Here is a 61,384-nt window from a genome sequence, read left to right on the forward strand (position 1 = left end):
AGCCAATGCAATTTTGAACAAGAAGGACAAAATTGACCATAGAGTAGATTGCAAAGCTACAATAATTAAAACAGTACAAAAACAGACAAGTGGAACAGTGGAACAGAATACAGACCCTACAATTGAACATAAGCACCTGAAGCGAACTGATCTTTTCACAAAGGTGCTAAAAATATACTTTGGCAAAATAACAGTCTTTTCAATAAATAATGTTGGGAAATCGGATATCCAGATACAGATAATGTCAGACCCTATTCCTCACGATGGAAAACATTAGCATAAAATGGATCAAAGATATACATGTAACACCTGACACTTGGAGCTACATGGAAACAACAGAGGAAATTTTACAGGACATTGGAATGGGCAAGGATTTGTTAGATCAGACCCTGGAAGAATGGGAAAAAAGGCAATAGTATTTCATCAAACTAAAGAGCTTTATGGGGCCAGCGCTGTGGCGTAGTGGGTAAAGCCACCACCTGCAGTGCTGGCATTCCATATGGCCACCAGTTCAAGTCCTGGATGCTCCACTTCCAATCCAGCTCTCTGCTGTGGCCTGGGAAAGCAGAAGAAGATGGCCCAAGTCCTTGGGTCCCTGCACCCATGTGGGAGACCCGGAAGAAGCCTCTGGCTTTGGATGGGTGCAGCTCCGGCCATTGCAGCCAACTGGGGAGTGAACCAGCAGATGGAAGACCTCTCCCTCTCCCTCTCTACCTCTCTTTCCCTCTGTGTGTTAACTCTGCCTTTCGAATAAATAGATAAATCTTTAAAAAATGGGAGAAGATATTTTTAAAGCATTCACATGACAAAGGATTAATAACCATAATCTCTAATGCCCGATGGCAAAACAGCCAAATAATCCAATTTTAAAATGGGCAGTAGCTATAAAGAGGCCTTGTTCAAAGGAAGGTATGTGAATTGCCAGGTTAACAGAATTTCTTAACATCACTAATCAACAGGGAAATGGAAATAAAAACCATCACAGATAACACCTAACTCCTGTTACACTGGCTGCTATCAACAACACAAAGATTACAAGTGCTGGCAAGAATGTGGGGAGAAGAGAACCATTGTATACTGATGAGACTGTTCAGCCACTATGGGAAATAGTATGAACTTGCCTCAGAAAACTAAAAATGGAACTGCCAGATGACCCAACAACTCCACCTCCAGGCACATATCCAAGGAAAAGGGAACCACTGTCGAAGAAACACCAACATGCCCCCGTTTATTACAGCCATCTTCATAGCAGCCAGGATATGGAAACTGACGTATGGATAAGGAAAACGTCCTTGTACACACTGTAGTGCTATTCAGTCAAACAAAGCTCAAAGTTTATCAATGGCAACAAGCGGATGGGACTAGAGACCACTCTGTTAAATAAAATAAGCCAAGCACAAGAAGATAATTTCCATACCACTTCACCTGTATCTGGAATTGAAAAACAGCTTAGCTCCTAACAGCTGAAGTATAATGTGGCGACAAGAGGCTAGGGAGAACAGAGGTGAGGGGACAGGCTGCAGAATAGGTGCTAACTACAGTTAGATAGGAATGAGCACTGTGCTGTTCTATTCTCAGAGGGTTTCTACAAGAGAATTTCAAACAATTTTCACCACGAAGAATTGATCAGAGGTTTCTACATCTCCTTCAGTCTGACAAAGAGTTTAATTTTAAACTAAGAACTTGAACATCACAGCATATACCACTAATGACACATGGAAACCAGGTGCGGCATGTGAGTGGATCCAGGGACAAAGTTGCCCCTCACATTCCAGGGCGAGGTCCCTCAGCCCCTGGGAACTCATGGAGGACACCAGGCGTCTCAGCCTGAGGCAGGGTCACTGCACAGTGTGGAGTGGGTTGGGACTCTGGTGCTCTCAGGATCAAGATCAGAGAACTAGATGTTGTTTACCCAGCCAGAACCCTTCTGCCCCTCACACAGGTGTCAGGGAACTCAGAGAAAAGTTTTGAGCTCAGCTCTCCCCAGACTGCCATTATCCAGGAGAGAGTAAGGGCAAATGCAGAGACAGGTGACCTGTTCCACAGGGAACCGCGTGTCCCATGTCCCCTGCGGCATCTTGTCAGGTTTGTGCAGACACTACAATGAGATCCTGCAGAGAGATGAGCTCAGGAAGCCTTCCCTTAAAACCCTGCAGGTTCCTCTCAGGTGCATGGACTCCCTCAGCTGTCATCCTGGGTAAGTGGCTCTTTACTCCACAGATGGGCCATCAGGGCGGGTGGGTTCCTAGGCAGGGTGTGATGGGGGACAGATTGTGACTACAGTGAGGTTTGTGGCAGCCTCAGAAGAGACTGGGCTCCAACAGTCCTCCACAGCTCAGGGGTGTTCTCTGTGTAGTACAGTTGGGAAATCTTTTAGGATATTTTGGTCTTTTGACAAGTCATAAAATAGTACATTTTTCATATAAAACTCAACTAGTTAATTTTAGTTTCCTATTCATTTCTTTGGATGAAGCGACTTTCATTGGTTTGATAGATCAACCCCATGTGGGTGCAGGGGCTCAAGGACTTGGGCCACCCTCCTCTGCTTTTCCAGGCTATTAAGAGGCAGCTTGATAGGAAATTCAACAGTCCAAACTCAAACCAGCACCCATACAGGATGCTGGCATTGCAGGCAGCAGCTTAACCTATTATGTGACAATACCAGCCCCTTATAAAATAATTTAAACTCAATGAAGTAAACAACGCTGCTGCTATAAACACCACCATGTACAGTTAACCCTCCCCTTCCTACACAATGTCTCCCAGTATTTTCCTACAAAAATCTTTCTAGTCTGGGCTTCAACATCACACATTTCCAATTGCGTGAGTCAGCTCCTAAGCCATGAGCAAATTCCCAACTCCAGGATGCAGTAATGATGCTGAACTTACATGAAAATTAAAGAAATGGTGGTAGGGATCTCTCTCCCTCTCTCCAAATGATGGAAGAACATAATCTCAGAAATATGTCTCCAAATGTCTGTCTTTACCCATTAAAAAAAATCTCTCCTTCTGTGGCTAACAAATATTCAAGAAACCTTACATTAGGAGGAGATTCTAGAATAAGATGAATTTCATATGCCTTGATCCCTATGGTTGAGTTTTACACTTTTTTATGCCAAACTCCATGTATTGATGATGCAAGATATACCATGCCTGTACACATGTCATGCACTTAATAGAAGAGATCAATATGAAATAATCTCCTGTTACTCAGATGCAAAGACTGCACTGTGATGACAGCTGCCAGCGGCATCCGTTTAGGCAGGAAGTCCAGCCACTCTCACGTCTTTGTTCAATGGACCAGGGAAGCTGGTCTGATAGGATTTTCTTGTTAGTATCTGTGACTTATCGTCCTTGTTTGTTATGATGCAGCCCCTCTGGACTTTCCTGGACTTGGCTTTGGAATGGTAACTACTCACTCTTGAGTGTTCTCAGACTACATGTAAAATTATTAGTTCTACAAATACCCAAGTGTAGGGAGGCACCATGAGCTGTACTGTACAATCATTCCACCTTGTGACACCAGTATATAATTCCCATCCAGACTGCTTGAGGAACAGCTGAGGCCCACTTACCTAAACACTCCTCAAGTTTTTTCTTCATTCTCCCAGAATTCATGTATCTCATTGCATCTCTGCACATGGCACTAACATCCACCTGCCTGTGCTGACTCTGCCAGCTCTTTTTCCATAGTTCCCTTCATTGTGTTCCAGCCAGGGTTATGCCAAAAGATTGAACGTGTGGCTCAAAATAGTTATAGATCTTAATATACATCCCTTGGGTATGGTCAGTTTCACCTCTTGGATCACATTTTTATCAACCGTGATGGGGAAACTGACCTACATGGAAATGACCAACCAAAGAATGCACTTTCATGTATCTAAGCACATCACAACATGCTGGGCAGAAACCCCAGTACTCACACATCATGTCAGCCCTAAGAGATGACACAAAATGCTCACGCTACAGAACACATGACAGAGCCGGTATGTCCTCTCTTCCTCCCTTCACCTGGTGTCTGTCTACCCACAAGGTCATAAGCACCCAAGGCTGTAATGGGTTCTGCTGAAGGTGTTCCTCCCTACACTTCCCTCCTGACTGATGGTGGTGCACTGATCGTGGTGTTTTCCACTGTCTCTGGCCCTCTTGATGGTGCCATGTAGCATAGGACTGGCTGTGACTTGGGTCCGTGCAGCACACAGCTGTCTGAAGTGAGTGCTGTCTTGATCAGGTGTAGGAGGAGTCTTCATGGTGTCCATTTGCTCCTGGCTGAACTCAGCCTGCAGCATCAGATCTAAGAGCTCCTGGAGGTCAGTGCTCAAGCAGATGCTGATTTCTCTCAGACACTTCTTAGTCCTGTTCTCTCATTCTCCTAACCTTCCCACTCAGCCCTTCCTTCCTCTCCTGTGATACCAACAGTCCTCATGAGACCTCTTTAAGATCCTCAAATTGTAAGCGCTGTGATCTTTTGACATGTGTTAGCATCTCCAGTCTCTCTGAGGGCCGTCTGCTTTCTCCAGTGTGGAGAAGGTGACTTGGGGGCTTGGTCCATCAGCAGAGTCAGGTGCCACCTCGCACTGTCACTCCTCGGAGCTGTATCTGAGAGGGTCTCCTGGCTCCTCCTGCTGTCTTATGATCTCCTAGTCTGTGCTGTGCTTGTCAGCAGTGTGTGTGAAGAGCATGGCTGGGGAGGACATGCTAAGAGAAGAGCACTGCTTCTAACTTTTCAGAATGCTTTATAGTAAAATATCAGCAAAGAAATAGCTAACCTCTTAATTTCTATTTCTTTATTTCTAACATGCACACATATAAATATAAAACGTACAGAAATGGTGTCTGCATTCCACTGGTGGCATGGCGTGTGCTCAGCAAGTGGAGCTAGCGGGGTGAGTGGACTCGACTTTGGGCATCTCTCCTGATCCTCACAGCAGCCACTCTCAACGGGTGCCCTTCAGTGTGCCACCTGTGTGGTTTTCCTTGATCACCATCCTGAGAAAAAGGGAAAGTTTTCCAGCTCCTTCTTGGGCATTTCCCCTTCAGTGCTTCTGAAGAAGGTTCCACCAAACATGAGGCTTCCTGATCTGACCCCGAGTTCAAGGCATCGCACTTCCCGCCTTTCCTGACAACCCTCTGAGAAACACTGCACATACGTGGTCCCACCCATAACTTATCAACGGTAAGACATGGTACTTCATCAGTTTATACTGTTATGTATTTGTGCTTAGGAGATTCCATTTTATTTTAAAATCTCAATTAAAGCAAAGCCTGCACATGAGAACTTCAAAAAATTCATGGAAAATGTAATTAAAAGCTAAGTTTATATTGGCACAAAACATTTTTGAAATATATGCATAGTGTTTTCATAATATGCATTTAAATGAAAAATTCAGACTCTCCATATACACAAACTTCAAATCTTTTCACAAAATGATTCTATTTTTTGACTTGATGTTCCCATATACTTCATTAACAGGCAAGAAATCACATGTATTTCAAACAATCTTAAAAATAGAAATTTACAATTCTAATTTTTATTTCAATCTCTTGAAGTGTTGTCTATACTCTTGAACAATGGTTTTCCTACTTGATGAATTATTTGGTTGAAATTAGAAGTATGTCATTTTAAAAATTAAAAGAAAAATAAGAGGAGGAGGGAGGGCAGGAATGGGGAGGAATTTGGGAAGTAGCATTATGCTCATAAAACTATATATCAAATGGATGAAATGTGTTCCTTTCCTATAAAGTTTGATATTATATATATGCATATATATACATATTTATGTTCAATGTTCTGTTGTTAAAGCACTATCAGTCCTATCTCCTAGCTTAGGTGAAACAGATGCACAGTAGAGGGCTGAGTGTCGCTGTAAGTACAGGAAATACAGAGCCAGCTGCTCAGTGCTGCTTGATTAATGGTCACAGGACACGTAACATGCAGAGATGGATGGACCACAAGACAAACACTTCTGTTCTGTCTCGAGCACATCACATGATCAAACCTTATCTTCCTAAGCGTATGAACAGAGTTGTCATTTATTTGATCAATATTTTGAGAAAAGGTCAACATTTAAAAACACTACTATGGCATTTCTCTTGAGGAAAATTGGCAATTTTCCAAGACTATCCCAGATAATTTTTTTTTAAATATTTGTTTATTTGAAAGTCGGAGTTAGGACAGAAAGACAGAGGTCTTCCATTAAGTGGTCATCCCAAGTGGGTGCAGTGGCCGGGGCTGAGCCATGCCAGAGTCAGGAGCTTCATCTGGGTTTCCCGCATGGATGACGGGGGCCCAAGCACCTGGGCAATGCCTGTCACTTTTCTCAGGCCATTAGCTGGGAGCAGGATTGGAAATGGAGCAGTGAGGATACAAACCAGCATCCACATGTGATGCTGGAGACACAGGCAATGACAAAACCTGCTACACCACAGCACCAACCCTGTCTGTATTCTTAAATGCTAAAGGCAATGGGGCTGAAACAGTTCAGCTTCTCCTTAGCAAGTCATAGAATCACAACACTCTGATTTGCTGTGGATGAAATTCAGTCTGACACTCCTGATTATCTGATGATTAATATGTGGAAATGTATTACTGGATTATTTGTTTCTGAGTTATATGCTGCATATTTATAAGTAGATAGCTACATTTATTGTGGAAATAGCCCACACGTAGGTCATAACTGAGTTCTCCAGCGTAAATTAAACACTTAAGTCGCATACACCTCTTGACAGGGGAAGACAGGAAGGCTCAGGCCTCATGGAGAACACATTCCTGGTGGAGGAGGAGGATCTGTCTAATCATTTCTGTAGAAAGGAATCAGCCATCTACATTACTATGAACATATCCACTGCAGTTTCCACAAGCCAGGAATGCAGAGGGAAGGAACCATGGAACAGAGGGTGTTCAGCGCCTGCTACTCTGGTGCTCACGTCCTCCTGCCCCTCTAGGCATGGACAGGGTTGGCAAATTAGGAGAAGACGGCGCTCTGTCAAGGGAGCTCATGAGGAAAAACTCACAGGGACAGCCGTGGCTGCAGTTCCTGCAGAGACCACTGTCCCCCAGCTAGTACACCTGCTCATACATTTGCACACACAGCATCTCTAGTAAGTGACATGCCTACCTATGGTTACAAATGAGCTAACTGGGGCTCATGTGTTAATTGACAGCTGATGGTCACACATTTAGTAAACGTCAGATCATAGATTTAAATTCAGAGTTTATATCAACAAACATTAGGTCTCTTACATATTAAGAGAATTTCTCGGGGCCAGCACCGTGGTGTAGCGGGTACAGCTGCTGCCTGTGGCACCAGCATCCCATATGGGTTTCAGTTCGAGTCCCAGCTGCTCCACTTCTGATTCAGCTCACTGCTATGGCCTGAAAAAGCAGCACAAGACAGCCCAAGAGCTTGGGCCCTGCACCCACGGGGAAGACCAGGAGGAAGCTCCTGGCTCCTGGTTTAGGATCAGTTGAACTCCAGCCTTTGTGGCCATCTGGGGATTCAACTAGCAGATGGAAGACCCCTGTGTGTGTGTGTGTGTGTGTGTGTGTGTGTCTCCTTCTCTGTAACACTTTCAAAATAGTTTTAAGAGAAAGAAAATTTCTCTGGATATAAACCAAAATAAACATAGCAGTGACATAAGAGAATACTACATGGATATATACTTGACACTTAATACATATGGGGTCTAATAACTGCGTTCCTAAAATTCTCATTAGAATTCACCAGAAATTACAGCACTCTTACTACGTAGCCAGAATTTTTATCAGATTTTGCATATTCAAAGGGAAAAATTCATCATCCCTGACTTTGAAAAAGTAAAATAAGGTAAAGCTCAGGAAACAATTTTCACATACTGATCATTTTACTGTCCAGGTCCTGTGGGAGCCCAGCAGTGGGATGCAGTACCCAACCAAGACTGGCAGGTGTGCAGCTGGGAACAGAGTGGCTTCCAGGAGAGGGTGGGGGGGTGCAGTATTCCCAGGTTAAGAGGGTGCACTGGGATTCAGCCACACAACTTCATGAAGGAGTGGCTGTGGCTTAGACTGATAAATGAGGTAAAATGTGTGATAAATTATATTTCTTACTTTGTCCTCAGACATTAACTGTATGAATTTCTCACCAAAAAGATGAGTCAAAACATTGTACTTTCCAGTATCGCTGCTGCACGAAATGCTGTTTTCTCGGAAGTCAGCATTGGGATCACAGACAACGCCTTCCTTCTTCTCTTCCACATCCTCTGGTTCTTTCTCAAGCACAGGCCCAGGCCCACTGACCTGGCCATTGGGCACCTGGCCCTCATCCACCTGGGGATGCTGATCACTGTGGGGGTCATAGCCACAGACATTTTTGAGTCTCAGGAGTTATGGGATGACATCTACTTGCACCAGGTGACACGGGGCCTCTCCTTGGGTACCACCTGCCTGCTGAGTGTCCTCCAGGCCATCACCCTCAGCCCCAGGAGCTCCTGGTTGGCAAATTTCAAGCACACAGCATCACACCACATCATTTGTGGATTTCTCTTCCTATGGGTCTTCAATTTGTCCATCAGTGCTCGTCTCCTAATCTCCACTGTTGCCACCAAAAATCGTACATCCCACAGTCTTATGTCTGTCACTAAATCCTGCTCTCTCTTGTCCCTGAGTCACGTGTTCAGACACACATTCTCTATGTTGGGGATCTTCAGGGATGTCTCCCTTGTAGGGCTCATGGCCGTCTCAAGTGGGTACATGGTGACTCTCCTGTGCAGGCACAAGAGGCGGTCCCAGCATCTTCACAGCACCAGCCTCTCTCCAAGAGCCTCCCCAGAGCACAGGGCCACCCAGACCATCCTGCTGCTCCTGGGTTTCTTTGTGCTCGTCTACTTGATGGACTGCATGGTGTCTTTCTTCTCAGGGATATGGTTGAACAGTGACCCAGTTCTCCTGTGCATCCATTTGTTGGTGGGCAATGGTTATGCCACCCTTGGTCCCTTGGTGTTAATCAGCAGTGAGAAACGAATGATCACCATTTTCAAATGTGTATCTCAGATACTCAGCAGACTCATAGAATGGCGGATGTCCTAAATCGCACTCTGGCCTCAGAATCAGCCCTAAAGGCACTCGGATCTGGCTGAAAAGCCCATGAGAGTATTTCAGGCATGGAAAGCCAAGGCACTCTGGCAAAAAGATCTCTGTGAGTGAGATCCCAGTGGAAAGAACAGGTCTTCAAAGAGGGAGGTGCCTTTCTCTGAAGGGAGGAGAGAACCTCCACTTTGACTATGACCTTGTCTAAACAAGATAAGAGTCGGAGAACTCAAGGGGCTTCCATAGCCTTGGAAACTCATGACTGGTGCATAGGGAGATTATTGATGCCATAAACAGGAGTGTCAATTTGTAAAGTCAAAAACAGGAGTCACTGTGCACTTACTCCTCATGTAGGATCTCTGTCCTTAATGTGCTGTACACTGAGGCTTAATGCTATAACGAGTACTCAAACAGTATATTTCACTTTGTGTTTCTATGGGGGTGCAAACGATTGAAATCTTTACTTAATGTACACTAAACTGATCTTCTGTAAAATCTACAAAAATCAGCCAAGCGAGAAGCTGGTTTTTTGAAAAAATAAACAAAATTGACACCCCATTGGCCCAACTAACTAAAAAAAGAAGAGAAAAGATCCAAATCAATAAAATCAGAGATGAAAAAGAAAACGTAACAACAGACACCACAGAAATAAAATGAATCATCAGAAATTACTACAATGACCTGTATGCCAGCAAACAGGAAAACCTATCAGAAATGGATAGATTCCTGGACACATGTAATCTACCAAAATTGAACCATGAAGACATCGAAAACCTAAATAGACCCATAACTGAAACAGAAATTGAAACAGTAATAAAGGCCCTCCCAACAAAGAAAAGCCCAGGACCAGATGGATTCACTGCTGAATTCTACCAGACATTTAAAGAAGAACTAATCCCATTTCTTCTCAAACTATTCAGAACAATCGAAAAAGAGGGAATCCTCCCAAATTCTTTCTATGAAGCCAGCATCACCTTAATCCCTAAGCCAGAGAAAGATGCAGCACTGAAAGAAAATTACAGACCAATATCCCTGATGAACATAGACGCAAAAATCCTCAATAAAATTCTGGCCAATAGAATACAACAACACATCAGGAAAATCATCCACCCAGACCAAGTGGGATTCATCCCTGGTATGCAGGGATGGTTCAACATTCGCAAATCAATCAATGTGATTCACCACATTAACAGACTGCAGAAGAAAAACCATATGATTATCTCAATTGATGCAGAGAAAGCATTTGATAAAATTCAACACCCTTTCATGATGAAAACTCTAAGAAAATTGGGTATAGAAGGAACATTCCTCAATATAATCAAAGCAATTTATAAAAAACCCACAGCCAGCATCCTATTGAATGGGGAAAAGTTGGAAGCATTTCCACTGAAATCTGGCACCAGGCAGGGATGCCCACTCTCACCACTGCTATTTAACATAGTTCTGGAAGTTTTAGCCAGAGCCATCAGACAAGAAAAAGAAATCAAAGGAATACAAATCAAGAAGGAAGAAGTCAAACTATCCCTCTTTGCAGACGATATGATTCTGTACTTAGAGGATCCAAAGAACTCTACTAAGAGACTATTGGAACTCATAGAGGAGTTTGGCAAAGTGGCAGGATATAAAATCAATGCACAAAAATCAACAGCCTTTGTATACACAAGCAATGCCATGACTGAGAAAGAACTGCTAAGATCAATCCCATTCACAATAGCTACAAAAACAATCAAATACCTTGGAATAAACTTAACCAAGGACGTTAAAGATCTCTACGATGAAAATTACAAAACCTTAAAGAAAGAAATAGAAGAGGATACCAAAAAATGGAAAAATCTTCCATGCTCATGGATTGGAAGAATCAACATCATCAAAATGTCCATTCTCCCAAAAGCAATTTATAGATTCAATGCAATCCCAATCAAGATACCAAAGACATTCTTCGCAGATCTAGAAAAAATGATGCTGAAATTCATATGGAGGCACAAGAGACCTCGAATAGCTAAAGCAATCTTGTACAACAAAAACAAAGCCGGAGGCATCACAATACCAGACTTCAGGACATACTACAGGGCAGTTGTAATCAAAACAGCATGGTACTGGTACAGAAACAGATGGATAGACCAATGGAACAGAATTGAAACACCAGAAATCAATCCAAACATCTACAGCCAACTTATATTTGATCAAGGATCTAAAACTAATTCCTGGAGCAAGGACAGTCTATTCAATAAATGGTGCTGGGAAAACTGGATTTCCACGTGCAGAAGCATGAAGCAAGACCCCGACCTTACACCTTACACAAAAATCGACTCAACGTGGATTAAAGACCTAAATCTACGTCCTGACACCATTAAGTTATTAGAGAACATTGGAGAAACCCTTCAAGATATTGGCACAGGCAAAGAATTTCTGGAAAAGACCCGGGAGGCACAGACAGTCAAAGCCAAAATCAACTATTGGGATTGCATCAAATTGAGAAGTTTCTGTACTGCAAAAGAAACAGTCAGGAGAGTGAAGAGACAACCGACAGAATGGGAAAAAATATTTGCAAACTATGCAACAGATAAAGGGTTAATAACCAGAATCTACAAAGAGATCAAGAAACTCCACAAAAACAAAACCAACAACCCACTTAAGAGATGGGCCAAGGACTTCAATAGACATTTTTCAAAAGAGGAAATCCAAATGGCCAACAGGCACATGAAAAAATGTTCAAGGTCACTAGCAATCAGGGAAATGCAAATCAAAAGCACAATGAGGTTTCACCTCACCCCGGTTAGAATGGCTCACATACAGAAATCTACCAACAACAGATGCTGGCGAGGATGTGGGGAAAAAGGGACACTAACCCACTGTTGGTGGGAATGCAAACTGGTCAAGCCACTATGGAAATCAGTCTGGAGATTCCTCAGAAACCTGAATATAACCCTACCGTTCGACCCAGCCATCCCACTCCTTGGAATTTACCCAAAGGAGTTTAAATTGATGAACAAAAAAGCGGTCTGCACCCTAATGTTTATTGCAGCACAATTCACAATAGCCAAGACCTGGAACCAACCTAAATGCCCATCAACGGTAGACTGGATAAAGAAATTATGGGATATGTATTCTTTAGAGTACTATACCGCAGTAAGAAACAACGAAATCCAGTCATTTGCAACAAAATGGAGGAATCTGGAACACATCATGCTGAGTGAAGTAAGCCAGTCCCAAAGGGACAAATACCATATGTTCTCCCTGATCGGTGACAACTGACTGAACACCAAAGGGGAAACCTCCTGAAGTGAAGTGGACACTATGAGAAATGGTGACTTGATCAGCATAGCCCTCACTGCTGATGGACAACTTAATACATTATCCCTCATAGTATTTTTTTTTTGTCTGTTCTACTTGATATGACTGGTTTAATTCTGTAATTATCACACAGTTATTCTTGAGTGTTGAAAATTAACTGAAATGTGATCCCTGTTGAACGTAAGAGTGGGAATAAGAGAGGGAAGAGATGTGTAATTTGGGGCATGCTCGGGCTGACTTGCCCCAATTGGTAGAGTTGGAAACATACCAGGGGATTCCAATTCAATCCCATCAAGGTGGCATGTGCCAATGCCATCTCGCTATTCCAGGTGATCAATTTCAGTTCACAATTGATCATAATGAAAGGACTGAGAGTCAAGGGGAGCACATGGGCAAGTCTAGTATCTGCTGACACCAACCGATAGAATGGATAAAGGGGAGGGTGGTCCAGCATGGGAAGTGAGATGCTCAGCAGACTCATAGAATGGCGGATGTCCTAAATAGCACTCTGGCCTCAGAATCAGCCCTGAAGGCACTCGGATCTGGCTGAAAAGCCCATGAGAGTATTTCAGGTATGGAAAGCCAAGACACTCTGGCAAAAGATCTCTGTGAGTGAGATCCCAGTGGAAAGAACAGGTCTTCAAAGAGGGAGGTGCCTTTCTCTGAAGGGAGGAGAGAACCTCCACTTTGACTATGACCGTGTCCAAACAAGATAAGAGTCGGAGAACTCAGGGGGCTTCCATAGCCTTGGAAACTCATAACTGGTGCATAGGGAGATTACTGACGCCATAAACAGGAGTGTCAATTTGTGAAGTCAACGGCAGGAGTCACTGTGCACTTACTCCTCATGTAGGATCTCTGTCCTTAACGTGCTGTACACTGAGGCTTAATGCTATAACGAGTACTCAAACAGTATATTTCACTTTGTGTTTCTATGGGGGTGCAAACGATTGAAATCTTTACTTAATGTACACTAAACTGATCTTCTGTAAAAAAAAAAAATTATCAATTCCCAACTTGACTCTCACTGGGATTAAACGTGACAATAGGTCTGATCTGATTTCATCATCATTTAAAAAAAATCATCTATTATTTTTCACTTAATGTTTCTGTGTGGGAGCAAACTGTTGAAATACTTACTTAAGGTATGCTAGGCTGATCTTCTGTATATTAAGATAATCGAAAATGAATCTTGACGTGAATGGAGGGGGAGAGGGAGTGGGAAGGGGGGGGTTGTGGGTGGGAGGGACGGTATGGGGGGGGAAGCCATTGTAACACATGAGTCGTACTTTGAAAATTTATATTCATTAAATAAAAGATAAAAAAAAAGAAATTATCAATTCCCAACTTGACTCTCACTGGGATTAAACATGACAATAGGTCTGATCTGATTTCATCATGATTTAAAAAAAAATCATCTATTATTTTTCACTTTATGTTTCTGTGTGGGAACAAGCTGTTGAAATCCTTACTTAATGTATACTAAGCTGATCTTCTGTATATTAAGATAATCGAAAATGAATCTTGATGTGAATGGAAGGGGAGAGGGAGTAGGAAAGGGGAGGGTTGTGGGTGGGAGGGACGGTAGGGGGGGGAAAGCCATTGTAACCCATGAGTCGTACTTTGGAAATTTATATTCATTAAATAAAAGATTAAAAAAAAATGTGTATCTCAGAAGGAGAATAGTGTTCACTTGTTCAGGAATAAACAACATGTCTTTAGATGAGCAAATACTTTGACTTCAAAATCAATTATGATTGCCTGCATAGTATTCTCTCTGGATTCACTGAAATATTGGATGTAAGAATTTTTATTTTCAACTACCTATGTTGGCACATGTTCACAAGTAAATAATAGATCATTTAACCCTTCAATAACTCTTGGGCAAACCCAAGGACCCAATTCAAATCAGACACTTAATAACTGGACCTTGTACTGAGTTTCAAACTTTAGGTAACAAAACAGAGGTGAGTTTTTGGACTGAAGTGGTGTCTAAGGAGATGCATGGGGACAGGATATTGAAGAGACACAGGGAACACTGTGGAGGTGATGGTGGGTACAGTATCACCTCTGGCTTATGTGTTCAGATTTATCATTCACATGCTTTAAACATGCACACGTTACCTCATGTCACTCACACCTCAGGAAAGCTAATACAAGAGAAAGTTGAACTACACACAAAACCAGTGAAGAGATGCACTTTGTCATCCAAAATTTATTAAGAAAATCCAGAACCAAAGTCACTAACTCCATTAAATGTTTACAGAAGGATTTACAACGTCAGTTCACTCATTGGTCTGTCTTCCAATGATTACAAAATTCCAAGCACTGCACGCTCACTAAAAGGAACAGGTTTATTTGTCTCATGGGATTGGAGTTTTGAGAGCCTTTCACCAGCATCAGCTCAATGCTGGTGAGGGCCAAATACTGGATGGTAGCACAGTGGTCTGAATACACACAGGAGGCAGACAAAAAGTGGTGAAACAGGGAGCCACAGAAACCTGGGGGCTGCTCCTGTACTGTCATTATCACTCACTCCCCCTAGAACAAGTCACTCACTTACAGAGACCCTTCCAAGGGCAGCACTCACCATGACTCAATGACCTCCCCTGAGAGCCTACCACCTCTTACATCCACACACTAAGGATCAAGGTCTGACACATCAATCTTTGAAGAATACACATCAGCTACATACAAACCACAGCACCAATCCTTCACACACTTTTCCAAAAAGTTTCAAATAATGGGAAGGGATACTCTACAGTTCACTCTATGAAACTGATTATGTCATGTCCCTGATTCCAAAAGACAAACATATTTCTAGAGAAAATCCACAGATGTAACTATTTTCAACACATTACTATCAAATCAAATACAGCAGCATGTTAAAAGGAAAATACGCCATGACCAAATGGAATTTATCTCAGCAATGCAAGGATGGTTCTACATGAAAAATCAGATGAGGCAATAACTCACAAAGATAGAATGGGATACAACCACATAGCTACTTCAAAAGATTCAAAAAACTTCTCAAACTCAACACATCCCCTTTTTTATTTATTTGGGAGCTAGAGTTAGAGAGAAGGAGAGACACAGGGAAAGTTCTTCCATCCACTAGTTCACTCCCTAAATGGCTGCAAAGACTGGAACTGTGCCGATCCGAAGCAAGGAGCTTCTTTCAGGTCTCCCATGTAGGTGCAGGGGCCCAAGGACTTGGGCCATCTTCTACTGCTTTCCAGGCCACAGCAGAGAGCTGAATCAGAAGTGGACAGTAGCTGGGACATGAACCGGCACTGATATGGAATGCCGGCAGAGCAGGCGGAGACTTAGCCTATCATGCTATAGCGCCAACCCCCACATTTTGTATATTAAAAGACCACTTGACAAACTAGGAATAAAAAGGAACTCATTTACTGACAGGAGCCATACAAAGAAAATTACAGTTAACAAAGTACTTGTGAAAGACTGAAAGATTTCCTCATAAGATCATAAATATGAACAAGGCAACAATGTTAACTTTCGCCACTTCTCTTCCACATTGTTCTAGAAGACTTAGGATATTTATGCAAGGAAAAGAAACAAAATTCACAGGGACTGAAAGGCCTCACCAGATGCCTGGAGCAATGGGGCTGCCCAAACTTGAACTGTGAACCTACAAACTATGAGCTGAAATAAATCTCCTTCCCTTCTAAGATGCCCCTCTCCAGTATTTTGGTTGCAGTAATGAACAGTTGCAAGCATACCCAAATCCTCAGAGCACAGGCTACAGCACTGTGATGTCATATTGACAAAGGGGTCACAGTTGGAACCCATCCAACCCCCAGAGCACTAAACCCCATGTAAATGTTCATCCTGGGGTCAGCACTGTGGCATAGTGGGTAAAGCTGGGTTGGCACTGTGGCATAGTGGGTAAAGCTGACACCTGCAGTGCCGGCATCCCATATGGGCACCAGTTCAAGTCCCAGCTGCTCCACTTCTGATCGAGCTCTCTGCTCTGGCCTGGAAAAGCAGTTGAAGATGGCTAATGTCCTTGGTCCCCTGCACCCATGTGGGAGACCTGGAAGAAGCTCCTGGCTCCTGGTTTCAGATCTGTGCAGTTCTGTCCGTTGCGGCTACCTGGAAGGTGGACCAGTGGATGGAAGATATCTTTCTCTCTATTTCTCTCTTTCTTTAACTCTGGTTGTCAAATAAATAACTAAATCTTAAAAAAAAAAAAGTCCATCCCTAGGACCCCACTGATATTCCATCCCAGTAATAGGAAGTACTTCAGCTTGACAAACCAAGCTAGGACCAGAGGTAGCAGGGAATCTATCACCTTATTACAAGCAGTGCCATTCACTATGTGGGCAGCTGGTTTGCAGGCACAAGGAAAAGTCTACATCTAGAACTTTACAACCTGCATTGACAGCCTCTCCAGTCTTGGAGCCATCCCCCTACAACACCCACCCTCTCACTTCACCATGGACCCTCCTCAACTAGGGCCAGATCCACAGTGGCCTCCTTTTACAGCCCCCTCTACTTGGGTTGAACTGGGAAATCCTCTAACATTGATGAATGAAACAGTGCACTTCTAAAGGATACATGAGTCAGGGAACCACATAGGAAATTAGAGAAATGTTTTAAGGGAGTGAGAACGGAAACACACATTTCACAATGTGTGTGATTAAGCTCAAGCACTGCCTATAGGGAAAAGTATAATATTAATGGTATTATAAGAAAGAGTGGTCCCCAGTTATGATTTTCTACTTTCAGAAAATAAAAAAGAACAAATTAAGAAAATCTTAAATAAAATGATAACGTTCTAGCTAGGGTCAATAACGTAGAAGAGGGGCCCAGATCATCAGTTAGGAGTACAGAGGAGATATCACTATAAAGGACACATTGCCATAATCTTTAAAAGAATGCAAGAAAATATTAGCAAAGTATGCAAATGATAAAGGATTTATTTCCATAATCTATGAAGAGCTCAAGAAACTCAACAACAACAAAATAAACAATCCAATCAAGAAGCAGGAAAGGACTTGAACATTTTTCAAGAAAGGAAACTCAAATGGCCAACAGACACATGAAAAATGCTCAGAATCACTAGCCATCAGGGAGATACAAATCAAAACCACGATGAGGTTTCACCTCACCCAGTTAGAACAGCTTTCATACAGAAATCAACAAGCAACAAATGCTGGTGAGGATATGGGGAAAAAGGTACCCTCATCCAATGTTGGTGGGAATGTAAACCGGTGCAGCCACTGTGGAAGACAGGATGGAGATACCTCAAAAATCTGAATACAGACCCACCAAATGAACCAGCCATGCCACTCCTGGGGATTGATCCTAAGGAAATGAAACCAGCGTATGAAACAGTGATCTGTACCATCATGTTTACTGCAGCTCAGTTCACAATAGCTGAGACATGGAATCAACCCAGATCTCCATCAGCTGAAGACTGGGTAAAGAAATATGCATTATGTACACCATGGAATACTACACAGCAGTAAAAAATGAAATTCTGTCATTTGCAACAAAATGGATGCAAATAGAAACCATTATACTTAGTGAAATAAGCCAGGCACAAAAAGACAAATGCCCTATGTTTTTGTTTTTTCTTCTATATTCTTCTATATTTGTTGACCTCTCTACTTAGTGTAGGGTTAATCTTATGAATATAAAGTTAACTGAAATAGATCTTTGTAAAAAATAAGAATGGAAATGGGAGAGGAAGAAGAGGGTGGGTTGGAGGGAAGAGGGGAGGGAGGAAGAATCACTACATTCCTAAATCTGTATATATGAAATGCATCAAGTTTGTATTCCTTAAATAGAAATTTTTAAAAAGATAATTAAGAATTTAACAAATATCATTTAATCTAGAAAAAAAATGCTTTTAAAAAAATTTCTACTGAAATAGCAGGATATCCACTTGATATACAAAATGAACTCAAAGTGGATCCTAAGCTTACAAATATCTCAAAACTGAAAGTATAAATCTAGAGGGAAACAGTAAATCTTCATGATGTGGGGTTAAGCAAAGCCTCTTACACACAACACAAAACGTAGGAATGACTAAAGACATGGATAAATTGGACTTAAAATGAAAAACTTTGTGCTTTAATGGAGTTACCAAAACAGTAAAAAGAACCCAAGGTATGGTGGAAAACATTTCCATATCATACGTCTGATGAGGTACTTGTACTTCTGGTACATGAAGAAGAGTGTTTATGAATCAACACAATGACCATAAACCAGCTTCAAAAATGGGCGGAGAATCTCAGTCTACTATTACTGCTGAAATATGACTCCACAGACGACTGGGTGGAAGAAGCCTTTTTTTACTCACGTTCCTGAAAATGCAATTTCCAGGAGAGGACTATGTCAGAAGATTTAGTGCGTGCTTCATGTACAGGCATCTTCTCACCATGTCATGTGGCAGAAGGGCTGAGGGAGTTCTCTGGGGTGCCTTTTATAAGGATACTAACCCCATTCATGATGGCTTCACCTTAACGACCTATTAAGGTAACAAAAACTCCTACCATCACACTGTGGTTAGGGTGTCAATATACAAATTTGGGGGAGCAGAGATCTTCCGTCTATAGCGATTGCTGGCGCACCCAATTTTGCTTCGGACCCCGGTGTGCTGGGGCCCCTCTCTTGTTTTTTGACTCTTGGGGAATGGGGTTTCCTGCTGTATCAGTCTTAGAATAACAGTCACTGGCCCAATGATTACCTTTCCCACATTTAGGGAATAATCCTGGCTGCCGTTTGTTGGGCTTGTGTTGTCTACATTCCTTTTTTACATGTCCGGGTTGGCCGCAAGCAAAACATTTGCGGTCACTCGCTCTACTGGCCTTAGCCATTGCCATAGCAGCATGAGCCCCAGAGGCAACATCATCCATGATATCTCTGCAAATTTTCATAAAGGTAGGGATGTCCTTATGTTGCCAAGGCCTTAGCGCGGAGCGACATGTCTTATTAGCATTTTCATATGCCAGTCGTCTCAGCAAGGGTGCGGCCTCTTCAGGAGACTCAAACAGATTGCCCGCAGCTTCATAAAGGTGGTTAATAAAATCTGCATAAGGCTCAGTCAGTCCTAGTATTATCTTAGTAAGACTGTGTTTAACTTCCCTTTTTTTGGCACTACCTTCCAGGCCCTCAAGGCTATATCTCTTATTTGTTGTAATACTTCCTGGGGACACCAAGCTTGCACCGCTTCTGCATGGAATGCTCCCTCTCCATTTAACATGTCCTCATTCCAGGCAGGTTGTCCATCAGCTCGGTTTTGCGCCGCCTGAGTACGAGCTAGTTCCCTATAAGCGGCTGACCATAAGAGATAATCTCCCCCTGAAAGGACTGCCTTGCAGACATTTCTCCAATCTTCAGGGACTAGGCCCTGAGTGCCTAAGGTTCCTAGCTTAGCTTTGGTGAAGTTAGCATGTGGCCCGTAGAGAGTCACTGCCTTTTGTAGCTCTTTTAATGCTGTAAAGTCGACCGGAGTCCACCCGCGATTTCCTTGGCGGTCTTCGGTCACTGGAAAGATCTGATGGGGGTTAAAGAACTCTGCCCAATTTGGTTTCAGGCGCCACGGTGGGTTGGGAGTTGATTCCCCAGTATTTATAAGAAAAGCGGCTTCATCATCATTAAGAGCACTTTCATTTTCAAGTCTTTGCCTTCTAGTCTGTTTCTCCGGCCCAGACTCTAGAACTATGGGCCTCATCTCGCTTGAAGCATTGCTGGCAAAACAGCAACAGTGCATAGGATGAGGGGGTGGTTCGTAAGGAGGAGCGGAGGGCATTAAGGGCAACTCCGGGTATAGTGGAGGCAATTCCAGTGTCTGTGGATGTTTTGCTTTTGGTTGGGCTCCTCCACTTGCTTCCATCCTTTGTTCCTCTATATTGTCTCCTTTTTCGCTACTATCATGGGAGTCTTCGCTGAGCTCCTCCAGTAGTTCGGAGCCTTCATCTAAGAGTTCCCCGACCTGGTCATCCTCCGACTGACCGTAAGGCAGTATCTATCAGATACCACAAGCGGATCACTCCCTCCTCGACTCCAGTGTTTCGCAATTCACATCCCACCCATCTCCACCAAACCTGTGATAAATCTCCTTCTTCAACAAACCAAGGGCAAGTTTTATATAGTATCCTAGTAAAATTGCACACAGCTACACTCTTTACGGGTGTCCCCGTTGCCTTTAAAAGGCGGCTAATCAATAGGTGCATTTTCGTGGTGGACTGTGTGTTCCCCATTGTACCGCGGTATTCCTAGGCTTTTTCCCCTAGACTCCCATCTATAGACTTTTTTTTTCTTACCTTCTTTCCGCGTTGCAGCGATCCGAGTCACAGCACCAGTTGCGGGCGTGCACCTTCCAGATAGGTTAACACCGGCGAGACCTCAGAGACACCAGATGCGTTTATCGGCTTTTCAGCTTCCACTTTATTTCTCAGCAGACTCGGGCTACGTGTCGCGTACGCCCGCCATCTTCGCCTCCTCCAACCCTCTTATATATCTCTCTCCCACCGTCCACCTGTTTATATATGATATGCGGAAAACATGTTAATCTTCAAATCATTGATGTAGTCCCTACTAAAAATTCTCTTCCCAATACTGGCTTTGGACTAGTGATTGGACGAGCCACCAATTATCAGCGCGGACTCCAAATTCAGCCAGCAATAGTAACTTTCCCCACATGCAAACCTAAAGTTATCGTTCAAGCCACCTTAGGTGCAGCTATCGTAGATAATGACAGACCCCTAGCACAACTACTGTGCTGGGAAAAATTAGAGATCAGAGAGCTAAACAAGGAAGTAATTTTGCAGCACTCTTCTTATCATTGGAAAACAGACCACTTTGGCCTCTTGTCATTCAGGGAAAAACAATACAAGGCTTGTTAGATACTGGGGCTGATGTAAGTATTATAGCCGCAGATGACTGGCCTCCCCCTTGGCCAACACAAGAGTCAGAGAATACACTGGTAGGGTTGGGTACTACCCATGCTCCGCCTAGGAGTGCCAGCATCCTCACTTGGACCGACAATGAAGGCCATTCTGGACAGTTCCAACCATATATCTGTAAGCTGCCAGTTACCCTGTGGGGACGAGACGTCCTACAGGAATTAAGACTTACCTTGACTAATGAAAAGGGAAAACAACAAGGATCACAGGCTGCATGGAACATCATGACATGAATGGGATATAAAGGTGGAGGCCTGGGAGCTAGGGAACAGGGTATTACAACACCCATTAGTCCAAAAGGAGAAAAGGATAGGCATGGACTGGGTTTCCAGGAGGGGCCACTGCACGGCAGCCAGTCCCTATAACTTGGCTCTCCTCTAAGCCAGTGTGGATTTCGCAGTGGCCCCTTACAGAAGAAAAATTGGCTGCTGTAAAAACCTTAGTAGAGGAACAATTAGGGGCAGGACATCTTCAGCCATCTACTTCTCCTTGGAATACTCCTATCTTTGTGATTAAAAAGAAATCAGGTAAATATCACCTACTTCATGATTTAAGAGCTATAAATAAACAAATGCAACCTATGGGGGCCACTCAACCCGGCCTCCCCGTTTTAGCCATGCTACCTAGAGAATGGAAACTAATAGTAGTTGATATAAATGATTGTTTTTTCTCTATCCCCCTAGCCAAGGAAGATAGACAACGTTTTGCCTTTACAATTCCCTCTGTAAATCATATAGGACCCAATGCTCATTTTGAATGGACAGTATTGCCACAAGGAATGACTAATAGTCCCACATTATGTCAAATATATGTTGCTAAGGCTATTGCACCTGTAAGAAAATTATTTCCACAAATGACAATAGTACACTACATGGATGATATCATATTGGCTGCTCTCAACCAGGAAGAATTAGATAAAGCCTTCTTTGCATTAGAGCAATCCCTAAACAATTATAATCTTATCTTATCCCCTGAAAAGATTCAACGAGTTCCTGCAGTACAATATTTAGGACTATGGATTACCCCTACCACAGTAAAGCCTCTTGATTTTAATATCTCCACTCATCATGTTAAACCTTAAATGACTTACAAAAATTGTGTGGAAATTTAAACTGGATTCGGCCTTATTGTAAAATGACTACTAAAGAAATGCACCCTTTTTTCCAACTTCTGGAAGGCGATGCATGCCTAAATTCACCCAGACAACTTACAAAGGAGGCAAAAGCAGTATTAAAAAATTTTGAACAGCACCTTAAGAGCACCACTATGCAGCGGTGTGACCCCACTATGCCCTTAAGTATTTTGGTGTTCATACAAAGTCATTATCCCTATGCTTTACTCTGGCAAGAAGGACCATTGTTGTTTATATACCCACATAACCATATGCCCAGATCTATTTCCTCCTATGCGGAGGCTATGGGAAATTTAGTTTTACAAGCCATCCACCAAGTCGTAGAAATTGCAGGGAGAAGACCACAGTCCTGCATCCTTCCGTTAGAGTCTGTAGTCATTCAGGAACGGGCTAAGGAAACTTGGCAATGGTCCCACATCACCATCACCCTTGACATAAGTGTAGATAACCATTATCCCAATCATCCCTTTATTAGATTTTGTGACACGGTACCCTTACACTATTTTAAAAGAGTTTATTCTAATCCCATTCCCAAAGCACCCATAGCTTTTACTGATGGAGCAAAAGGAGGTACCAGGGTGGCTATTTTACAAGGTCAGGTGCATCATGCAGTTACTGCATCTCCCTCACCTCAACATGCAGAGCTAGCTGTAGTGGCTAAGTTATTAAATATGGTTGAGGGTCCTCTTAATATCGTTTCTGATAGCTTATATGTTGTTAATGCTGTTAAGAGGCTAGGCTCCCCTTCGTTAATATCCAAAAGTTCTACAGTGTTTCCTTATTTTGAGCTTGTTCAGCACACTTTATTTAAGAGATCGGATCCCATTTTTATCACCCATATTAGAGCACATACCTCCCTGCCAGGTCCTCTCACCATGGGAAATGCCCTTGCCAATCAACATTCCCGCTTCCTTTTAGCTTGCACTGCCATGGAACAGGCAACAGAATATCACAAACTTTGGCACATTAATAGTAAGACCTTAAGTATGAGGTTTAATATCCCTATTCGTAAAGCTAAATCTATTGTCCAAAATTGTGAAAAATGTGTTATCATCAGCCTGTTACTATGCCCATTGGAGCTAATCCCCGGGGCCTTTATCCATGTCACATTTGGCAAATGGATGTAATGTATATCCCTGCCTTTGGCAAGCTATCCTGTGTCCATGTTACGGTGGATACTTACTCAGGAGTAGTTATGGCTACTGCCACCGCCAAAGAGTCTGCCTCCCATGTAATGCAACATATGTTACAATGTTTTGCTTCTTGGGGAATTCCTAATATAATAAAAACTGATAATGGACCTGCTTATACCTCTAAGGCTTTTGCTGAGTTTTTAGCAACTTTTCATATCTCTCATTTAACCGGCATCCCATATAACCCTACTGGACAAGCCATTGTGGACCACACTAATCTGTATCTGAAAAATTTTGTATTAAAACAAAAAGGGGGAATAGGGCCACTATCCTGTTCCCCTAAAGACATTCTCAACCTCGCCTTACTTACCATAATTTTTTTAAATAAAAAAGCTGATGGTCTCACCCCAGCAGAACGTCATGTAATCTCTGAACAGACCCCCAATAGTAATAAACCCCATGAACCGACAGAAGCTCAGCCACCCATTAGAAAAATGATTATGTGGAAAGACCCACAAGATAACAAATGGAAAGGCCCATACCCATTAATAAGAAGGGTACGAGGCGCTGTTTGTTTTCTCCCACAGGAAGAAAAAAAATCCAATCTGGACTCCAGAAAGACAGACAAGAACAATAGAGTGGCAAGATGATCATGATCCTACTCCTACTAATAATGACGCCACTGTCACTGACGATGGCCAAGCTGGATGAGTATTGGGGTCTCTTGAGAGCCCTACCTCTCCCTCTACCTGTTTCTAATTCCTCTAACCTTCTGCCAGTTGTGTATTTGCATAACCTACCATAGGTGAAAGATTCGGAGTGCCTTACAACAGTCTTGTCAATTCTTCCCATCAGGGCCAGGTTAACTTATCCATCCACCTTTTGGGAGCACTATGCTTCCATAAGCCCAAGTATGGCGCAGATCTTTGTGGTTATAATCATACCAGCTTTCCTACGCCATGTATTAATTTGGCCACTTATTCCATGGGAGATGTTATCAACTGGAATGAGTCAGGTAGTTCTTATACAGCCAATATTACAGGGGAACTTATAGCCTTTCGATCTGAGTCGCTACCTTTCAGGTGCCAGGAGTGTCACAGACCATTTGCTCCTTACCCTCCTACCAATCCACTTCCTTCTTGCACTCCTCAGGTGCCCCCAATTCTCCAGATGCCTGTCCACCTCTAATCAATTCCCTGTTGCTCCTTAATGTTAATTTATTTGCACCTTCTTGATTTGCCTTTTCATCACCCAACGAAACCCATGTATCATCCCCTGTTTGCCTTCAGCCTCCCTTCTTTTGGTATCGCTGTAATGCTACTAATAATACTTGCACTACAGGAGTTATTTCCTCATGTGTTAAAGGAAAATTAAATGAAGCGGAAACACTGGTGGTTGTGCGGATTCCTATTTGGGTTCCTGTACCAGTTGCGGTGTCTGAGAAGGACTTCTCTATGGCTGTTTGACACAGGAGAGACTTTGGAGTCACCGCAGTCATCGTTGCAGTAATTGCGGCATTATCAGCTGGTGCATCCGCTATTGGCATGGCCGTGAGCCAAACCTCCACACTGTCCACACTTGATAGCATCACAAGATCTACCACCCAGGCACTAGATGATATACTGCTATTCAGCTGTTAACGAACGGATTTATTGCAAGATCAGGCCTGGTTGGCATACTCTGTGTTATTCGATATACTGCAGTTTGTGTTACCGCCTACCCCTACAACCACTTTTCATTTGCCACTAATCAGTCCCATCTCTTGGGTAGCATGTTAAATGGTAGTTGGAATCCAATTAAACAATGGGCCGCTATTATAGGGTTGGCTCTTGTTGTGCTTATAACAGGATCAATTATTGTTCGGATCTTGCAAGGGCTGTTCAGGAGTCAGCATAATACGCAAATGGTGGTTAAACAAGCCATGCTAACATTCAATAACCAGTACCCCATGCAAAATGGACAGATTCAGGTGTGGCTGAATCTGCTGGATCGGTAGTCAAAGACGGGTAAGTTCTGAGAGGTCTTCAAGGCAACCTAAGACAGGGCATGAACGCTTCCTCCACACCTCATGTTCATGTGCCAATGACGGGTAAGCCCGATAGATGCTCTTGGTCACCTAAGACAGGCACGGTACCACTCCATTTTGCAAAGAAATAAGGGGGAGGTGTCGGGGAACGGGACAGCCTGGCCAGCTGTGCCCCTCCCGACATGTACAAGCTCGAGAAGCTTAGTGCTGGGCTTTTTCCACCCTGCCCGTTGCTAACCGCAAGATCCTGTTTTGACTTTAAGCATCCTGTTATTGCATGTTTCCCACATTTACTAAGTTTTGTTTCTTGCTGATTTGGTAACATGTTTTCCACATATCATATATAAACAGGTGGATGGTGGGAGAGAGATATATAAGAGGGTTGGAGGAGGCGAAGACAGCGGGCGTACGCGACACATATTCGAGTCTGCTGAGAAATAAAGTGGAAGCTGAAAAGCCAATAAACACATCTGGTGTCTCCGAGGTCTCACGGGCATTAACCTATCCGGAAGGTGCACACCCGCAATGCACACTATCAAAGAAACAATGCATGTATTTCAAAATAGTCTTTGCCAAACCAAACCTAATTCCATTTTTTGTGACCTTTTAGAAGTATGTATACACACACAAACAAATACACTCACAGACATACACAAAGAAACAGTGCCATTTGCAACAACATGATTGAACCTACGGGACATTATATTAAGTCAGCCAGATACAGAAACTAAAAAAATTAAAAACACCATCCAGGTACAGGCATCTAGCACTGTAGTTAAGACACAGCTAAGGATGCTCAGAGTGCAGACAGCAGTGTCTGGATTTGAGTCCTTGCTCTGCTTCCCATGCCCCTATTAGGAGATGTAAGTGACGGACCAAGTAGTCGGGTCCCTGCCACCCATATGGGAGACCTAGGTTGAGTTCTGTGGGGAGCAACTGGGAGCAACTCGGACTAGACTAAGTTACTGGAATTAAGACTTATTCTATGCATCTGCTCTCCCACAATATGGCGCTGGGAGAGGAGGAAACAGCTTCTACACAGCTGCCTCCAGTTCAACCAATAAACAGCAGGACCTGCTCCTGATTGCAGGAGAGCAGCGTACTCGGCATGTGGGTAGCAGAGTTGGGATTGGTGGAAGAGGACTATAAAGAAGGAGAGAGACAACATGCACCAGGAACATCTATCTGAAGGAACACCTGTGCATCCCCCGAGAGAGCCGGCCGGTGGTGTGCCGCTCCCCTGCGGAAGTGGGGAAAGTGGCAGGGGGCCCGCCCCTCCACGGAGGTGGAGGGACGGTAGCCAACCCGGGAAGAACCAGCAGCAAACCCGGGAAGGGCCAAGCAGACAAAAGAACAGCGCAGGGTCCTGTGTCGTTCCTCCACGAAGACGGGGAGTGACATAATGGTGCCGTGACTCGGATATGAAGCCTAGGCAGGGTTTAGTGTCGTTCCTCCATGAAGAGGGGGAGCGACAAGTTCCAAACACCCGGTTTCAAACTGGCAAAGTTCTAGCCATTGTGGGCTAGGAGTGAACCCTTTCAAATAAAAAATTTTTAAAACCACCATTTTGAGTGATTTCACTTTTATGTGGAATAAAACTGAACTGAGAAAAGCAAATAGAAGGATGGTTGCTGGAGGCAGCAGTGGTGCTGACCTGGGCAGATGCTGGTCCAAGGGTACACATTTCGTTCTACAATGACTAAGTTCCAGAGATCGCTACACATGGGCACTATGGCTAACACTACATCGTATACGTGAAACTGGGTCACAGTACATCTTCAAGATCCTTACTACACATACAAGGAAATTATGAGAGTTCTTCAAGAACTTCATGGAAAAGCATGTTATGATTTTAAAAACTACGCAAGGATTTCAAAAAGGTCTTTGCACAAACACGAACTTATCTTTGATTCCCATTTTCCCCACAATCTTTTTAAAGTACCATTATTTGTGAGTGGAGGGAGGTATTGACAGGTTTGATTACAGTACCCATTTTACAATGTATGTGTGTATAAAATGTACATAATATGTTCATATTGTACAGTTTTAATTTGTCAATTATACCACAAAGCCAGAGGGTGGTGAAAAGTAGAAGTATGTTTATATTGCTGAGGGTGGGAAACTGAGTGTAAAAGTGAATTAAACTATTTTGTATGTATTGTATGTTTTAAATTTTTCATAGTATGTTATGATGAAATGTTAACAAAGTGTTAATATGAAGAAAAATTTTCTTAAAAGAAGATAACTCGAGTGATTTTTCCTCTGTCCAATGCATACCACTGGACTTGCCCTGGACAAAACCAGAATGATACTGATGAAGAAACTAGGCCAGCACTGCGGCTCACTAGGCTAATCCTCCACCTAGCGGTGCCGGCACGCCAGGTTCTAGTCCCAGTCGGGGTGCCAGATTCTGTCCCGGTTGCCCCTCTTCCAGTCCAACTCTCTGCTGTGGCCCAGGAAGGCAGTGGAGGATGGCCCAAGTCCTTGGGCCCTGCACCCCATGGGAGACCAGGAGAAGCACCTAGCTCCTGCCTTTGGATCAGCGTGGTGCACCAGCTGCAGTGTGCCAGCCGTGGCGGCCATTGGAGGGTGAACCAACAGCAATAGGAAGACCTTTCTCTCTGTCTCTCTCTCTCACTATCCACTCTGCCTGTCGAAAGAAAGAAAGAAAGAAAGAAAGAAAGAAAGAAAGAAAGAAAGAAAGAAAGAAAGAAAGAAAGAAAGAAAGAAAGAAAGAAAGAAAGAAAGAAACTAGGCAAAGCAAAGAAATAAAGGGTGCCCACATTGGATAATTTGACATGGGAGTCAAGTTATCACTACTTGCAGATGACACAATGTTATATAAAGAAAAATTGACATATTGGGATTTGATTATTGTTTATACTCTTGAGGAACACTGGTCTTTCTACTTACTATGTATTGAATTCTTTATTTAGTGAAAGATTAATTTTGTGATTATAAATTGAAAAATTCATCGCAAGAATTAAAAGAATAGAAAAAGGAGGAGGATGGAGTACTTGACATCAGTTCCCTTCATATAAATAATATATAAATGGTGAAATTCATTTTGAAAAAAAATAAAGAAAACTGGAAAGACTCTACAAAAAGAGTTAAATAAGCAAATTTAGTAAAGTTACAGGATATGAAGTCAACATACAAAACCCAACAGCATTGTTATGTGCCAATGGCCAAATATTTGAAAAAAATTAAGTAATGCATTTACCATAATGATAAAAATAAAACATGTTTAATTAAGGGAATTAAAGCTCTTTACAATGGAAATTATAAAACACTAAAGAATGAATTGAAGAAGAAGAAGACACAAATCAAAGATTTTCCATGTAGGTGGATTGGAACAATAAGTATCATTAAAATGTCCATACTATCCAAACTGATTTAAGAGACTGATATTTTGATGGAGGATTGTGTTCAATGACATTTTTTAAAGAACTAGAAAAAAACAATTTCAAAATCGGCACTGTGGTGCAGTGGGTTAATGCTCTGGCCAAAGCACCGGCATCCCATATGGGTGCTCCACTTCCAGTACAGCTCTCTGCTATGGCCTGGGAAAGCAGTAGAAGATGGTCCAAGTCCTTGGGCCCCTGCACCCATGTGGGAGACCTGGAAGAAGCTCCTGGCTCCTGGCTTTGGATCAGTCCAGCTCCAGCCATTGCAGCCAATTGAGGAGTGAACCAGTGGATAGAAGACCTCTCTCTCTCTCTCTCTCTCTCTCTCCTCTCTCTCTGTGTAACTCTGACTTTAAATAAATAAATCTTTAAAAAGAAAAAGAAAAAACAATTACTAAATTAGTACAGAAAGACCTTGATATCCAAGTAATACTGACAAAAAGAACAAAGCAGAGGCATGTCATCACTACCTGGCCATATAATATATAATATATAATATACTGTAAAGCCACAGTAATTAAAACAGCACAAAAACAGACCAGTGGAACAGAATACAGACCCTACAATTGATAATACGCTTGTAGAGCAATTGCTCTTTGACACTGGTGGTAAACACATGCTTATGCTTTGCTGTTAGGATTACCATTTCAATAAATGGTGTTGGCAAACTGGATAATGCAGATAATGCAACTAGACCCTATTCTTTCTATGTGCAAAAACTAGCAAATGCAGATCAAAGATCTAGATGTTAGAACTGGCACTTTCAAACGACTAGCAGAAAACACAGAAATTGATTTCAGGCCGCAAAATGAACACTCAAAAGGGTAAGAAGACAAAGAACAGAATGGGAGAAGATATTTTCAGGGTATATCTCTGGGGGCCGGCGCCGCGGCTCACTAGGCTAATCCTCCGCCTAGCAGCGCCGGCACACCGGGTTCTAGTCCCGGTCGGGGCGCCGGATTCTGTCCCAGTTGCCCCTCTTCCAGGCCAGCTCTCTGCTGTGGCCAGGGAGTGCAGTGGAGGATGGCCCAGGTGCTTGGGCCCTGCACCCCATGGGAGACCAGGAAAAGCACCTGGCTCCTGGCTCCTGCCATCGGATCAGCGCGGTGTGCCGGCCGCAGCACGCCGGCCGCAGCGGCCATTGGAGGGTGAACCAACGGCAAAGGAAGACCTTTCTCTCTGTCTCTCTCTCTCACTGTCCACTCTGCCTGTTAAAAAAAAAAAAAAGGTATATTATCTCTGACAAGCAGGTGATAACCATCATCTCTAAATCTCAACAGCAAGATAGCCAAGTGATAAAAATTTGAAACAGAAAATTGCTATAAAGGGATATTTTTCAAAGAAACACATATACATAACCAGGTACATAAAATGCTCTACATCAATAAGCACCTGGGAAATGTCAATCAAGACAATAATGAAATAGCAGCTCAATCCAGTTACACTGGCTACTATCAGGAAGACCAAAGATAACCAGTCCTGGCAAGGAGTTAGGCAACAGGGAACCACTGCATACTGCTGGATGTTTTGATTTGTGCAGACAGTGTGGGAAACAGTATGGAAGTCCCTCTAAAAACTAACTACCAGATGATCCAACAATCCCTCCACTGAGCATATATCCAAACGGAAGGAATTCAGCCTGTTGAAGAGACATTTGCACTATCCCGTTCATTACAGCAATCTGTACAACAGCCATGATAAACAACTTACATGTCCATCAACTGATGAAAGAGTCAAGAAAACATTTGTTTACAACGGAATGTTATTCAAACATAAGAAGAGCTGGTTGATGGATCCCACCAACAGCCCAAGTGAGCCTGGGATACTTGGGGCCACTGCAGATTCAGTGCACTTCTGTGGTCATCAAAGAAGGATGTACTAGTCTTTGAATGGAGGAAGAGCTTCCACTTTTCTTATGGTCCTGTCTAAATACAGAAGGATTTTGCATTCAAAATGCTTCCTTAGCCTAAGAAGCTCATGTCAAGAGCCGCAGGTGATCACTAATGTTACACACAAGGGTGTTTATTGTTCAATTAACAACAGAAGTCACTGTGCACTGACTTCCCATGCAGGACATCTGTGCTCAAAGAGTTGGATTATGAGAGTTAATACTAAAACTTGCTCACAAATATTTACCTTGTTTTAAAGTGTTGAGAATTTTTGTATGTCTCATAAGCTACAGTAATGTCTAAGTGGTCGCCAAAGAATACCATTCTTTAGTTCTTCAATATTAATTAAGTTTCTCAAAAAATTATACAAATTAAACCTCAGAAAGGTTAACTTTTATTGAATTAAAAAGTAGGGTTTTTTTCCTTACTGTAAAAATAATCCTTTTGGTGTTCTATTGCACCGTAGGGTAACAATAGTTAACAATAAATACTGTGTTTTTCTAAACAGCTAAAAGACTTTTTAATGTTAACACTACAAAGAATACTTGAAAATATGAAGTGATGGATGCTAATTATCTTAATTTTATCATTAAAATGTATGCATGTATCAACATATTACATTGTACACCATAAGTATTTGTTGATAAGTACAAATAATACTAATAAAATAAGTACTAATAAAAAAGCACCCCTGTTAAAAACAGTCTCGGCTGTCTGCTTCACAGACAAGCTGGGTGAGAAACAGCATCCTCCTGGGCATTCTACTTTTATTTTATCGAAGTGCTCAACAGTCAGAAATGTTTGTCCTTTTAAGTAGTTTCCTTCCTAGTGAATTTAGTAACAATGAATACAGATTTGCTGCAGGCCTAATTGTGTGACTCCTCTACTTTGGGAGAACCGCTCTGCAGCATGGGCTCCCAACACTGCTCCATCATCACTCTGCTCATCTTCCTTGCCCCAGGGGGCTGAGAGCATGGATTTCTCAGCGCATCAGCCAGAGTGCACAGGTCCCTGTCTGTGCAGAGGTGCGAGCTACATCTCCTGAAGGGTCTGGACCATCGCCAGACAGGGGCTGAATATTTGTTATCACACGTGGGGACACAGGAGAGATCTCGAGAATAAAAACAATGAAATGGGCTCCAGAGGAGTTGGCTACCTTCACCCATGGTCATAAGAGGAATTTTTCTTTCTCATTTAATCTGAGACAGAGCTTGAAACTTTAAACTAAGCTTGGGCATCATAGAGTACGTGAATAATGCCACGTGGAAGCCAGGTGCAGTGTGAGGCAGTGGATGCAGGGACCAGTCCCCCTCACACTGTAGGGAGAGGGCCTTGGCGCCACTGAGAGCTCACGGATGGCACCCGGGCTCTCAAACAGAGCACGGCACTGCACAGTGTGGAGTGGGTTGGGACTAAGGTGCTCTCTGGATACAACTGGGAGAGCTCAGTGTTGTTGACGGGGGGGTTGGGGCGGGGGGCTCTTCTGAACCTCACTCAAGTGCCAGGGAACTCTAAGTAAAGTTTGGAGCAAAGCTCTCCCCAGACCACAGTTACCCAGGAGAGAATGGAAGAACATGCAAAGACAGGTGACAGGTTCCACTGGGGACTCCATGCTCTGTGCTTTTCAGTGGGATCTGTCACCTTTCCCCAGACACCACAATGACAATCCAGAGAGAGATGAGCTGAGTCTTTTCCTTAAAACCTTGCAGGTTGCTCTCGGGTGCAAGGAATCCCCCAGCTGTCGTCCTGGGTAAGTGGCTCTTTATTCCATGGACGGGCAATCAGGGCAGGTGCAGAGTGTAAGGAAGCAAACTGGGACTAAGGTGAGGTTTGTAGCAGCCTCAGAAGAGACAGGGCTCCAACAGTCCTCCACAGCTCAGGAGTGCTCTCTGTGCAACACCATGGGGAAATGGTCTTCTCGCAGTACTTGGTCTTTTAATTAGGTAACTCATAAAAATTTTTTCACATAAAACAGGTAACTGATCAATTTTAGTTTCCCGTTCACTGTTTTGGATGAAATAATTCTCATTTGCTTGATATTTCAACTCTTACTCACTTAATCATTTTCTAATCACTGTTGACTAAAATGCGACTCATTCATAACCACACGTTATGAATTTTAATTGTTTTCATTTATTATCTTTGCTAATTGCATCTTTATCAGAGTGCTTGAACCATTATTTTAAAATACTTTTTAGATTTTTTTCATAAAATGAGAATGGATTTCTTGTATTTCATAGAAAATTCTAATGAGATAATTGACTTTATGCTTAATGTCTACCACTCACCATAATATTCGAGAAGTACAAAGACCACTGTTCCACTGGAGTATACACAAGGGATAGAAGTACTTCTAATATCTTTTTTAATAAATACTGTAACCCTTCAGAAGGAAAGGGGATCTCTGTTCATAGCCACGCAGTGAGCAGGAAATGCTCCCCTTCCTCCACAACGTCCACCCCCATTCTCTCATGAAGACCTCCCTTGTGCTGGCTTCAACTGCACACATTTCAGACTGGAGGAGTCAGCTCTTAGGGAGTGAGCAAAATTCCAATCTGGAAGAGAGGGAAATGAGGCTGAAATGACACTGAACACAGGAAAATGAAATGGGATGGGACTTTACCCTTCCTATCTTCTAGTGACAGAAGAATAGGACCTCAGAAATATACATCCAACTGCTTTACATCCATTAGAAATTAAATTCTCCAGAAACCTTTTAGGATGTTCTAGAACAAAATAAATGTCATATACCCTAATGTTTAAGCTTAGATTTATGCTTTTGCCCCCTAATTTGAGTATTGAAGAGAGAAGATTATGTCGTGCAGGCCTGCATATATCCTAACACATAAATGTGGAACAATCACTCTTTCTTGTCAGCGAGCTCCTAACCAGTCCATGCTGTGCAGGTCAGGAGTGTGGGAGGAGTCACGGCTGGGGAGGATTTGCTAAGAGTGTTGCTTTAAGCTTCTTTTATGAAATGTTCACATGTTTCAGAATAATTTCTAATAAAATAACAGCACAAAAATAGCCAATATAAAAAAAGGAATACAGAGCTCATCACCTAACACATGCACATCAATATAAAAAGTGGACTCTGGTCTTCAGCTGCCTCTCTGGTCCCCAACAGGAGCCACTATCAGTGGGTGCCCTGAGTGTGAACAGCTCTGTGGTTTTCCTTCATCACCATTCTGTCTAAAGGAGGAGAACTTTCCCAGCTCCTTCTGAGGAATTTCCCCTGTAGAAAAACAGACTTCTCCAGTGGCTCTGAAGGTGGCTCCACCTAAAATGGGATTTCCTGATCTGATCCCAAGTTCCTGCCTTTTCTCACACATGCCCCTGAGAAACACTGAACATCTGGAGCCCACACACTCACAACCTAGCTGAGGTAAACATACTACTAAATTAGTTTTATAACACCATGTATTCACAAAGTTCAATTTAGTTTTAAAATGTGAAGTAAAGCAAACTTGCACCAGAGAACTTCAAAAATTCATGGAAAATGGAATAAAAAGGTAAGTTTATTTTAATGCAAAAGTCTAGGTATATTTTTTCATATTTGTATGAATGAAAAATTAAAAGACCCTTCATATGCAAGGATTTTTAAATTTTTCTGAAAAATGGGCATCACAGAATTCTATAAAGTTCTCATATGTTTCAAAAAAGTAACAGAAGTTTACTTTCCATTTTATTTATTTTTATCAGAACTTTAGTTTTTACCTCAATCTTTTAAAGAGTTGTAATGTTACTTTATGTCCATTAAATGTCATTATGCTAAAATACTGTAATATTTCTGAACTTATGTGAAATAAATACACAAGAAATGGGTACGTGTCCCTTTAGACACAGGAAAGACAGTGAAGACTGTTCAGAGCTGTCTGCTTAATGCTGGTACAGGACCTATAAAATGCAGAGACAGGTAGATGAAGAGGCATGTATTATCCTGCTTTCACCTGAGCCTACAACAGGATCAAACGTTATCTTGTCAAATCTATCAATGCAACAGACTATGCCATATTTCATCAATACTTTACCTTTTAAAATGCCACTATGGAATTTCTGTTGTAGAGAACTGCAGATGTTCCAAAGTTCAGACCAAGTTCCCACATGGTCTCTGGATTCTTAAACGCTCAACAGCAATGGAGCTTAAACACTTCAGTTTCTCCTTAACAACTCAAATTATGGAACCACAAAGCTACCTGAGGACGCAATTCAAACTGATATCCTTGATTTTCAGATGATAAATACATGAAACCACGTTACTGGAATTTTACTGCAATGTTATAAACCTCATATTGATAGCTTTTGAATAAAAGTTAATAGCTATGTTGCATGGGGATGCATCCCCCAAGTAGGTCAGACCAAGTTCTCCAGCATAAACTTTACACTTAGGTCACATGCACTTTCCAACCTAACGGAGACAAAGTCCCAGGCTCCGTGTAGAACAACCTTCTTTGTAGAGGAAGAGGAAGTGTCCCACCCTTATTTCTATACAAAGGTATCATCCATCTACTTAGACTATGAACATACACACCGTCATTTCCACAAGCCAGGAATGGACAGAGAAGGAACAGAGGGTGTTCAGCACCTGCTACTCTGGTGCTCACTTCCCCCTGCTCCTCCAGGCAGGGATGGAGCTGGCACATTAGGAGAGGTTGGCGCTCTCTCCAGGTGAGCTCAGGAGGAGAACCTCACAGGGACAGCAGTGGCTGCAGTTTCTGCAGAGACCATTGTTCCCCAGGCAATACACCTGTTCACACATCTACCCAATACCCTCACACACACAGAAGCTCTAACAAGTAACATGCTTACCTCTAGTTACACACAATTGGGGCTCAGACGTGTTAATCTACAGCTGAAGGTCACAGTAAATATCAGATCACAAACTTAAATGCAGAGTTCACACAAACAAATATTTAGTCTCTTAGGTAAGTTTTAAGAATATTTGTCTAAAAATAAATCAATATAAATTGTTAGACAACCATATGCATGGATACACAAATGACACTTATTGTATATAGGGGTCTAATTTCTCCTTTCCTTAAATTCTTATTTAAATTCATCTGAAATTGTAAAACTCATACTCTGTATCCAGAAATTTACCAAGAAATTCACAAATACAAAAGGAAATAACTCATTGTCCATGGTTTGAAAAACTACAATAAGGAAAAAAAATCAAGAAACAATTTTCACATGAAAATTTTATTGTCCAAGTCCTGTGGGAGCCCAGCAGTGAGATACAGTATCCAATCATGATTGACAGCTGTCAGCTAGGAACAGAATGGCTTCCAGGAGAGTGAGGGTGGCTGAAGTATTCCCTGGTAAAAAAAAAAAAAAAGGTACAGTGGGATTGATCCACACATCTACATGATGAGTATTTGTTCTAAAACTGATAAATGGGGTTATGATTATGATTATGATAAATAACATCTTACTTTTCCTCATTTACTACATGATTTTTCTCCAAAGATGAATAAAAATATACTTTCCAACTTTATTGCCATAAGAAATGCCTTTTTCTCAGAAGTCAGCATTGGGATCACAGCCAACGCCTTCCTTCTTCTCTTCCACATCCTCTGGTTCTTTCTCAAGCACAGGCCCAGGCCCACCGACCTGACCATAGGACACCTGGCCCTCATCCACCTGGTGATGCTGATCACTGTGGGGGTCATAGCTGCAGACATTTTTGAGTCTCAGGAGTCATGGGATGACATCACATGTAAAGCAGTCATCTACTCATACCAGGTGATGCGAAGCCTCTCCCTATGTAACACCTGTCTGCTGAGCATCCTCCAGGCCATCACCCTCAGCCCCAGGAGCTCCTGGTTGGCAAAGTTCAAGCACACATCCTCACAGCACATGTGTGGGTTTCTCTTACTATGGGTCTTCAATTTGTCCATCAGTGCTCGTTTCTTAATCTCCACTGTTGCCACCACAAATCGTACGTCCAACAGTCTTATGTTTGTCACTAAATCCTGCTCTCTTTGGACCCTGAGCTATTTACCCAGGTATACTTTTTTTGTAACTGCTATCTTCAGGGATATCTCCCTGCTAGGGCTCATGGCCCTCTCAAGTGGGTACATGGTGACCCTCCTGTGCAGGCACAAGAGGCGGTCCCAGCACCTTCACAGCACCAGCCTCTCTCCAAGAGCCTCCCCAGAGCACAGGGCCACCCAGACCATCCTGCTGCTCATGAGCGTCTTTGTGCTCCTGTACTTGATCGACTGCATTGTGTTCTCATTCTCATGGATGTGGTGGAAGAGTGACCCAGTTCACTTTTGTGTCCAGATGTTGGTGGGCAATGGCTATGCCACCATTGGTCCAATGTTGCTCATAGGTAGTGAAAAACGAATGATCAAGTTTTTCAAATCCATGTGGGAGAAGGAAAGTGTTTACTTGTTCAGGAATAGATAACATGTCTTATACGAGTAAATACTTAGACTGCCTGCAGGACGTGCTCACTGGCTTACTTGAAATACTTGGGTTTAAAGGAAATCCAAGATGGCTGAATAGTGAGAAAACACACTGAACTTGGCTAAATAAAGTTATGAGGAAAATAGGAAGAACCACATTCTCAGGGGGCTGATTAAGAGAAATATTCAGTGGAGAATGGACAGAACAGAACAGAGAATCCACAGAGCAGCACATGGCCATCAGCCACTCTTGTATCTTCACCAGTGGCTCATGGCTGGGATTTGCCATCGTCACAGGGCTAGGTGACAGGCTGCTCTGATCCAGCTCCCTGCTAACCACCTGGGAAAAACAGCTGAAGATGGCCAAATCCTTGCAAACTATGCATCTGATAAAGGATTAATACCCAGCATATATGAGGAGTTCAAGAAACTCAACAACCCAAATTAGAGAAGAAATAGACAGGATATTTATGGGCATTTTTCAAAGGATGAAATACAAATATGCAACAAACATATGGAAGAATGTTCAGCTACAATAGTCATCAGGAAAATGCAAATTAAAACCACAATGAGGGATCACCTTACCCCAGTTAAAATGTCTACCATGTAAAAATGTACAAATAACAAATGCTATTAAGGATGTGGAGACAAAGCTACCTTAATACACAGTAGGTAGGAATGCAGACTGGTATAAGCATTATGGTAGGCAATATGGAGATTCCACAGGAAACTAACAATACATCTGCCATATGACCCAGCTATTTCACTTCTGGGACTGCATCCAAAGGAACTATAATCAGTGTTTGAAAAGGTTCCCTGCACTCCCACATTTGTAGCAGCTCTGATTCACAATACCCAATATATAGAATCAACCCACATGACCATTAACCTGTTACTAGGTAAAGAAAATGTAACATATATATACATACACAATGGACTACTACTCAGCCATAAGGAACAATGAAATCCTGACATGTTAACAAAATGGATGCAACTGAAAATCACTATGCTAAGTGAAGTAAGCCAGACCAAAAAGACAAATACCCCATGTAACTATTGTCTGTGGTAATTAATATTGTGTATTCAAAAAAGATGTTTAGAGCATATCTTTTGACATATAAATATTGCTTCACTGAATTATTCAGTGTAGATGACAACATACTCATATTTCACAAATTAAAAAAAAAGAAATGGTGAAGAAGGAATTTTGAGGGCTCTTGATGCATTAGTAATACTTTGTTTTTAAATTGGGTGCAGGTAAAGTACATTTGGATGACCAAAAACCTCATCTATCTGTATATTTATGTACATTTCTTGTTATGTACAATTTATTTCAATAAAATTCCTAAATTATATATATGAAGATTTTTTCTGTTAACCCTATTGACTTTGGCACATGTTGACAGTAAATAATAGATAATTTAACCCTCTAACAACTACTAGGCAAACCCAAGGACCCAATTCAAATCAGAAACACCATAACTGGAACTCACTCTGAGTCTCAAAATTCAGGTGACAAAACACAGGTGAGTTATTAGGGATGGACATGGCATCTAAGGCCATGCAGGAGGAAAGGATACTACAGGGGAATAGAGAACATTGTGGATGTGATTGTGGTTACAGGATCACCAGTTACACATATGCTGCAATTTCTCATTCAGTAATGCAAGCATGGTTCTACATGTAAAATCAACTCATGGAGTATTTCACAGGAGTAGAATGGAAAATAAACACATAATTACCTTAACAGATTCAGAAACAGTCTTTGATAAATGCAACACGATTTGTAATTTTTTTTAAAATTAATTAAACTAGGAATAGAAAGGAACTCAGTCAACCGACAAGAGACCCATGTGAAAAAAAAAATCACAGTTAGCATCATATTTATGAAAGAATGAAATATTTCCCTGAAAGATCATGAAGGAAAACAAGACAATGATATTAACTTTTGCCATTTCTCTTCTAATTTTACTAAAAGTTCTATACAAAATATTTACCCAAGGAAAAGACATGAAATTCACCCAGATTGGAAAGGTCTCAGCTGAAGCCTGCTCCAACAGGGTTACCCAATCTTAGACTGTGAACCTCTAAACTGTGGGATGAAATAAATCTCCTTGGTCTGGCCAGTGCCACGGCTCAATAGGCCAATCCTCCGCCTACGGCGCCGGCACACTGGGTTCTAGTCCTGGTCGGGGCGCTGGATTCTGTCCCGGTTGCCCCTCTTCCAGACCAGCTCTCTGCTGTGGCCTGGGAGTGCAGTGGAAGATGGCCCAAGTCCTTGGGCCCTGTACCCACATGGGAGACCAGAAGAAGCACCTGGCTCCTGCCTTCGGATCAATGCGGTGCACTGGCCGCAGCTAAAAAGCTTCTGTACTGCAAAGCAAACACTCAACAACGTGAAGAGGCAACTGACAGAATGGAAGAAAATATTTGAAAACTATGCAACTGATAAAAGTTGCATAGTTTAATATTCACAATTTATAAAGAGTTCAAGGAACTCAACAACAAAACAAACAATGAAATAAAAAAATGTTCAAAGAACTTGAACAGGCATTTTCCAAAAGAGGAAATCCAAATGGTCAACAGACACATAGAAAAATACTCAGGATCGGGGTCAGCACTGTGGCGCAGTGGGTTAACGCCCTGGCCTGAAGCGCTGGCGTCCCATATGGGCACTGGTTCTAGTCCCGGCTGCTCCACTTCCGATCCAGCTCTCTGCTATGGCCTGGGAAGGCAGTGGAGGATGGCCCAAGTCCTTGGGCCCCTGCACCCGTGTGGGAGATCTGGCTCCTGGCTTCAGGTCGGTGCAGTTCCGGCTGTTGCGGCCATCTGGGGAGTGAACCAGTGCATGAAAGACCTCTCTCTCTCTCTCTTCACTCTCTCTGTGTAACTCTGACTTTCAAATAAATAAATCTTTAAAAAAAAAAAAAAAGAAAAATACTCAGGATCACTAGCCATCAGGGAAATACAAATCAACACCACAATAGGTTTCATCTCACCCGTCAGAATGGCTCTCATACAGAAATCAACAATAAATGCTAGAGGGGATGTGGGGGGAAATGTACCCTAATCTTCTGTTAGTGGGAATATAATTAGTACAGCCATTGTGGAAGACAGTATGGAGGTATCTCAGGAACCTGAAAACAGATCTACCAGATGACCTAGCCATCCCACTCCTGAGAATTTACCCAAAAGAAATGAAATAAGCGTAACAGAGTTATCTGTACCCATGATTACTGCAGCTCAATTCACAACAGCTAAAACATGTAATCAACCCAGATTTCCATCAACCTACATCAGGATAAATAAATTTTATGTGTGTATGTGTGTGTGTAAACTATGGAATACTACTCAGCCATAATGAAGAATGAAATCCTGTATTTTGCAACAAAATGGATGCAACGGGAAACCATTACATTTAGTGAAATAAGCCAGTTCCCAAAAGACAAATACTATATGTTTTCCCTACCTGTGGTGACTAATAGAATTCCAAAAAATATACTGTATAGGAGTAAAATTGACATTTTTGAGATCCGGTGACTGCTTATAGCTCCTGTCTCTACTATTGAAGAACAATGGTTTTTTTCTTCTTAACGTTTGTTGAACTCTTTATTCAGTATAGGGTTAATCTTATAAAAATAAAGTGTGGGGCTGGTGCTGTGGTGCAGTGGGTTAATGCCCTGGCCTGAAGTGCCAAAATCCCATATGGGTACCGGTTCTAGTCCCAGCTGCTCCACTTCAAATCTAGCTCTCTGCTATGGCCTAGGAAAGCAGTAGAAGACAGCCCAAGTCCTTGGTCCCCTGCACCTGCATGGGAGACCCAGAAGAAGCTCCTGGCTTCAGGTTGGCGCAGCTCCGGCCATTGTGGCCAATTGGAGAGTGAACCAATGGATGGAAGGCCTCTCTCTGCCTCTCCTCTCTCTGTGTAACTCTTTCAAATAAATAAATATTTAAAAAAAGAAAATAAAGTGAAAGTATGTCATGGTAAAAATTAAGAGAAAGATTAAGTGAGAAAGGAGGAGGAAATGTGGGTGCATTGGCAAGAGTGAGGGTAGGGTGGGAAGTATCAGTATGTCCCTAAATCTATATACACATGAAATACATGAAACTTGTGTAACTTAAATAACATTTTAAAAGTAAGTAATATAAAAAAGAATTATATCTACATCATATTCTATCTGTTAAAAACTAATTAAAATTTAAGTAGGAATAAATTTTAAAAAACAAAAATCAATAAATCTCCTTCTTTTCTAAGGAATCCCTCCCATGTATTTCAGTTGTAGTCATGAAAAGCTAACACATCCCAAGGCCAGAGCACAGGGTCCAGCAGTGTGATACCACGGTGGGAAGGGGGTCACTATCAAAATCCATCACCGCTACCCACTTGGGAGATACAGGACTCAGGTGCAGCCCAGCCATTTCAAACTCTGAAAGACTCTGTGTGTGTGTGTGTGTGTGTGTGTGTGTGTGTGTGTGACTGTGTGTATACATGTATATATGGCATAAAGACATATCAAATAAAATCAAAGTAAGTCTGTTAAACAAAAATACTTATGTATAAAATCTACTTGCAATATTTATCTGTAAAATAAATACTCGGCATTGTCAAACTGATCGAGCAGCATGTTTTAATCACTCATAAACGGAAGGAATAGGACTTCATTATTTTCAGTGATTTTAGGAAATTGGAATCATGCCAATATTCATAAGCAAAGCAGAGAAACCACGGGCAGATGCCATCAATTTGCAATGACACTTAGGAAGTCATGTTTGATGTGGACTACTACATTAAAACCAATGGGATTTTACATTTTACTATGGAGTAAATTCCTGACTTTTAACTGGACAACCTTATCCCCTTTCCAGAATATTAGTCAGGAAAACAGTGCCTGAATGCATCAGGAGTGCCCACTCGTGAGAGCTCCTGTGGACAGAACAGAGGCCCTGACACCAACCCTCCAGCTGTCTCCACACTGTGCAGAGTGCACGCAATTTCATCTGGGCACACATTCCGGCTCTCTGTGTTGTGAATGGAAGGGAGGTAACAGAAAGTATGTGGCTACTTCTGTGCTAATCTGTCAGTTCTATGATAAAAGATATTTGGTGGATATGAACATTTTATAAAAACAAGCTTGAAAAATCCCCTCAGTGGGTCCCTTCCCAGCTGTGCCTCATCACACACACCCCCTGACTAGCACAGCATGGTCCAGGAGATCAGGGAACTGCACAGAACTCTCCAGAGGCAGCATGAGCTTGGAGACCCTCCTCAAGTGCAGCTCTGAGGAACCACAATGCTGACACAGCACCTGCTTTCCCTGATGTACCAAGCCCCAAGATTTTATGCTCTTTAGAAAGCAAACAGCCTTAAGAGGTATTTAAGGTTGTCAATATGATCAGACAAGTCACAGGGAAAATAACATGGAAAAAAGTTCTAAGGTTTCCTCCTTAGAGTAGCACAGAGAAGACTCACTCCACACCCTGCTCAAGGCAGCCATCCCATCAGATGCTCTGTATCCTGCATTTCCACTCAACGGGCAACACTGTGACACATGACACCATAGAGTGGGCCAGGAACTCGTGACCAATGCCTAATTCCACACACCTGAAGCAGCATCAGGAGCTTAGGGGAGGCTGTGACAGCACCCAGCACCAGTGTGAGTATCCATGGCCTTGTGGGTGGACAGAGCAGAAGCTTAAACAAAGACAGTGCAGGCACATATGCTGTCTAATTTGCAGCATAAGTTAAACTGTATGTATCGCTTGAGTTGATCTTACCCCTTCATGAATGAGCACATGCTTGGGTCTAAACCAGCTAAGGTGACACAGTGACTCGACTCACTTCAGTTTGAGGAACGGGAACCTAAAGGTATTTAACTAGTCATTTATTACCAGAAAATCAACTAGTTTTATGAGTTACCTAATTAATGGACTAAAAATACTCAGGGAAATTAATCCGTAGCATCCTAGAGACAAGAATCCTCCAATATTCCAATATATAGTGCACTGTTTGAGCTGGATGTCTAATCCAAGGCTACCCAAAACCTAACTGACCCAACTGACTCCCCGCCACAGTCCCTTGCCAGAAGCCCAGCTGTCCAGTGATTCCACATCTATGGAAAAAATATTCACCAGGCAGACCCAGGACATGCGATTCTGTGCACCTGAGAAGAACCTGCAGGGTTTTAAAGAACCCTGAGCTCATCTCTCTGTAAATTGTTATTTTGGTGTCTGGAAAAAGGTGACAAGATTCCACTGGGGAGTACAGAACATGAGGCCCTGCTAGAACATGTCACTCGTTTCTTCCTTTACCTCTATTCTCTCCTGGATAATAGCAATGTGGTGAGGGCTGTGCTTAAAACTTTCCTCTAGACCGGCGCCGCGGCTCACTAGGCTAATCCTCCGCCTTGCAGCACCAGCACACCGGGTTCTAGTCCCGGTCGGGGCGCCGGATTCTGTCCCGGTTACCCCTCTTCCAGGCCAGCTCTCTGCTGTGCCCAGGGAGTGCAGTGGAGGATGGCCCAAGTGCTTGGGCTCTGCACCCCAAGGGAGACCAGGATAAGTACCTGGCTCCTGCCATCGGATCAGCGCAGTGCACCGGCCGCGGCGGCCATTGGAGGGTGAACCAACGACAAAGGAAGACCTTTCTCTCTGTCTCTCTCTCTCACTGTCCACTCTGCCTGTCAAAAAAAAAAAAAACTTTCCTCTAAGTTCCCTGACATAGGAGTGTGAGGGTCAGAAGGGGCCCAGCCCTGTAGACGACACTGAGCTCTCTCATTTTGATCCTGAGAGCACCTTAGTCCCATCCTACTCCATGCTGTGTGTGGGCTCAGCTACCCCTGGTGCCCTGAGCTCCCAGTGGCTCTGAGGTCCTCTTCCCACAGTGTGAGGGGTGCCCTCCTCCCCAGGTCTACTCACACTGACCATATGGTCTGGGGTATTATTGGACAAAAGTGCCATGATCTTAAAATTCATGCTCTAAGTTTAAATAATATAAAAATGTCCCTTGCAAAACAAAGAAAAAAATATGCCAACTCTTTTAATTTTCCAGAATTCCTCGGGTAGCCAGAGACGAGACACAAAGGTACAGCCTACATCCTGATGGCCCTGACATCTCAGGGGAACACACACCTCTGATCAGAGTTGGGATCCTTGACTTTCTGTGGCCAAGAAATCCAATCCCTGAGCCCTACAGAGCAAAAGTGGACAAAGGTCTGTGGGGAGCAACTCGGACTAGACTAAGTTACTGGAATTAAGACTTATTCTATGCATCTGCTCTCCCACAATATGGCGCTGGGAGAGGAGGAAACAGCTTCTACGCAGCTGCCTCTTGCCAACTTGAGTGATGACCTCCAGGAGCTGATCCTGCTCCTAATTGGAGGAGAGCAGCGTACTCGGCGTGTGGGCAGCCGAGTTGGGATTGGCGGAAGAGGACTATAAAGGAGGAGAGAGACAACATGCACCAGGAACATCTAAGGGGAACATCTATCTGAAGGAACACCTGTGCAGCCCCCGAGAGAGCCGGCCGGCGGTGTGCCGCTCCCCCGCGGAAGTGGGGAAGGTGGCAGGGGGAACCACCCTTCCACGGAGGTGGAAGGACGGTAGCCAACCCGGGAAGAACCAGCAGCAAACCCGGGAAGGGCCGAGCAGACAAAAGAACAGCGCAGGGTCCTGTGTCGTTCCTCCACGAAGAGGGGGAGCGACATAATGGTGCCGTGACTCAGATAGGAAACCTAGGCAGGGTTTAGTGTCATTCCTCCACGAACACGGGGAGCGACAAGGTCAGGATGGATGAGTGTGCAGTGACCACAGGGTTCTCTGATGATAGAGGAATTCCAAGCTTCATATGGAACATTATTCAAAAGCCAAGACTGCAGACAATTTAGTCTTGGGAAACTCTCTAATTTCCATACCCTATTAAATTCATTTAGTTTCTGTCTGTTCAAACAGGTCTATAGAGCAAAGTAAAATGTTCAAGAACCTCCCTCATTGTACCACTCCAGGCTACCAACCCATCATCAAGGCCAGTGCCTAATACAAAGTGCCATAAACCACCATGTGTCCATCAGCAGCCTGGCTCTTCCAGGCTAGCATGTATAGGATTCACTGCTCTGGTCATCCCTGATCATGAATATGCAGCACTTGATCTTGGCTGCTGACAGACTGAGCAGCAAGTGGAAAGCCTGGTGGAGTGGTAACCACTATGCTAAGCAGGAAAGTTCTTTCTCACCCTTGCACAGCACCAGAGAGCTGCTATCTTACCAGTTCGTGTGTAAATGCCACAAAGGGATGTCACAAAAACGATGGACTGGCAGTCTCCAAAGCAGCACTCAAAAATTCAGTAGAAACTTTTTGAAAAAAAAAACTTTTTAAAAGCTATGGAAAAAATAATCAGCCAGAAGATTACAGCAATTAGGTAAACAACCAAGAAGACATCTTAAAAACCGTAGGAACATTCTCTGGCTTTTTCACTCAATCTTGTCCCAGCACCTTCCCAGTGTGGCAGCAGTCCTGGTGTTGAAGGGCTGACAGTCCAGATCCTCGCTACATCACATGAATGGGAGTGAACTGGCAGACCTTACCTTCAGTCAGAAGCATACTAGAAGCACTGATCCAAAGTGCTGCTCATAAAAAGTGATCATCAATTAAAGACTTACAGAAGTCTGCAGGAAGAGATTATAAATGGAGACATGTGACATTAGAAAGCATGGGGTAGAAGTTAGCCTGATACTGTTTGGGAAATTCAAAAACAATCAAGCATAATAAGGGATTCAGAAAACCATGGGCGTGCTCAGGGAAGTTGCAAAGCAACAAAGACCAGAGGAGAGCTTCGTGTTTCACTTCACACTGGTCCAGCAGCCCAGAGCAAGGCTAGCTCCAGCAGAGACACACCCTGCAAAGACTAGGGGAGCTCCTGGCATTCAATCAAATCTCAGTCAGAACAGGAACAGAGACTTCAGGAATATCATGCAAAAAGGAAAAGTCTGCAAAAACAGGCAAAGAAAAGGCAACTGTGACCTTAAACTATTATAAATTCATTTGTAAAAAAAAAACTCCTGGGGAAGTGGAAGCATCAGATATCCAGACACATCACATTGTAGTCAACAAAAGATTAATTTTCCACTCAAAAATCACAAAACAGAAACAAGTGAGAAAACATGGGCCCTTCAAAAGAACAAGAATGCTGCAAAGAACCCATCCTTGAGGAATCCCAAATGACTTAATAATAATAGTCAACTGCCTTAAAGTATTCCAATAGCTAAAGGAAAAGCTAACCACACTAAATGACATCACGATAAGTATCTATGAAAAAAATGAGAATACTAGCGACAAGCACTGTGGCACAGTGGGTTCAACTGCAGCCTGCAGTGCCAATACCCTATATGCCTACGGGCACAGGCTTTACTCCCGGTCCCTCGACTTCTGATCCAGCTCGCCGCCCATTGGCCTGGAGAAGCAGTAGAGGGCAGCCCAAATGCTTGGGCCCCTGCACCCACACAGGAGACCCAGAAGAATCCCTTGGCTCCTGGCTTCCACCTGGGCCAGTCCTAGCTGTTGCAGTCATTTGGTAGTAAACCAGCAGATGAAAGATGTCTAGCTCTCCTTCTCTATTCAATTCCGCCTTTCAAATAAATGAATGAAATGTAGCATGGAACCAAACAAAAGCTCTGAAGAAAAAAAATACAATAACTGAAAGGAAATACTCCATAGAGGAGTTAACATCATCTTTGAGTGGTCAGAAGAAATAAGTGGCAAACATCCAGAAAGGACAACTGAAATTACTGAGTCTGATGAACAGAAACAAAGAATCAACATGGGATAGGCATTGTTAAGCAGCACGTTCAGTTGCTGCTTAGGACACACACATCCATATTAAGAGTGTCTGGGATCAAGTCCTACCTCTGCTTCTGATCCAGCTGCCTGCTTATGCACCTGGGAGGAGCCTAATGGCTCTGGCTGAACAGGCATTATTCAAGAGAGCAAATTCAAATGGCCAATAGACATGTGGAAAACTTCTCAGGATCACCAGCAATGAGGGAACTGGAAACCAAAAGCACAATGCGGTTTCACCTCACTCCAGTTAGAATGGCTCTCATACAGAAATCAACAAACAAAAAATGCTGGCACACATGTGGGGAAAATGGTACACTATTGGTGAGAACGTCAACTGTTAAAGTCACTGTGGAAGATAGTATGAAGATACCTTAGAAACACAATAATACCTTATGATCCAGCCATTCTACTCCTGGCAATCTACCCAAAAGAAATGCAATCAACCTATGAAACAATGACCTGTAACCCCATGTCTATTGCAGCTCATTTCACAGTATGTAACATATAGAATCAACCCAGATGTCTATCAACTGAAGACTGGATAAAGGAGTTGTGTATATATCACTATGGAAAATTACACAGCAGTAAGGAAAAATGAAATCCTGTTGTTTGCAATAAGTGGATGCAACTAGAAACCATTTTACTTAACAAAATATGCCAGTCCCAAAAAGACAAATACCACATATTTTCCCTGATCTGTGGGAATGAATAGAGTACGAAAAAAAGTAATGTATAGGAGTGAAACTGACTTTTTGAAAATTGATGATTGCTTACAGGTCTTGTCTACTGTTAAGGAACAGTGTTTTTCTTCATACTATTTGTTGAACTCTTAGTGAAGGGTTAATCTTATGAGCATTAAGTTAACTGAAAATATATCTTTGTAAAAATTAAGAACAGGAATAGGAGAGGGAGGAGGAAAAAGGGTGGAAGCATGGTGGCAGGGAGGGTAGAGTGGGAAAAATCACTATGTTCCTGAATCTATAACAGGAAATACAGGAAATATGTATACCTTAAGTAAATTTTTTTAATATTTATTTTATTTATTTGAAAGACAGAGTTACAGAGAAGTAGAGACAGAGAGAGAGGTCTTCCATCCTCTGGTTCACTCCCCAGATGGCCACAACGGCCAGAGCTGCAGCGATTCGAAGCCAGGAGCCACGAGCCTCCTCCAGGATTCCCACATGGGTGCAGGGGCCCAAGGACTTGGGTCATCTTGTACTGCGTCCCTGGCCATAGCAGAGAGCTGGATCCGAAGAGGAGCAGCCAGGACTTGAACTGGCACCCATATGGGATGCCAGTGCTTCAGGCCAGAGTGTTAACTCACTGAGCCACAGCACCGGCCCCCCCCCATACATATTTTTTTTAAACTAATTTGTTTTTCTATTCATTAGTAATGAAAAATCTTAAGAGGATATTTTTAAAACTCTAGTTAGAATATCATACAGAATAAAATACCTAGAAATAAATTGAACCAATAAATTTAATGCCAAAAATATAAAATATTGTTCAAATAAAGTAAAATCATCCTTAATAGATATGACATCACATTTTTATGGATTAGAAGATTTAATTTTGTCAAGCAAGAAATACTAGTCAAAGCTATCTAAATATTCAATGTCATTGGTATCAAAATAACTACTACATTTTTTTTGCACAGATGGAAAAGCTGATCATCAGAGTTAAAGTAATTAAAAGTGAGCACAGACAGCCAAAAACAATTTTGAAAAAAAAAAAAAAACAAGATTAGAAGACTTAAACTTCCTGAATTCAAAACTTACTGCAAACCTGCAGTTACCAAAAAAATGTGGTACTGGTATAAGGACAAACATATAGACCACTGGAATACAGTTAAGGGTCCAAAAATAAATCCATACATCTGTGCTCAACTTATTTCAAAAAAGCACCAATATGCACAATGAGAAAAGGACAGCCTTGTCAACAGTGCCACTAGGACATCTATATTCACAAGTAAAAGAGCATTTCAGTCTTGGTCTCATACCACATACAAAAATAAATTGTTAACCACCTAAATAGAAGACTTATAAAACTTTTTGGAAGAAAATATGGTAGTAAATTTTCATGACCTTGAACTTGTTAATGAATTCTTATATCTTCACACACACACACACACACACACACACACACGAGTAACCAAAGAAAAGTAGATAAATTGGACTTCATCAAAGACAGAAATTTTGAACCCTAAAGGACCTTATCAAGGAAGTTGGGGGAAGCATACAGATTAGGGGGAAATATTTGAAAAGCATGTATCTGGAAAGTGTCTAGTAGCCAGAATGTATAAAGAACTCTTACAACTTAAAATACACATAATTCAATTTACAGGTGGGCAAAGGACTTGAATAGATACTCTCCAAAGAAGATATAAAAGTGACCAAACTAGCACAGGTAACTGTGCTCATCATCTTTAGTCCTTAAGACAAATCAAAAGCACAATGAAGCCCAACTTCATATATCCTAGGATGACAACAAATCAACAAAAATAAGAATAACAAATATCAGCAGTAATGTGGAGAAGTTGGAACCATCTTACTTTTCAAGCAGGAACATTACATAGTACAGTAGGTATAGAAGACAGTTTGGTGGTTCCTCAAAATGTTAAACATAAAACTGCCCTATGACCTAGCAATTCCCCTCCTAGATATATGAGAGGGCTTCATAAAGTTCATGGAAATATGGAATTAAAACATCATGTTGGGGCTGGTGCTATGGTAGCAGGTAAAGCCACTGCTGCCACTGGCATCCCATATGGATGCTGCTTTGAGTCCTGGCTGCTCCACTTCCAATCCAGCTCCTTGCTAATTTGCCTGGAAATCAGTGGAGAATGGCCCAAGTGTTTGTGTCCCTGTGCCCATGTGAGAGACCTTGAAGAACTTCTTGTCTCTTGACTCTAATTTGGTCCACCCCTGCCATTGCAGCCATTTGGGGAGTGAACCAGCAGGTGTAAGGTTCTCTTTCTCTATAGCTGTTAACTCTGCCTTTTAAAATAAATAAATCTTAAGAGAAAAAGGTAATGTTAATTTTCGTGATATTCTTCAAAATGTTTGCAGAACTCCTGCCTCAGATCAACCCTTGGGGCATTCGGATCTGTCTAAAAGGTCCATGAGAGTCTCACAGGCATGGGAAGCCATGAAATCGCGGCAAAAAGCAATCTAAATGAAAGATCCTGATGAACAAGACCCCAGCAGAAGGAACAGGCCATCAAGGAGGGAGGCGCCTTTCTCTGAAGGAAGGAAGGAACCTCCACTGTGATATGGCCTTAACTAAACAAGTTCAGAGTCGGTGAACTCAAGGGGCTTCCATAGCCTAGACAGCTCATGGCAGGAGTCTCGGGTGATTGCTGATGTCATAAATAAGAGCGCCAATTGTTAAATCAACAATGGGAGTCACTGGGTACAGGCTCCCCATGTAGGATCTCTGTCCTTAATGTGTTTTACTATGAAACTTAAAAACAACACTCCTAGTCGAACAATGCCCTATACCTTGTGCAATTGTGTGAGTGCAGCCTGTTGAAATCCTTGCTTAGTGTATACTAAGTTGATCTTCTGTATATGAAGGTAATTGAAAATGAAACTCGATGAAGGGCGGGATGGGAGAGGGAGTGGGAGAGGGGAGGGCCGCGGGATGGAGGGAGGGAGGTTCGGAGGGGGAGAGCCACAACAATACAAAAGTTTCACTTTGTAAATTCACATTTATTAAATAAAAAAAGAAAAAAAAAGTTTGCAGAAAATATTCATGAATACAGGGATTCAATAAGTTCATGAAAATGCATATTATGAAAAAGCTATGCATGTTTATTAAAATATTAACCTAAAATAAAGTTACTATAATTCTATTTTCTACAAACATTTAAGTGTCCTTAAATGTGTGTATACACACACACACACACACGCACAATAGAATACTACTTGGTCTTAAAAAGGAATTGATTTATGCTACAACATGGATAAATTTCAAAAACATTAAACTAAACAAACAAAACCAGAATGAAAGAGCATATATTGTATAATACCAGTTATGCAAAACAGCCTGAATATGTAAACCCACAGTTAGAACAGCATGGTGGTTGTGACCAGCTGGGAGGGCACCATAGCGAGTGATTGCTCAAAGGATATGAGGGTTTCTTTTATGGTGATGGAATGTTTTGGAACAATGATTACTGTCACTAGATTGCACATCTTAAAATAGCTAATATGTGAGTGAAATCTCAAATTTTGGCAGGAAAAACGAAACACTGGAAATCTGTTCAATTAAACGGGATATCAACTCCATGGGATAATCCCTTAAACGCACTCTGGCACTCTGACTCAAAGCTTGGCATCCAGGGATTGAGAGCCTGCTCTGTGTCGGGCAGTGTTCTCGGCTCACCTTCCCTCCAGTGTCTGGGGTAGGTGGCGGAATCCCTATTCTACAGAAGAGGAAACCAAGACTGAGAGACACAGTGATTGTTCCAAGGTCACCCATCTACTAAGACAGCAGACTGGGGATCTGACTGATGACTGATCTGACTTCCTGACTACTGTTAACTAATAGATGAAGACAGAGAGCCAAGCAGTGGTGATTTCTGGACAGAGGGGGAAGCAAGAGGAAGGACTTAGAAAGTGGCACCAGGACTCCTTGGAGTGTGATGAAAATGTTCTCTATCTTGGTGGTGGTGATAGTTTTGTGGGTGTGTCTGTACATCAAAACTTAACAAACTGTACACCAAACAGGTGTAGTTTATCATACATGGAATGGTGAATAACCACGGTTACTGATGGAAGTAATGATTGCTGTAATGGATAGAACAGCAGTTTATTCAGAAAGGAAGCCACCTTAAAACTTATCTCCTTGTGCATTTGAAACAATAATATTAATCTTTAAAAATCTCACACATGCACATACACTTTTCTTTCTTCATGGCACAGGATATCCCAAATCACTCCGTTTTTCCTGCTCAAAATCAGGCATTTAGAAATCAGAAAGTATGGCGAATAGTACAGAGTTCCCTTGAAAAACAAACTAGGCCAGCGTTGTGGCACAGTGGGTTAACCTGCCACCTGCAATGCCAGATCCCGTCCAGTCCCAGCGGCTCCACTTGTGATCCAGCCCCCGATAAAGCACATGGAAAGCAGCAGAAGATGCTCCAAATGCTTGAGCCCCTGGGTGGAGCTCCAGGCTCCCCACTTCCAGGCCATTCTGGCCAACTGGAGAGTAATCCCATGGATGGAAGACCTTTCTCTCTCTCTCTCTCTCTCTCCCTCCCTTTCTCCCTTTCTCCCTTTCTCCTTCCCTCCCTCCCTCTAACTCTGCCTTTCAAATAAATACATCTTTAAAAAAAAAAAAAAAAGAAGGACTCTAAGGGAGAATCTAACTTAAAAAGAAAAAAAGACTAAAGCTAGATCTACCCAGTGATCCAGCTATACTACTTTGAGACTAGATCCACAGGAAAGGCAATCAGCATATGGGAGAGATACCCACACTCCCATGTTGGCTGTAACACTATTCACAATAGCTAAGATATAGAATCAACCTAAATGGATGGGTAGATAGATAGAGGAATGGACGGATGGAGAAATAAAATCTGGTATATATACATAGTGGAATATTGCTCAGCCATAAAAAAGAATGGAATCCATCAATTACAAAAAAAGGAGATTATTATGTTAAGTGCAATAGACCAGGCATAAAAATATAAGTCATGTTTTCTTTTATACATAAAAGTTAAATATGAATATGAATTTTAAAGGGTGATTACTGGGTTAGAAGTCTGGCATAGGGATTAAAACCCTGCTTTGGACATATCTATCCTATATCGGAGCTCCTGGGTTTCTTATCCCAGCTCCACTCTCAAGTCTACCTTATTAGTAATGTGTATCCCAGGAGCAAGCAAAGATGACTCCAGTACTGGGATCCCTGCCACCCATACAGGAGACCCGGATAGAGCTCCTGGCTCTCACCTATGTTGGGCGTACACTAGTGGATATGAGCTGCTCACTCTCCCTCCCTGATAAATAAATAAAATTTAAAAAAATAAAATAGGGACTACTAGAGGCTGGAAGTGTGAGGGTTGGGGGAGAATTGACAATGGGCATGAAAATGCAACTGGTTGAAGGTACTGGGTGTTGTGGTGTTGCACAGAACAGCAGGGTAGCTGCACTCTGCAAAAAAGGAGACGGAAGGGTTCCTCGTCCCATGTGATCATTTCTATGCTGTGTGTATGTGTTAAAATACTGTATCCCACTCTATAAAATGTATATATCCTGTTAACTCAAAATGCAAAAAAAAAAAAAGAAAAAGAAAAAATTACAAGAAAAAAGAAATTATCAATTCAAAGGAAATCAAACTTTGGCTGTGAGGTATGTTCACTGATGTTGGGGTCTCATGGCTTTCAGCTATCTGCAGAGGACAGATTTCAGAAAGATATATTTTTTTTAATTTCCACTTGCAGAACACTTCACTGCATCGCACACCAGGCCCTATCATCTTTGGATCAGCCTTTGGTTCCTTAAACTGACTGCCATCATTGGTATCCAGTGAACAATCCAGGCCCTCTGACTTTGGAAAATGGGAGCTCCACAGGCACACAAGATTCATCCAGACGTGACTTGTTTACCATCGTCTGAGGATGAAGGAAGTGTCTTTCCTTTCCTTGGGGATCCCTCTCTGCCTACCACAAGACAGGTGCTTTCAGATGACAGCAGCAACACCAAAATTACAGTCTTCAGAGAGATGGGCTGACAGCATCATCTCCATAAAATCCCACCCAGCAGCCTCAACTCGCAACCTAAGCAGCAGTGAGCACAAGAGGAAGCAGAGGCGGCGCCCAGGGAGGCACCGGCTTTCACTAAATCATAACCGGGACACAGGTATTTATTCCTAATGTGCTACAGGACTTCTTTGAACATTCACAGTATTTCTTGAACAATTGCATGATTTTTATTTCATGATATTACCATAACCTAAATATAAGTAAAGCATTACCTTAGATAGTGATTTCTCTAGGATAAAGTAATGATAATCCAAAAGACCAGCGAGTTCTACATTTTATTAGTTTACATTCAATTCTATGACTTAAAATTTTCCAGATAAAGGTTTGGTAATTTACAAGCTCAAAGATACTGCTACTAAAAAAATCTAATTTTTGGTATCAAGTTCACATAAAATATGTAACATATACTTGCAATAAACTAATGACATTGCATTTTTAAGATGGTGTTTTAAATCTTAATTTATTTGAGAGATGGAAGCCCAACACTCATTTGCTGTTTCATTCCTCAAATGCCTACAAAGGGAAGAGAAACCTGGAGCCAGGAACTCAACCCAGGTCCCCCATGTGAGTGACAGGGACCCAAATACTTGATCTATCAGCCACTGTTTTCCAAGGTATACACTAGGAGGCTGGAATTGGGAGCAGAGTCAAGACGTGAACACAGGTATTCTGATATGGGACATGGGTGTCCCAAGTGGCGTCTCTTAACCGGTTATAAGGCCAAATGCCAGTCCCCCTGATACTGCATTCTTTTAAAATGCTCTTGGCTACATGATACCTGAGTGATTCAGTCTTCCTTCCCAGTACCAGTATATATCGTTTCAGTCAAGCACCTTTTATGCTTCTTTAAAGTGCTCTAGGGATGCAAGAAGGCACTACAATAGAATAAATTCAAATGCGTGATGAAATAAAACATGGTATCTGTCATGGTTTTGCTGTGATATTATTGCTGACAACCACAGGGGTCCATGTATCCAGCAGTAAGTGATATTTCTTTAAATTAGAGAACTTCTGTCCTTGATATCTGCCTTCTGTGTGGAATCATCTTCTCCCAGCTAATGTTAGCTTTAGTGCCATCCCTTAGTAACTCATCACTGATGAAAGACACAGAATTCAATTCCAGACATTAAATTATTTAGTTTCACTCTATTACTAAAGCCTCTAGAACGAAGACAATAAATTGCTTTACTATCATTTCACTGAATTTCCTGTAATAAATAAAAGCAGCTGATAATAACTTAGAGGAAAAAGTCTTTCATCTTTTGATCAAACATGCTTAATATTCAGAAGGATTTTTCAGTGCTCTTCCCTCCCAAAATCTCAAATGGCGATGAACTAAATTGCAAAGTTGCTTCACAAAAACACTTTCCAAATAGAATTTCAGTGCAGTCTCTGAATTAGCACAATCCTCACATTTGGGGTACACATGTTATGTCAGTCATGCCTGTCCCCCAGTAACTGGTGGGGTTGCAGAAAAAATGATAGCTGTATCATCACCAGGCCACTTCCCCTTCCTGGTCCCCAAATAGTTAACAATACCATCTCGGGGAGCATGGGCAGTTTTAAAGAAGGAGACTCAAAGTCATGGTTGCCCACTCCTTTGCAGCCAGCTGTCTCCCAGGGCTCATGAATATCTTGTAAGGGATGTCTTAGGTGAAGAATTCAGTCAGTGGCCACGCAACTGAGAACACTTCCAGTGGTTCTTAAACTGACTCGTGGTAGACAATCCTCTTTTCCCCTTGGTGACGTGTGTGCCTGCCGCAGGATGACAGGGTGAAACTCACTGGGACTGCTCCAAACGCCTGGGCTCTACATCCAACATGCTTGGGTTTCTTGGAAATCGAATGCTTCATCGCACTTACTAAGAGTGAGTGTGTTCCCTTCTGCTGATTGCTGAGATGCCCAAGAACAGGCAAGTTGTTTGATCAAAGGTCCACTTTGTTCTTATCTACAGAAACACCTCCAGGCTTGCTGCTTGGGTTTCCAGCAGGTTGAGCATGTGTGTGTGATGAGAACATCTCCTGTTTCCCATCTCTGAAGTCTATGCAAATACCTTGGGGTAGTAAATATTCCAGCAGCAAACAGCTTCTACTGTCGTTTGTGGTTTAGATTTTTTTTTATTTGAAAGGCAAAGTTAGAGAGAAAGCGAGAGGGAGAGGCCAGGGCAAGAGGCGGGTGTTGAGATGGGGGGGTCAGTGTGGGAATCTTCCATCTGCTGGGTCTCCTCTTTTATTTATTGATGCCATCACAATATGCATCCTGTCAAGATTTCCCTGAAGTGAAAACATCTGTCCTACCTCCAGCCGCTCATCTGGAAGTTCTTCTTTCCTTGTAATTTCTTTTTTAAAAAAATTATTTGAAGGGCAGAGTTAGAGATGGAGAGGGACACAGAGAGGCAGTGAGAGAGGGAAAGAGGGCAAGAGGGAGAGAGAATCTTCTATCTGCTGGTTCACTTCCCAAATGGCTGCAACAGCTGGGGCTGGGCCAAGTCAAACTCAGGAGCAGGATCTTCATTCAAGTTCCGCACATGGGTTCAGGGTCCCAAGCACTTGGGCCATCTGCTGCCACCCATATGGGATGCCTGTGTCACGGGCAGCAGCTTAACCCGCTGTGCCACGGCACTGGCCTCACACTGTCATTTGTTTAATCCACAACTGTCTTGTGGTTTTATACCAACCACACTGAATTTTCCTGGTGCACAGAGAGAGTGTGGCTCCCTGTGAAGGAGCCAGTGTTTCCCTGCATTCCTTTCATGGTCTGGCCTTGCTCCTGTGAGCACCGTGTCAGCTGTACAATCACAACGAATCATTCAAGTCATTTTTTTCCATATTTTTACTACTGATATGGGGACTGTGAAAGAGATTTCACATGTCACACAGATCAAAGACTTGTAAGGCATGGAATATTTCAGAGCTTGAATAAAATGCCTGAATTCAGATCATGTCCCTGTTGCTCAATGCGATTTTTATTGTGCAGAACTCCAGGTAATGATGAAAGATCAATTAAAGGAGACTTGAGGAATTAGCTCCTACCTCTAAGCAGCAAATGTTTTTCAGGTCATGACTGAACAGCCTGCAATAGGCGTCTTGTGTAGAGAGCGCCTTGTTATCATTGAACGAGATACCTGGGAGAGGCAGCTTCCCTAATACACAGGTCTGAGAAAAATGAGGGAATAACTGATAATTGAAAAGGAGACCCCCTCTGGCCAGCTTCCTGTTTTCCAGGAATTGGTTCTGAATGTCGGAAATATCTGAATTTCCTGGGGAAAATAGAAAAGCTAAAAAAAAAAAAAAAAACACGCCACAACAACAGCTAGATTAGAATACCATCAGTGTCCAAGGGTGAAAGTTTGTCAAAGGAAGCTAGTGTTACGGTGGTCATTTCTTCTCTCGGCCATGAAATCGCCGCTACGCTGCAGTATCTGCTCTGAGCCGCAGTAAGGTGATGAGGTAATGCGTCAGTGAGGAACATCGCCACAGTGCTCCAGGTGTCAGGCAGTCTCTAAACGCTCTCCATTACTGACACGCACTCTCCCAACAACGCCATCAGGCAAGTGCTTCCGCTACCGCCCTCTTGCGCTGATGCTGAGCTAAGAGTAGCAGGGTCTGGGTCTCGGGCTTGTTCTGCTAAGCCCTCATGACTTTGAACACCTGCGACTAAACCACGAGAACGGGCCTGTTGGGATTATTCAGCTAGAAGATTCTTACCTCCACTTGTCCAGAACTTACACCAGCGGACTGTGGGGAGCAATTTCTAGGTAAGCAGCTGTGTTTCAGGCACTGTAGATCCAAAGACTAGTAAGAAAGCATCTCTCGTGGGAAAGTCAGCAGAAGCTGCCCGTGAGAGTGTACAGGACTCAGGAGCAGATGAGGTAGAGGGGTCTCTGCTCACAGAGAAGGGGGTGACATGAGCACCACCAGATGGTAACTTCCTTGGAGGAATGAGTGGTGCGTGTTGTGCACTTACACGATGAGTAAGAGCTGATCGGAGCCATGTCGAATTATTTTGGATAAAGTGACGATTCTGGAGATGTTGATGTGGTGACTGGGAACCTGCCGGTGAGGACAGTGCTGTTGTCACACGCTCCTGCTTTTCTTCCTAGCCCTAACTACTTGGTTGAATGTCCTCATGAAGATGAACAAATGTTCCAGTTAATTGCCTTAAAAAATGCCTTTTATCCTCAAGCTGGCATTGGGATCTCGGCAAACTCAGTCCTTCTTTCCCTGCACATTTCAATGTTCTCCGTGGGCCCCAAGCCCAAGCTTACGGACCTGACCGTCACTCACCTGGCTGTGGTCCACATAGTGATGCTTCTCACCATGGGGCTCCTGCTGTCCATGGACCTGTGGGGAGCAAGCGACGCTCAGAGCGACATCTGGTGTAAAGTGATCGTCTTCCTGAACAAGCTCATGCGGGGGCTCTCCATTGCCACCACGGGCCTCCTGAGCACCCTTCAGGCCGTCACCATCAGCCCCGGTAGCTCCTGGTTGGCGCAGTTCAAATGTAGATCCCCACATTTCCTCCTCTGTTTCTCTCTCTTCATATGGGCCCTGACCTCATGCATCTGTAGCAACCTGCTCCTCTATACGGTGGCCGCACCCAATGAGACCCAACCTGGACTTCTCTTCCTCACGGACCACTGCTCCTTCTTGCCCATGAGCTCTGTCCACAGGGCCCTGTTTTTCACCCTGATGACATTTAGAGATGTCTTCTTCATTGGGCTCATGGCTGTTTCGAGTGGCTACATGATACTCGTCTTGTACAGACATGCGCGGCGGTCCCAGCATCTCCACAGCATGAGCTGTTCTCCAAGGAGCTCCCCAGAGAAGAGGGCCACTAAGACAATCCTGCTGCTGGTGAGCTGCTTTGTGATTGGATACTGTGTGGACATCATCATTTCAGTTTCCACAGGCACGACATGGACCAATGACCCCATCCTGGTGTGCATCCAGATACTTGTGTCCCATGGCTACTGCACGGTCAGTCCTTTGGTGCTAATTAGGGCTGACAAGCACATAATAGAAATTATGCAAAACATATGGGAAAGGAACAGTAACTGGCTAAGGAAATTTATCTAAAGAGTGTTTTCCACTCTTGTTAGAATAATTTTACATACTTCACAGAAATTTTCTTTCTGAAAAAAAAAAAAAAACAATTAATGTGGGATAACAAATTTTCTATCACAACAAAGGTATCTTGAGAAATATCGCCAGCAAGTACCTTGTAGATATTTCTGTACTATAGCCACATCAATTAGATTAATTTGTATCCTTATAAGTTTGCTGACTTTCCATTTCTTTTTGCATCTCAGATCTTCATTCTAAGATTGTTTTCTTCCTTCTTGTATTACATTCCATGAAACTGCCTTCAGTGAAGTTCTGTGAGGTACACTGTCCCTTTGTTCATCTAAAATAATCTTTACGTTGTACTGTTTCTTGAAAAAACTCCATAGCAAGACATCCAGTTGTAGTGCAATGATGTTTTCTGTACTTTGGAGAAATTATTTCTTATTGATGGAGGGGGAGGCTTACACTCTGACTTTGAGAATTACACTACCATCATGGAGATTTCCCTTTTGAGGAAAATTCCCTTGACTCTTGGCTAGTTTTAATATCTTGTAGTAGTTTTAAGTATTCTGATTTTTACTAAAATGTATGCATTGTGATATCCCTTCTACATTCACTTTGTCATATAATATCTATTTTTAAACTTCAATCCATGTCATGATTTTTTGGGGGGAAGTCCTGTTATTACCTCTTCCTAAATTTATTTGCTCCACTTACTATACTGAAATTCAACTTACTTTGTATTAAACCTCATAATGATGTTCTCTATATCTCTTAATTTTTTCATATTTTCCATCTCTGTTTTCTAATTTGTGTTCTGAATAATTTCTTCAGCACAATATTCTAATTTAATAAGTCTCTCTTTAGCCATGTTTAAACTATTATTTATTAGCCATTAATTGGGTGTTACTTTTTTTTATTAAGTTTCACTTTTTAATCTGCCTTAAAGCATATCTTGATGATTTTTACTCATTTTCATGTGGCTTTAAATTTTTAAAAATATTTTTCTTGGAACTGGTCATGAGTTAATCCTCCGCCTGCAGCACCAGCATCCCATATGGGCACTGGTTCTAGTCCTAGCTGCTCCTCTTCCAATCCAGCGCTCTGCTATGGCCTAGGAAAGCAGCAGAGAATGGCACAAGCATTTGGGCCCCTGCACCCACGTGGGAGACTGGGAGGAAGCTCCTGGTTCCTGGCTTCAGATCAGCACAGCTCCGGCCATTGCGACCCTTTAGGGAGTGAACCAAAAAAGTGTAAGGTTGACCTTTCTCTCTGTCTCTCTCTCACTGTCTGTAACTCCTCTCAAATAAATAAATCCTTAAAAAATATATTTCTCTTATCTTAGAAATAATGATATTAATGGAAAAATTATTTCACTTTAGTTATTGGCCCCTCTTGATATTTTCTACTTTTAGATTATAGGCTTCTTGTTTTTTCCAAGTTTTAATTCAAAGGAAAACTGAGCATTCTAGTGTGAGATGTATTTATCTATAGGGAAATTGCATTTTCTTCCTCCTTCTCTTTTACAGCACAAATCTGGGGGCTTTTCAGATTATTTGGATTTTTCTGAATTCAAAAAACATGAAATCAATTTGAACTCTGAACCAATATGAAAATAAGACATTCCTTCTTCCTCTGTCCCAGACTCCTGACCTTTGCCAAGAAAGAGCCAAGGAAATAATAACAGAGAAATTATTGGTTGAATGTTCATTGTTAACTCCCTTTGTAAGATTTTGCTAGCTCAAATTTTTCTAAAGACATCAATCAATCCTCAAAAGCACTGGCTTTAGGTAGGAGTCCTGGCTTCTCTTCTTTGTCTTGTGTGGTCCGTGATGATTTTCCCGGTCTCCATACAGCTGTTAAGATTCAGATTTCCAAGTTCCTAGTACCAGTAAATAATCCAAAAGAAACAAAACTTTCTACTTCCAAACTTACTAACCTCCTGGGGACTTCCCAAACTATTTTGCAAATGCACATTGAGAAGACAATTGCTTTATATACGGCTTATACACATTTGTAGTGGAAGGTTCGTCTGTGTCTCCAGTCTGTGGTATCACCAGGTGAACCACTACTGCGTGAGTAAGACAATAGCTTCTCCAACTGACTACACCATGCACAGACTCTGTTACACCATAGTGTATCATGAAAGGTTTTGATTTCATGATGACCTGTGCTCTGTTATCATCATAAACACAGTTGCATGGTATGTTTTCAATTCAGAAAGTAAACACACTGCTTTCACCGCTGCATAGTATTAGGACTTGCTATCTTCATTGAGTTATTTATGTCCAGGGTTTATAAAACTAGTAGTTCCTACAGTTCAGGAACTGAATTAGGGCAATTTAGCTCCAATAATTCCTTAACAGAAACTCTATTTCTGAATATTTATAACTTGTCTTGATATACTTCATAATCTAAAAACCA

The 61,384-nt window shown here is 42.4% G+C and overlaps 3 protein-coding genes across 4 annotated transcripts; all 3 read left to right on the forward strand.

The window, feature by feature from the left end:
• The first annotated feature begins 8,128 nt into the window (after nt 1-8,128).
• Nucleotides 8,129-14,084, forward strand: ORYCUNV1R1541 (vomeronasal 1 receptor oryCunV1R1541). Of its 2 annotated transcripts, none has more exon segments than NM_001167230.1 (2): nt 8,129-9,028; nt 14,034-14,084. In NM_001167230.1, coding segments are annotated over 2 exon segments (951 nt in total).
• A 22,266-nt stretch (nt 14,085-36,350) lies between these two features.
• Nucleotides 36,351-37,295, forward strand: ORYCUNV1R1632 (vomeronasal 1 receptor oryCunV1R1632). Its single transcript, NM_001167317.1, is given in 1 exon segment — nt 36,351-37,295. A coding segment is annotated over 1 exon segment (945 nt).
• A 20,741-nt stretch (nt 37,296-58,036) lies between these two features.
• On the forward strand, nt 58,037-58,972 carry ORYCUNV1R1524 (vomeronasal 1 receptor oryCunV1R1524). The gene is given in 1 exon segment (NM_001167213.1): nt 58,037-58,972. A coding segment is annotated over 1 exon segment (936 nt).
• Nucleotides 58,973-61,384: the final 2,412 nt, after the last annotated feature.

This window comes from Oryctolagus cuniculus, chromosome 10 (assembly GCF_051225735.1).
Source record: "Oryctolagus cuniculus isolate XC-2025 breed Fujian yellow rabbit chromosome 10, ASM5122573v1, whole genome shotgun sequence".
NCBI classification, from domain to species: Eukaryota; Metazoa; Chordata; class Mammalia; order Lagomorpha; family Leporidae; genus Oryctolagus; species Oryctolagus cuniculus.

What these genes read in the sequence shown, in the direction of transcription:
- ORYCUNV1R1541 (XM_089304894.1), top strand. Translation starts at nt 8,129, where the DNA reads ATGAGTCAAAACATTGTACTTTCCAGTATCGCTGCTGCACGAAATGCT. An exon ending in TGATCACCATTTTCAAATGT is followed by an intron (nt 9,020 to 14,009) that starts GTATCTCAGATA and finishes ATTAAATAAAAG; the next exon opens with ATTAAAAAAAAATGTGTATC.